The sequence below is a fragment of the Periophthalmus magnuspinnatus genome, chromosome 10 (assembly GCF_009829125.3).
Source record: "Periophthalmus magnuspinnatus isolate fPerMag1 chromosome 10, fPerMag1.2.pri, whole genome shotgun sequence".
In the NCBI taxonomy this organism is placed as follows: domain Eukaryota; kingdom Metazoa; phylum Chordata; class Actinopteri; order Gobiiformes; family Gobiidae; genus Periophthalmus; species Periophthalmus magnuspinnatus.
In genome coordinates, this window is record NC_047135.1 from 20,082,306 (window position 1) to 20,154,394 (window position 72,089).

Below are 72,089 nucleotides of genomic sequence, written 5' to 3' on the forward strand. Positions count from 1 at the left end.
CTTTTATTTCCTCTCGTTTGGACTACTGCAATGCACTTTATGTAGGAATTAACCAAAATGCACTTTATCGCTTGCAGTTGGTCCAAAACGCTGCTGCCCGACTTTTAACAGGAAATAAAAAACATGAACACATGACTCCAATTCTTGCGTTTTTGCACTGACTCCCTGTTCATTTTAGAAATGATTTTAAGATTGTATTGTTTGTTTTTAAAGCTTTGAATGGACTGGCCCCAGATTACATCTCGGACCTCATCCAAATTTATACTCCAGGGCGCAGTGAGGTCCGAGGGCTAGCTCCAGCTCGTAATGCCTAAGACGAGACCTAAAACCAGAGAAGACAGATCCTTTTCTGTGGCTGGTCCAAAGCTCTGGAATGCTCTGCCTCCTCACGTCAAAACGGCTCCCACTGTGGAGTGTTTTAAGTCTCGTCTTAAGAACCACTTTTACTCTCTGGCTTTTAACTCTGCGTGAGTTGTGTGGTCCTCTGTTGTCTTTTATGGATTTGTTCCTTTTGATTTTATTTGCTTGTTTTATTTGATTTTATTGTTTTATTGGTAATTGTTTTATTGCTTTTATATACATATTTATTATTTAAATTTTGCTATTTTATTCTAGTCTAAATGTTGATTTACTTAATTAGTTGTTTTTATTTATATGTGCAGCACTTTGGAAACTGCATTTGTTTGTGAAATGTGCTATATAAATAAAGTGGATTGGATTGGATTGGACATATTGTCTGCATCTAATTATAGAGTGTTTCATTGTCTGGAGGTGCGTGGTTACATGCTAGTTGTTATAAGCTTTACTGTGGCAAAACAATGCTCTGGGCTTTGACAGTTGTGAAAAGCACGTAAATAGTCATTGCGGTGAATAATTAGGGTGCTTGGAATGCATAAGGCAAGTGAGGAATAACTTTGGACCACTCGAAACAGTTTAAAATGAACTAGTTCTGTTTTTTTTTTTTGTTTTTTTAAGTTTTTAAGACAGAAAAAAAACAGGTACAATGCTTTTGAAAAGAAAAATGACACTGGAAATGCAAAACGCCAAAACAAACTAAAAACCTCACACATTGGCAGAAATTGTGTCCTCATCTGGATCCAGGGCAGCAAAATAAAGTGAAGAGCTGACGAAACAAAGAAGAAAAGAAAGGAAAAAAAAAAAGATTTTCTATTTTTTGACAAAGGTGCTATAAAAAAAAGTGTCTTGCATTTTTGAAGAGGATCTGGATGCTGCATCATAAGCAGACCTAATTACTTTGATAACACACTTGTTAAGTATCTCTCGCATTTTAATTGTACCATGAATATGCATAAACTGTATTTTTAACATTTTATGAACCCCGGGAAAACTAGCAAACACTTGGTGGAAGCTAAAAGGGATCCAAATAATAATAATGATCAGTATTGTTAAGCTACTGCCACAGCTGTCCTGGATCTAGATTAGCAAAAGCAAGGCTGCCAATCTGGCCATTACCAATCACTCACACAACACTTTGATACTAGCCAAAGTGGGTGAAGTTTCTTGCTTAAGGACACAACAACAGAACAGAATCTCTCCAGGGCCCTATTGAAACCCTGTTCATGGCTAGTAGTAAGATTATGTCCAATGCTGAACCGACAAGCCTACATCACCCAGTGTGTTGGGATAGCGCTCTGAAAGGGAAGTGACTTAGCATGGAGAGCAAAGGGAGAGGGGCTCAGAGCGTCAAAAACAAAACTAAAACTTAAAAAATAGCATTTTCAAAACAATAAAAGGTAACATGGTGATCTAAATATGTTATGTGTTAGCGGTTAATACCATAGAAGTGCAATACTCACTCTTTAAATAGGTTTCACTGTTCAGGTGCTCTGTCTCTCCTCTTGCATGTTACTAATACTTCTCAGTTTTGTGTTTTCTATTGACAAATGATATTAAACACAGCCCTAGGGAATATTTACTCCTTGTGGATTCTTTCCATAGACTGACACCTCCCCCAGGTCCACAGAGGTCAGAGGTCAGTGTAACAGGGTGCATTGCTTTTAATTACTTTAGATTTCTTGTGGGATCCTTGCCTGAGATCCAGAATTCACAAGGAAAAAAACATATATATATCTCAGGTGGCTGAAAAACTGATATCTGTAGAATCAATGAGCGACACACTAAACTAATCTGAGCTGAGAGACATGTTATTTTATTTGTAAATGATGGTGACCAATGACTCCTTCATTTCAAAAGTGTTACTGAAACAAATTTGATTGCATGATCACTTTTGGCTGGGCTTGAGATGCAAGAGCACAGGGACCAGACTCATATCTCTGTATAAACACAAATACAGAGAGATATCAGTCTGGATTTGCTAGGCAAATGGGATCCACATATGCAATCATCATTTTAGATCAACTATATTGTTTCCAAGTACAGATCAAATTACAAATCACATACGACTCATATCTAATGACAATAGATAACAATACACAATAATGAATGGCAGTTCAGCATGAAAAATTTATGTTTTTAAATGTGTGAACTTTGTTTTCAGCGTTTTCAATTTTCCCATTTTTCTATTTAACATTTAATTGAACAAATTGTGTTGTTTCATGCAGGTCACAGTGTTTGTTTTCACAAAACAGCAGGTATAAAGCAATTTAGCAGAATAGTGAAAGATTAGAGTTATCACACAACAAAAACATTTATTCATTATGAACAGACTGGGCCATGTTTGTATTCTGACTACGGTGGTATGTGTAGGGTTCATCAATGTCAGGTTACCATTTTGGCAAAAAAAGAAAAGGGGGAAAAAAACAAAATAATCTGTTTGCTACTGTGAACTTTATCTATCCAGCCTGTATCTGTTGACAGCACGCCACTTTGATGCTGTTTGCGTTAATGGCATTTGCATTGATGTACTGTGATGAAGCAGACGGAAATCAGCTCCACACTTTTGAACCAGATGATGCTAGAAGTTAGGTTAGATGAAGATTGTCTTTTAAAATGAAAAAAAAAAACAACAAAAAAACTAAATAAAAGTAATGATACTCAGCTGCCACAGATAATTAAAAATATGATATATCTTCTTTAAATAAGGCACCTCTCTTCCCGATCACTGGCTCCATCTCGGGCCACTCTGCTGCTAGATGATTAAAGCAGGAGAGGAGAGAGTGGTGTTAAAACATGTTTAGACACAAAAGTGACGCAAAAACAGGGAGAAGCGGCTGGGGAGAGGGAAGAGTAACAAAAAACAGATAAGAGCATTCAGCTCAGCAAATACAAGTTAAGTGACGGGTGGAGGGTGCGGTTGGGATTGTATGAACATAGGGGGATATGACCGGTGATTAAACTCACATTTTTGTAAAGTATTGGAGAAGTATGTATTCTCGGTCTCAGACAACTGAAGAAGGGGTCAGATGAAATAAGAAAAAAATAGGGGAACAATTTTGAGTCATTCTTCTATGTCCCTATTTGAAATAAAAAATAAAAAATAAAAAAATAAAAAACACTTTATAAACCACATCTCCATTTCCAATGATACATTTAGGCAATGGAACTCACTCTGCTGGCAGCAATGGGAATGGACAATGATAATATAGGCAAATGAGTCCATTAAGGCAACATGAATGCTATGCCAATAGAGCCATGTGTTCACTGAGAAACATGTTATAACATGCTCAAACTCAAAAAAGTCAATTTAGCATAATCGGTATGGTTTCATTAACAACGTTCAACAAACCACGGGTTTAAGTTAACTCAGGGTTAATTTCTCCTGAGACATACAAATCAAAGTTTTCTGTTTAACAAAACAGGTTTGGAGGAGAGTTTAGTAAAGAACACAAGACAATGGATCCAAGAAAAGAGTATTCACCATGGTAACGGTAAACCAAAGAAGGCTTCCTCCTTAGAGGGACATGAAGTCATGTGACTGTGGATAATATAAAAGAAATGTGGAGGAGCACATTGTTTAATCAATGTATACTATTTTACTCTCAAGATACAAAAATGATTACTCAAAAGGCCTACATAATTTTGTTGCAGAGTAATTGCATTTAAAAAAAGACATTTTGAAATTGCATTTTAAAATTACAATTTGATTTCAGATTTTAAATTCAATTTGGTAAACACCTTTTTTTTTACTAATCTGATGATAAGTGCTGTGTAACTCAGTGTACAGATATCTAACTGCATAAAGTATGATCCATTACTCTAATGGTTTTTACTTCCAAAACACTTTCGACAGTCAGCAGGGACTTAAACTGGCCTCTCCACAGACATATCTGCTGCCCTCAGGCCACTCTAAGGTGGAAGTGAGTATCCATCCATCCAAACTTGCTTCTTGACACTGGGCCAATATGTGTCCTTTAATTGAACACCAAATATGTCACTTTTTCTGCATATCCCTTTGTACTGACTGTTTAGCACTCACCTGGCCTTTCCTATGAGCACAAAGCTCCAGTTGTGTTCTGTGATATGTGGTCGGTAAAGGCCGCAGTTATCAGTGAGCAGACTCCTCACCTCAGCCCTGTACACACTGCTATCTGTCTCACCTGACATTTACAGCACCTGCCCTGCACCTGTCCTGCACCTGTCATCACAGCACAGGAATAAGAAGGGACAGTAACAGCTGCACATCTGTACCCATGCTTCTCTGGCTGCACTCTGATAAGTGAAAGAGTGTTGTGCTTCCATGGATCATGTGGTTTATCATACGGTTGTAAGGAGATGGATGGACCTTTTAAGATATTTTTTTTCTTTTTTCTTTTTTTCTCCTGTATTGTTCAGATTGAGGCTTGTGTGAAAATGTCTGCTTTCACCTAACCCCTATCTCCACCCACTGCTTTGTGCTTAACTGCAATTATAAAAATAAATGAATAAATCACACTCTGGGTCATAGGTGTACATATAGTGTAAACACAATTAAGAGTAAAAAAAAGAAAAAAGAAAAAAAGAAAAAAAAATCTGTTGCTTGTTACTGTAAAATGTTAAAATCAAGAGGCTAGGGTTCAGCAGTTCTGAAAAGGAAATCAGTGGTCCTGTTCCTAGTATTAAGTAGTTTTAGGGAAATACGGCTGTTATAATTAACATAATGCAGTAGCTTAAAACATAAAATGTCCTTTTTAAAGGTGCTGTACCTGATTTTTACTTTCTTGATTGTAGTTCATTTTAAACTGTTTTCAGTGGTCTATTTTTCCTCACTTACCTTATGTATTTCAGGCATCCTAATTATTCACAGTAATGAGTTTATACACAATTTTAACTAATCTCAGAGGCCAGAGCTGGCTTTTGCAGTCACAGTAAAGCTAACAACAACTAGTATGCTGACACATATTTCCTGATTATCAGACAATAAAAAGCTTAATAATTGGATGCAGACCTCAAGAGCTGCTTATACAACATACTATACAGAGGCAAATATTTGATCAAATACATGGGAAAAAGACCACTGGCCTTTTTAAACTCCAAAAATGAATGGCATTATTCTAGCGTAAGCAATCTTTTTTTTTTTTTTTTTTTTTTTTTAACGTATGTGCAAGTTTCAATAATTGAAAAGCTTCCCATTCCTGTGCATCTGACATTGTGCTAAATGCTGATGTGGCTATGGCTCTGCTCCTATGTACTGTCTGTGTTCATCTGCGGATAACTCCCAGGATGACCTACAGTAGGCCTCAAACAGCTGTAGAAGCCTCATTACAGAGCAGAGGAGACCTGGCAGGGCTGTCACTCTGTGGTTCGCCACTTCACAAGACTCACTGCTGAGCTACGCAATAACACTGCTGCAATGAGATGGTCTATCACGACTTATGTTTTAAAGTTTATTGTAACTGGCACAATGGTGGTTAAAAGAAAATCAGCATTGGATTCATATGGCGCCTTTAAAGACACCCAAAGTCATTTATTGATATTTTTAGACGAATGGAGCTAGAAATAGGCATAATGCATTAAGTTGCACTGCAAATCTTTACTGGGGTATGCCACCTGCTTGTGTTGCTTTATTGGAATGTCAAATGCTAGTGTTTAGGATTAACCATGTGTTCTTTCTTTTGTTTTGGGTGTTTGTTTGTTTTTTTGTGTTTTTTTTTTTTTACACATGTTTAATATTGCTTAAAAAAATCTTACTACTACTATGAAAAAATACAAAATAAAAAATCTTACTATGAATTGTAACTTGATCTGGGAGCACTGGCACTGGCTTGTATCAATCCACGGCACCATCAACACCTCAAGTGGGAGCCATCCATCAGCTCCCTCATCCAGAAGGCCCAGCAGAGGATGTGGCAGCTGAAGAAAATCAGGTCCATCCACACCTTCTCCAACACAGTGTGGTACACTGGGGACACTGCCACGGGCAGATGCAGACTGCAGCACTTTGTGCTCTCTGCTGATTGGCTGCAGCCTCCCATCTCTCCAAAAACTGTGTTTCTCCAGGACTCTGGTGCGAGCAGGTCATATCACAGCTGACCCTTCTCACTCTGGACACAGACTATTTGAGCCACTTTCCTTGGGCAGGAAGCTACCGTCCATATGGAGCAGAACCTGATAGGTCCCCTGCTCGTGATGAGGTGCCCTAGCAACATTGAAGGATAGGTCAAATGCAGACGACACCTTTACCTATGGGGACAATAAAGTGTACTTTTAACTTTACCATAACCTCTTACAATTAGAACAGTTTTTTCCTCTCTGCTGTTGGACTTAACAACTTACATAACAACTTATTTTAACTGTAATTAGTCTGTAATTAACCTACTTCCACTGATAGTTTTGCACTGTTGTTCTGCCCATTGTGTATTATGTTCAGTCAAAGTCTGTTTTTATTTAACTTATTTTTAGTGCATGCTATTTTTAGTTTATATTTTACTAAAAAAAAAAAAAAAAAAAAAAATTGTAGAACATTCTTGCTAGTGATTACTCTCCAAGGAGACATGCAGGTCTTGGAGTTATGCAGTGCACCTTTAAACTACTTTATCAACATTTTCAACACTAAAGTTTGCATCTCAAAGACATAGTCAGAGTTGGATTCTATTTTACTATTACTCATTGAGGCCCAACACATAACCCGTTCCACCCCATTGTCGCATATACATTTGGCATATTACACAATAGAAACAATTCAAAAGAAATCTATAGCATTGAAAATGTGTTCTTGTTCCGACAATAGGCTCTTCTGTGCTGTGTTTTGTGTTGGCCTGATTGCACAGCGGCTGCAGGTGGCTACCAGACAAAAGACCCACTTCTCCAGTATCTGTCTGTGTCTGAAATAACTGCTCTCGGCACTGCTCGGCATGGCTCACATCTGCTGCAATGTGTCAGACTCAAGGCTCTGTTCCATTGTGCCTTCTGAACCGGAGCGGGCTGATGGCGGCCTGCCCTGTTCACCGGTGGGCCCCTTCACACCTTTTACTCCTCCATTTCTCAGACAGGTTTTTACAGCTTTGGAAAATGTCAGATCACAGTTGGGCAGCCGAACTTTACGTGCTGTTTCTTTTGTTTTTTTATGATCCAAAATGGTCAATAGTTTCTACATATAGACAAGCCAAATTCTGGAAATAACTTTCCCTACCAGTCTTTCAAACCAAACGTCTGTGTTCTATTAGCTGGTATTATTCCATACATACATCCATATTAGTTAGCATTAGCCTCCAAACTTAACAAACTAGGTGACTGGCAACCACTCGACCACACATGAGTAACATGAGTAACACCAGAGCCTCGTGTAGCACTGTTTTGTTGAGATTATTAACGTTAGCAACTCGCGCCAAAATTAGCATACATGCCACTCACGAAAAACACGATGACAACGACGAAAGCCCTCTCTTATTTCAATAGGTTGATGACTTAAATATACATTCACTGAATATGTTCATGTGAGTTTGGGCATTTTGAATCGGCACTGAAGTAGTAAAACACCGGTATTGTGTAGACGCGTTCCACCTGATTTCCTCGTTCACTGTCTCACATATGCTTTCACATGTCATATTGCCAAGCCCATATTGGCCATATTGAAGTTTAGAGGGCCTTTCTTAGTAACTACATATACATTTTTTCCATCCATCCATTTTCTTCCGCTTATCTGGGGCCATTCATGAATGAGGCCAAATATGCCTGATCGGACGAAAATGGGTGAACCTGACAATAGCTTCCGTATAACTTCTTAGCCAAATAAATGCTATGCAATATATATATATATATATATATATATATATATATATATATATATATATATATATATATATATATATATATATATATATATATATATATATATATATATATATATACATACACACACACACACACACACACACACATTTTTTTTCTGATTTAGCAGTTTTTACCATGCATTGCCTGATGGAAGCATTTATTTAGCCTGGACTATTCCACAGTATGACAGAAGCTAGTATTTATTCAATCACAGGTATTTATTCCAAAACCAATCCTCTGAATGCGGTTTCTTACTCTAATATTGAGAATACAGATGAAGATGCAGTGCTTTACTGAGTAGATGAATGGAAAATGGAATAAATAAAAAAATATGCAGATGATACTATGTGGAATAATAAACAGTGATCCGTCATGCCTAAAGATATTCCCATTATTACTGTCAGTGCATCACATGATTTATTTATGAAGGATGTGGGAACAATGATGGCTGAACTGTCACAGCAGTAATTAGATAAACGGGGAAATATGCATGTGGAATATTTGATGAAAACAATTACACAAATACATTGGTTCACAGGAATGGACTTCTTCCTTCATATTCACTGATTGGAATTATTCACAGGAAAGCCCAGGTGTCCAATAGATAGTCGTCAATGCACCAACCTGTCAGGAGCAGTGAGCTACTGGCATACAGCCCTCTGGAACCCATCTCCAAAGCTTGACCTGGTCTTGGTCAAGACTACCTTAGCGGGAGGATTTGATCCTATTGATCCTAGCTTTGTTGTCACCATAGTTGAGGTGACCCTGTACTTGCAATTGCACCTGTCTCCTTGGAGATGTTATTTTCCACAGTATGGTATTAACCTTATCTATCCCTATAGAGACAAGCAGGTGACTCCCCGGAGTCAAGTTGCAGGTCAGATCTGTGGATAGCCCTCTATCAGTAAGAGTGTAAAATTAAGCAGGGTGGACCAATAACAGTCAATTGTCAATTGAGGCTTACAGCCTGTTCTTCTGGGTTTGCAATTAATAAAACACATTCTTATTAGCTACACAGAGCGAGCAGTCCTGTCATTACAATATACTCTATGGGGCAAAACCAAAGTTAGGATAAAGGATAAAATCAGACACCTCAAATTTCCCAAGATAACTGTGTAGGATGTGGGTTAGAAAGACTTCACCCCGTGCATGACAGGGGAAGGAGCAGATAGAGCATGTTAGTATGTTGTTTGGCTTGTCAGATGTTTTGTTTCACTGGCTTGGAGGATATACTTGTTTCTTTACACCTCTCTGCTCCTCTCGACGAGTCTACCTTTTCCATTTTCCAGCTCAGCATCCATAACAAACCCTGTCCAGGCTCCACACTCACACTTTATGCAGAGACAAAAGGATGGACTCCCGCGGGGCACTTCAGCTGACAGGCGCCAGGTCTGCCTCCTCCGCAGCCAGACCCCCTCTCCTCTGAGCTAGGTCTGAACACTGCTGTGAACTTAGCTCTGCAGATCATGCTAGTGAGCATCATATTTTTTACATTTGTACCAAAATGATTACTCGTATATCGATGCTCGTATAACCAAATAAGAAAATAACATTAGTGAATGGTGTAAGTACAGAGCAGTGGGCATATTTTTTATTTTTTTTCTTCTCACTGTCTGAAATGAAATCAGACTAAACCTTTCCTGTTTTAGGTCAATTAGGATTACCAAAATTATATCTATTTGCTAAATGCCAAAATAATGAGAGAAGGATTTTTTTCTAAACGTTTTTTCAATACTTCACAGTTAAAAGTTTACATACACTAAAAATAAACAATAAACAATTTGGGAAAACCCAGATGATGATGTCAGGTCTTTGGAAGGTTTATTGACAAGATACACACATGTGGATGTATTTGACCTGAAACACACTGCTTCTTTTTGTAACGTCATGGGAAAGTTAAAAGACATCAGCCAAGATATCAAGATCAAGGAAGAGAATTATGTCTGGTTCATCCTTGGGTGCAATTTCTAGACACCTGAAGGTGCCATGTTCATCTGTTCAAACAATTATACACAAGTATAAACACCATGGGAATATCTTGCCATCACACCGTTCACGAAGTACAGGAGTTCTGTGCCCCAGGGATGAATGTACTTTGGTCCAAAATGTGCATATAAATTTAAGAACAAAAGCAAAAGACCTTGTGAAGATGCTGGCTGAAGCTTGCAAGCCTGAGAACACCATCCCAACTGTGAAATACAGGGGTGGTAGCATCATCTTGTAGGGTTGTTTTTTTGCAGGAGGGTCTGGTGCACTTCACAAAATAGATCATAAGGAAAGAGCATTATGTGGAAATACTCAAGCAACATACTGCCAAACTGGTTATAAAGTGGCTTAAGGATATCAAAGTCAATATTTTGGAGTGGCCATCACAAAAGCCCTGATCTTAATCCTATTGAAAATGTATTGGCAGACCTGAAAAGGCATGCGTGAGCAAGATGGCTTACAAACTTTGTTCTGTCAGGAGGAATGGTCCAAAATTCCTCTCAACTATTGTAAGAAGCTTGTGAAAGGATATCCAAAATGTTTAAACTAGGTCATTTAAAGGCAATGGTACCAGATACTAATGAAATGTATGTAAACTTTTGATTTTGAAGAAAAGTAATACAAAATAAAAAAATAAAAAAATAAAAATACTCTCATTATTCTGGCATTTAGCAAATAGAAATAATTTTGGTAATCAGACCAACATAATGCATTAATATTTGTATATATTGGACTGTATTTGACTGTACAAACAGGGCTAGTCATTGTGGGTTGTTTATTTCTTCACAGATTAAAAAAAAATTCCTACTCCTACACCTCATTTATGCAGCTGAGCCTTCAGTACTATTGTTATCTATGTAATTATCATTATGCATCTAGAAACGATATGAGAGAAATATGATTCATGACATTCATGAAGAGGTACTAATAATGACAACAATGCACTGGTCAGACAGGTGCAGTTATAAATCATCTTAAACAGAGCCCTGTGTTAGAACAACGCACTCACACTCATCTCTCACTGATGCACATCAAAATCACATCTTTCCTTATATTTCTCTGAAGTGGAATAGGTCCAAAATAACTACATTTTTCTCCCCACATTAATGCCAGTACTATTAACTAAAATCTAATCACTACAAACGTGAAGCTACAAACAATGACTTGACTTGCTACTGTTAGCTACCAACCCTTAGTTCTTCTAACTGAAGAGCTGCATGCACTTTTGTCTGTGAAGACTTGACACACGATGATAGTGGGGATTGATCCAGCAACATTCAGGTCAGTGGGCAGTTTACAGCAACTGGAGTAGTGCTGCACAGAACTTACCTGTCCAGTCAAACCCATACACTTTGACAAAACTTTACAAAGACAAGTGGGTCTGGAACCGTAACCACTCTTTCTGATTTCCAATGTGATTGACAGGTGGATTAACCAGTTTGTCCAAACAAACATGGCGGCTTGAAAAAAGGGATGAGGGAAGGGGCTACACAGAGGACTGAGAAACAGCGTGCATTTCTGCAGAATCAACAATCGAAGCACAAAACTCATATAGTATTTATCTCAGGTAAAAAGTTATATATTTTGTTCTGAATGATTAGTGAATTTTCAGGAGGAAATGTCTTCCACATTTGAGAGGCATATGATACAAATTAGCGACAGTGACAGAACCATCCCAAGTTAAGATAGAGGGTTTTCAAGCTCTATGGTTTGATTCCAAACCTTTGTGGATTCTAACAGAAGGGACTGACTGGCTGGCCAGGCAAATAAGGTTATATATATATATACATATACGGTTAGCTTGTGTCTCTTAGTTCTTCCAACTGAAGTCCTGCATGCACTGTTCTCTTGTGTCTGTGAAAATTTGACTCATGATGACAGTGGAGATTGCCCAATGACCTGAATGTCAGTGGTTCAAACAGCTTCACTATAAAACTTTTGTCCAGTTGACAGAATTGAATTTTTCTTTTGCTATTCATTGTACAAATGTGGCCAACTGAACTAATGGTGTAGTGTACTTACAACATATGTGTTAGAATAAGAATACACAGCATATTTTAAAGCATTATGTAACTAATCAGCCACTTCTGGGAATTTACATGTCACTGTAATTGGTTAAATCCACCAGTCAACTACTTACAGCCAGTGTTGGGCAGTAACCAGTTACAAAGTAAGGAATTACTGTAATCAGATTACCTTTATAGTAACACAGTAATGTAACTAGTTACAATTGGAAATTGAGTAATTCAATTACAGTTACTTGCTCTAGTAACTTTTAGTTACTTGTTTCCTGCCAAAATGTGTATAATCCATAATCTATATCCTAAAACAGTAAAAAAGATAAACAGGCAGCACAGGATGTTGTCTTCTGGTGTCAGATGCAGATCAGCTGTGAATCAAAACAGTACAAATGTTGGTTTAAGGAAGATGCATCTGCCTGAAATCAAGTTCTATAAAGAATTTATGCTTGGTTCCTTTTTTAACTTATAGTGATCAGTAAAATCTTGAAAATAAGCAATCAGAGTAGTAATTAGATTACTTTTAGGAGCAGTCAGTAATCAGATTACTTTTGCAAAGTAATTTGTCCAACACTGCTCACTTACTGTTTGTTCATTCTCTGTGAGGATGGATAACCACAGACAGCATGTTAAGACCTTTACTACATTGTAAATACTTTTGTGTCTTGAAGCTAATGCAAGCTGATATTAAAATTAATTGTTGATGTTAAAATAACAGTACAATCGGCATTATCCTGTGTACCGCCAACTTGTCTTTAAATGTATTTTAGGTGTACGTTTTTTGTGTTATATTTTGAGATTTAGATTGGGTTAGCAGCAGCTTCTAGACACAAATAGCTCCTTTTGAAATATCTACATATAAATGTAGGAAAGATCTTAACATACGGTCTTTGATTAACAACCCTTAACTTGCTGTCTGCTGCCTGATATTTTAATATTTCTTTTAATGAGACTCTGCTAAATCCTCATATAGAATGAATGGATCAATTAAAACGGAACTAGCCAGGCAGCAGCGTGAAAAGGGCCAATAAGAGTGAGAGAAAAAAGTGATGGTCTGTCTGTGTTTGCAGAAACACAATCCCATTTAACAGAAAGGCTTTGAATGGCCATAGTTACGGCCCACCTAGCAGTTGTTTTCATGGAGTTTAAAGCAGTTCTCAAGCTACTATTTCTGTTATATCAGCCTGGGCTCAGATCAGTAAGACCTCAGCACTTTTCTGACGTCTGCTGTTTAGTCTTTGGATCTGTATCGACAAAGCTCTCTGTCTGCCCCACCATTTTGTCTCATACCAAATTACATTGTCTAGACACAAAACGTCTGCGCTAGGCTCATGCTTTTATGTATTAATATATTGTATTTTGGCATAGTACTATCGCGCGTGTAAAAATACAAAAGCTATAAATGAGGATGTGACTTGAGCATAATCTCTCATACTTTAGAAGTTCCAAAAGAGAAATGTCTAACTTGATAAGGAATATAATCTAACAAAAAGGTTTTTGTAGCGATAGAGCTGGCCTTGCCGCAAGACATTCCAGGATCAAAACTTATACAATAGTTATGAGTGGACTAATAAAAATAAATGGCAATAACTTTACTTAGAAATGCTAAAATGGCCAGTTTCTTCCCACATAAATTGTCTCTGCATTGTTGATGGCATAGCTATCAGTTTTATAACACATTACTACTTCCTGTTTTTTACCTTTTGACAGGAGGGACCAAAGAGACAGAACTCGATGAAAAGTTTAACAACTGTTTCTTAACAGTTTTAAATGCGCAAATGAAGATAGATCGATCAGTGAGTTGAGAGCAGGGTGTTTGCCACGATCCAGGGGTAGAGCGTGAGTAGAGGAGTCTGAGACGAGGTGAGCTGGGTCAGAAGAGGTGAGATTTGTACCGGTCATGGAGAGCAGAGTCGGAAACATAGCTGAGCAGGTCTAAGGAGCGAGATCTGACGAGGAGCAAAAACATCCAACTTAGAATGAGTCACAAAGAGCAAAAACATGAAACTGAGCCAAGCAGAGTTGTACCACAATGGATACTCGGACAATCAGGCGCTGAGTGTCATGTCCTGGCTCATTTGTCCTCCCCAGGTACAGCTTGATTGCTGATTAGGTGCAGGTGTGCCCGGGAGGAGACCAGCTCCAGGGTCAGAGACAGAAGGGAGGGGGGAAACAGTGCAGAAAGGCAGGACAGACTGGGATCATGACACCCTTTCCCTTTAAACCTTTTTTTTTTTCCCACAAACCGTCACCCGATGTAAAACTATGTTAAATATTCACAAGGTACTGTCTGAACAAACCAAGCCATAATTGGAAAAGCATGAACAACAGTCATATGCACTTGGAATAAAACACCTATAACTTTAAGAACATAACTGTAGAGCTGAGCATATTGTGTGCAGAGGTTTAGAGGTGTCACTGCGGAAGAAGAATGGACAAAGTCCATTTCATTTAAAACAATGCATTACATCCGACCTTCTTGCCTCGATGAGGAAGTATTTAGCCTAAAAACGTTTCTCAGACATTTGCCAAAGGGACTTGATGCTCGGTGCAGTTGTGTCAGACTTCTTCCAGTTAAACCCAATAACTTTATCCACCAAATTGCTGACGCCCATAGACAATTATGCACTATTATTAATAACAACATTTTCACCACAATAATAGGAATAATAATTCATTGGTGTTATATTATATGTCCTTTAGTTATTTAGTCAATTACTGTCAATGGAGACTTAGTTGACAAAAATATGTATTAGTCGACTAATCATTTTATTTTGTAATTCAAAATGCTTTACAGAGTAAGAAAGACATTAAAATCACAAAAAACATAAATAATCACAAATAATCATCCTAAAATTAACATTAAAACAAAAGAGTGCAGAATAAAAACCTTTCAGTGATATGCACAGCTAAACAGAACTGTTTTGAGCCTGGATTTAAACATTGTCAAAGTAGAGGCCTGTCTCACATCTTCAGGAAGACTGTTCCAGGTTTTAAAGCCATAAAACTGAAACACTGATTCTCCATTTTTAGTCCTGACTCTGGGCACTAGCAGGAGGCCGGTCCTTGAGATCCTCGTAGTCCCAGATAGTTCATATGGCACTAACATGTCAGAGATGTACTGTGGACCTTGGCCATGGAGAGACTTGTACACAAGCAGAGCTGCTTTAAAGTCTATTCTCTGAGCAACAGGCAGTGCAGAGACCTGAGCTTACGACTTATGTGCTCGTACTTCCTGGTTCTAGTCAGGACCTGAGAAGCAGCATTCTGGATGTACTGCAGCTCTCCTAACGCTCATTTGGAGAGGCCAGTGAGCAGGCCTTACATGATTGCCTGCTGGAGACAAATGCATGGATAAGTTTCTCTAAGTCTGGTTTTGACAGTATACCTTGGATTTTTGCAATGTTTTTAGATGGTAAAAAGCTGCAGATGTTATTGATTTAATGTGGCTGTTTAAGTTCAAGTCTGAGTCCATTCTTACCCCTCGATTTTTAGCCTGATTTAAAGGTTTTAGAGAGAGAAACTGGAGGTGACTACTGACACTTTATGTTTCTGTGGGCCAAAGACCATGACTTCAGTCTTGTCTGAGTTTAGCTGGAGAAAGTTGTTTTGCATCCACACACTGATCTGTTGGATGCAGTGGCAGAGTGAATCCACTGGTCCATATTCACCTGCTGCCAGTGAGACATAAATCTGAGTGTTATCTGTATAGTTGTGGTAGGACAGATTATTGCTACGTATTAACTGGCCTAATGGCAGCATGTAGAGATTGAACAACAGGGGTCCTAGGATTGACCCCTGGGGCACCCCACAGGTCAGGGACATTTTATCTGAGACACATTTTCCAATTTCAACAAAGTACCCCCTGTTTTCTAGATTGGACTTGAACCAGTTTAGTGCCGTACCAGAGATACCCACCCTCTCTGTAAGAGGATCCCATGATCGACAGCGTCAAAGCGTCAAAGACAGAACTCAGATGTAACAGGATCAAGACTGAGACTTTGCCTGCATCAGTGTTCAGGCGGATGTCATTTGTCACCTTGATAAGAGCAGTCTCAGTGCTGTGGTGGGGTCAAAACCTGACTGGAAAACATCAAAGAAGTTGTTCATTTGGAGAAAGTTAATAAGCTGATAATCTAAATCTGTTGCTAGCAATTAATACTGCATAGAAATAAAATACCCCATCTTTAATCTGTCGTCATATAAATACATTATTTCCTCTTATGTTTTTTCCTGTACAGGTGCAGTCTTGTGAGTGCAGTTCAGGTTAGATACAGAGAGATATGTAATAATTGTGGGAGCTTTTGTCACACCCCCTTTTAAGTTGACTACAACCCTAGTTTTAAGGATTTCACCAAGGGGACATGCTTACTATCCCACCATCACCTCCCTTCAGGGTGCTCTGTGGACAAACACCGCAAAGATCTTGGAGCAGCTTCAGAAATCAAGTTGAAAAGATAAAAAAAAAAACCCAACAACAACAAACTATTGGAATATACTCACAAGGTTTGGAAGAAACTTTTGGCATTTTGCAACAGAAGACAGGACAGCATGTCTACAACACAAGACATCCAAAGTTTTAGTCTGACTTCTGATGATGGCTTGCAGTTAGTAGCTGAAAAAGTAAGTAATATCTAACAAGGTAATTACATATTCTAACTTTTTGTCTGTAGAAAGAGCCAAACATTTGTGAATGTAAAAATAAGTTAAACTGACAAACATCCAAACATACTTGGATTAACACGAGACACGAATACACTTTCACCTATACCCTGAAGACTGAAAACAAATGTGCAATTCACACAGACTTTTCCGAGAACACTTTACACACTGGGGTTTACGGTTTATATGATGGTGCATCACCTCCTTCTTTATTATGTGATGGTTGAAGGGAACAAATAGCATGATCTTGAGCCGATCTTGGATGAGAAAGGTGAGAGACATCCCACTCTGGCAATCAATGGTTTTTAAGTGATGATCGCTGTGGTAATAATGAAATACACCTTTACACCAACAATGATATGCCAACAAAAACACACAGCATTCAATGATACTATAAATACACCTTTAGGTGTATTTCATAATATAAATATGAAATACACCTTATTCTTATTATTTTTATTATTATTATTATTATTATTATTAGTAGTAGTAGTAGTAGTAGTAGTAGTAGTATTTATTTATTTATATTTATTTTTATTTATTTTTTACAGAGATTTACAAAACAATGCTTCAAAAGGAACTTGAACCTTTTGTGAGACCAATAACGGTAAGGTGCTCCAGATGGTATGGAATGCACAGTGTAAAAGACTGATAAACTTTTCCAAGTGGTTGATCATTTCCTCTTATATCAAGCAGAGAGTAAAGGCAATTGAAAAAACAATAGGTAATTCTTAACAAAAACACACAGTCTGTAGTTAATGATACTTTAAAGCCACAATATGTAACGTTTTAGTCAAAGTTGACACATTTTTTTAATTATTATTATTATTATTTTTTTTATATTGCACTTTCTATTTCCATGGAATTATGCAGGTGATTTTCCACCTCCAGAAAGTTACATACTGAATCTTTAAATAAATCAATTCCAAAAATATATTATTAGAGAAGGAAGAGAGAACTGTGGAATCTGTCTTATTGCTGTGAGGCAGAAGCAATAACAAATATGATGCAGTGCTTCTATTGTCATACTTACCAGATATTGAAATTTCATTTCATTTGAGACAATGCGTTACGTTGGACCTGCTTTGGTCTCTTTGTGCCTTGATGAGAAAGCATTTAGCCTAAAAAGTTCCAGCGTTGGCCAAAAGTAATTAAGGCTCAAAGCAGTCGTGAGATCACTGCTGTTTCTTTTGGCTGCGATTGTGCTCCTCATCTGTCAGCGTGCCCTCCATACCACAGCCAGCTTTGTTCACAATCCATGCTCTATGGGGCCACATAATGCAACGTGCCATCAGCCATTACTGGAAGCACTGGAGCATCCCCAACAATCGGCCTTACAGTAAAGCGTCTGGCAATCAACAGAGATGTATTTCACGAGTGGGAAAACCAACAAAAGGACTTCAGACAGATCATCCCTCTCCACGCAAATGCAATTTTCTGTCTAATTTCTGTGCCACGGAAGGACATTCGGGGGCATCTGGTAACACACTTTGAGACGGGCTTTGGGTTGGCGCCCGGGAACAAAAAACACGGAACACTGAACAAAGAAAGTCGGAATGAACCAGCACGCAGACAGCCGAATCGGGGATGAGTGATCCATGAGGGAAATGTGGCACTGCTGGTAATTTTCAGGCCCACAAGACATAACGAGAGATGAGAGCGGGAGGGAGACCGGAGACAGAGGCGGACAAAGGAAGAGTGATTTGGAATGGGAAAAGAGTACAAAGATAATAATAGGCAGGATGGAAGAGAAAGTTAAATAGAATACGGATTTACCACAAGCTATTTTTTGGTCTGGTGTACATCTAATCTTCTACTTCCCCTAATTGGTCTGGTCCCTGGTGATTTAAAGATGCAGGAACAAAGACCAAACTTCTACTGTGCTATTAAATGGAAAATTAAATGATGAATGAAGGGAAGGTTCAACTTACAAATCTGTCTTGCCCCAGTGCATCAAGGGCCTGACCCCCTGCACCTTTAAAAGCCTGTGGACATCAGTAGCTCGTGCTGGCTCATCCTGGTCCCAGTCAGTCACCTGTGCGTTCCTCACTTCCCTTTGTATTACTTTAATTTGTAACATACAACACTGCACACAAACTTCACAAGTCACACAGTCACACTTACACCCTCGACATTTATAGACATCCACGCCTCATAAAAAAAATGCTTTGAATTTATTAATTTGTTAAATAAACACTTAATTTAATTTAATATGTTGTTTGGCACATCTTCTGTCATGGCTTGGAGCAGAGTAATGTCAAAAAAGGGGGTGTTGTAAAAGACTACACCTGAAGAGGAGTTCATGCAAAAACAACTTTTTATGTAGAAAAGAGTAGAAGCAAACTATGTATTTATATATAAACACAGACTCAACTTGTGAATAATTTAATCTGCCTTGTTACTTATAAATACCAATACCTTTCTACTGCTGTTCCATATAAATCCTTAAAATCTAAGTAAAGTAATAAGTTGACTATTATAAATTCTGATTGACCTAAACTCCATCGATTGATTAATCATTCTGATCTGAGACGCTTTGGGAATTTTATATCTAATGGTCAAACCACTCAATAAAGCATTTGTGTGACTGTATGTGGAGTGAAACAGTGGAATGCTCTGGATTTACAACAAAATCAATGCCAAAATATTCATATGGTTACGTTTTCTACATGAAGTTTCCTGAAAAAACTAAGTATTTAATTTACATTCTAATAGAAGTCTTCTTCACTTCCTCCCACTCATTTTCAAGCTTAAATAAGAAAAATATATGAAATGTGCATAAAGTGTAGTGGATACATGTATACTGACTTTTTGTGTTTATTAATCTGCTTGAAATAAATAAACAAAATTAATGAATTCATCGACTGAATGATTATATATTAAAAATAGTTTTCTTTAATGACATTAAGTAAATCAAAAGTAACATTTTCTTTTTTTTTTAACTTTTCATTACATCTCACTTATTTGTCTATGTTTTTTCCAATCTTCTCTATATAAGACAAAAATATGCAGACAGTTTAAACTGCAGCCTGTATGATATAATAACACACTTGCAGAAAAACAGGATAATTGGGCATATATCGTTGTGTTGTTTATCATTGCAATTCCATTACCCAAATGCTACTGGCAGTTTCATCCCCAAAAGACACGGCAAAGCCACCAAACGCTGACAACGGAAGAGAAATCTGTGCGAGGGTAAAGCACAGGAAGAGGACAATATAGTGCCGCGCGGACTGCAAAGTAAAATACAATACAAAATCTCCCAGAAGCAATTTAAATGTTTATCACTTTAATTAAAATGGTTTTGAATTAATTGAGGGGAGCTTTAGTTTTGGCTTGGGCGGCCATGAATGATTACACTTGATATAATTGCCCACCTCTGGTCCGTGTTCGTCGTAGAATAGTCCATTGCGATGCTAATGAGGAAGCTAGCCATTGATTACCTGCGGCTTGGTATGTCACGCACCCACCGCTTGCCGCATTCAAGGGGGCTAACAAGCTACGTGCCAAAACTCATGCATGGTAAATACTGCATTTACATTCGACACAACGTTTTTTTTTTTTATGTTTTATCGTCTCGGCCAGGTCTCTTATTCACCGCAGTTTTCGTGTTGTCGGCAACCTGAAGGGATTGCATTTAAATTGGATGAATGCGAGTTGTTACCTGCCCAGAGCGAAGGATTTGTCCGAGCCGAATCAATTGAGAAAGTGTTCCAAAATGCCAGGCCTGAAGAGACAGAACATTGGAAAATGGAAGCCCTGCGGACTCGTGAACACGGCTGTGAAATGGAAATAGGTATTTGAAGAGAAACTGAACTCTGTGTACCGTTAAAGAAACATTTGGAAATAGAAGTAGGTACTGGCAACATGTGGAGTGGTCTGTTCTAATTATACTTGCCAGATGTGTTTGAATTGTGCTTATATGTTATTAATTTCTTTCTAAAGGCCTAGTCAGACTTCCATCCCCAGCCACTTCCTCCAGCCATTCAGCCGTTTAGTATTATATGATGAATAGGTGCTGTGCCTGATTGTTACTTTCTTAAAAACATGAAAAAAGGAAGCATCACAGCAGAGCATTCTATTCAATCAGCACAAGTTTATTGTGTAAGCGCTTTTCACAACTGTAAGAGGCCTGAGCGGAGTTTTGCCCTCGCAGTAAAGCTAATAACAATTAGCATGCAACATGCTCTTGCTGGCTCCTATAAGCTCCTATATTAGATTTGTCAGGCTCAAGCTATGGCAGGTAGTATAAAGTTCCTAACTATGTAAAGCACATGTGTCAAAGTCAAGGCCCGTGGGCCAAATGTGGCCCTCGATATAATTTTATGTCGCCCTCGACAGGGTAAATTAAAAGGTATAATGTCTTTAAAATGTCATTTTATCAGGATATGCAGTTACACAGCCATATTTTAACACCTAGGCAAATACATATTTAATATATGTAACTTGAATAAGCAATAAATAAAGAAACAGTTAATTAACAAGTTCAAAAAGTAGTTTATTTATTTTAATTTTTTACATTTATTTTACATCTGACGTTTGCAGCCAGTCATTTTGCTGATGTGGCCCTCGGTGAAAATGTGTTTGACACCCCTGATGTAAAGGATAAAATGGGCTTTAAAAACACAGAGGAGCTTCATGGATTGAACACAATTCCAACATGTTTGGGTGCTCTGTTCCACATTGTGATGTCATGAAGTGGTAGTTTTCAAATTAGTATCTACCTTTTACCTTTTGTTCAGTAGAGATTGGCAATTCTATTGTCCAAATGATTCTAATGAAGGTGTATGGAGTTTAAAAAGAAAGTGGAACACTTACAATGGAACATGACATCACGGGGTGGAAAAGAGTGTTTTCAGTGAGAGAAGAACACAGCCTAAATATGCAGAGTTTGTGCATTGAATATCTGCGAAACGAAACACAACACCAGGTATGTTTTTGATGAGGAATCAACATTGTTATATTAAGTGCATCAAGGTCTTTTTGAATACATACACACAAAAGCGACTACTTTTCAATCTCTTTTAAATAATTATCAGATATTTCGCTGACCTGCGCTTGTCACACTGTAACTTCAAGGCTGTTTGAAATCAAAATACCTATTTCATAAAAAAAAAAAAAAACATTTCATCAAAGTGCTGTGTTCCAATGTCCCTCACTTCCAATTATTTTGCAGGTAATGAATCCAATATAATAGACTTCTGGGACTAGGGAGCTATTTTCTTTACTCCATATGATTACTTGCGCTTTGTAATAAAAATTTTCCGAAGGCGAGCGGTGGAAAAGCAGTTTCAGCTGATCTGACCCACTCCTGAATTAAAGCAAACTTCTGCAAACACTTGATTTTCACAGGGAGAGAACACGGATGTAGCGCTGTGCCCTGGGGTTAGATGCTGCATAATACATTCCATTTATTCCACAAACCCTTTCATTTACATAATGTTGGTAGCTCGCTTCTGGTCCTGTGTATTTATTCTGCAATGTTCTGCTTTCCCGTCTCGAAACTTCATCTCCGACAACATTTTAGCAAAATTTCTAACTGAAAAAAAAAAAAAAAAGTTATTTTTACCTTTGGACCTTTTGACCCACTTTAGAATATCAAAATGTCAACATGTCACAAGCTGTTACACAAACTGTTACTGCCACTGTTGTGTGTCTTCTTAGGTCTTAAAATTATTTACATTTAAACCATTATTGAAGTAATATTACCCAAAGACGTCTTCAAAGTCTTACACTTCTATGAGGTATTAATTGCTAACACATAACATATTTTGATCAACATGTTACCTTTTATCCTTTTGAAAATGCTATATTTTCCGAAAAAACCAACAACATATTAACATGTTTAATAGGTTTCACTTTCGTTTTCGATGCTCTGAGACCACCCTCCCTTTGCTCTCTATGCAAAGTCACTCCCCATTCAGAGCACCATCACAACACAGTCGGCATGCATCCAGCTAATAACAACTACACATTGCACCAGGTTTGTGAATTTGTATTTTGTTTTGTATCCTGCTTAATTTATAGAAAATTGCTGGGCTTGTGGGCTGAGACTTGGACAGGACCGTACTGGTAACTGTATGGAGGGTTTGAAAAGTTCCCATTAGAGATCGCAAGATTACTCAAACATGCATGGATGACATTTAACCCCTTTTCGTGTTTTTGATGAGGAAATGTTAAGACATGGCAGAAAGCTTCAAAAAGTAAATATCGCATAATATCCCCTCTTTAAAACGGAAATGATGCTATGGCTTGTGTAGAGGTATTTTGTTTTGAGCAATCACATGGGACAAGACAAGCTTCTGTAATATATATATATATTTTTTTTTAACATACTATCCCCAGAGCAACACGCATAATGTCATCTAGTAAGAAAACACACTTTGGACTCAGGAGAAAACTTTCAACTTATTGTCAATTTGTATAGATTCCCCACTGTTTTCCTCGTAGCAATCTTCACTGCACTGGAGAGTACAACACACATTGCTCCGTTATATTGGTTTACCCTTTTTATATTCTTCTGCATGTTGTCTTGTTGTTCCCTGTAGGCTTGCTTTTGGATTTCACAGATCCAATGCAAGTAGCCACAATGTATTCTACAGATTTTGTCTGAGAGGCATTCCTGTTTATATAGCCTCACCAACTACAATATGCAAAATTGTCCCATTTGTGCCTGAGCGGATTTTTGCTCTCACAGTGAGGCTAATAACAACTAGCATGCAATTCACTCTTGCTGGTTATTGGACAATACAAAGCCTAGAATGAGATGCAGACAGTACACAACGGACATATTTTGAGCTCAAGAGTTGCTTTTACAGTATATCTGCACTGGGGCAAGACACATTTGGCTGAAATACATGGGGAAAAATGGGTTAGAATACAGGGCCTTTAAGTTTATTAGTTAGTTTCTGCCCTAGATAACAATGATTATGTACTGTATATTTATGGCTAATCTTGGAATGTTAATTTTACATCTCCTATATTAGATTTTTTCAGGGTCAAGCTATAAACAAGGGCACCTAGTGTCAAAGTTGCAAGTTATGTAATGGATGCAATGGGCTTTAAAAACACAGATGAGCTTCATGGATTACTGAATCATGAGTAAATGAGCAAATAGGCACCTGAAAAGTCATACATTTGTGTGACATTTTTGTGCTCATAATGGTGAAATTGTTTAGTAAGAGGGATTCAGGCTTAATAACTATCTCATCATGGGGTTAGGGGGTTTTATGCAAAATCTTTTTGGAGCTCTGGATGTCATACATGCATGTTTGAGTAATCTAGGAATCTGTTCCAGGTCCTACAAGCCATGCTCTCACATGGCCATTTTCCATAAAAATAGAAAATCATAATGCAAAACAATACACTACAACTCCATAAACCTGATGCAATGTGTAATAGTTGCATTAGCAAAATGCAAGCCGATTATAATATGATAGTGCTCTGCCAGTCTAACTATGTGTTACAAAGTAATACCACATGTAATCGCAATACCTCTCTTTAATAAACTTTATTTATTTATTTATTTTTTATCATTATGAATTACAGCTTTCTTCATGATTTATCCAATGTTTGTTGGGTTACAGTAAATTAATGCAGAATATTAGCAGAAGAGGGGTAATGTTTTCTGAAGCATATTAACACACACACACATATATATATATATATATATATATATATATATATATATATATATATATATATATATATATATATATATATATATATATATATATATATATATATATATATATATATATATATATATATATATATATATACACATACACACAACATGCAAATCATAATGAAAGTTGAAGCTCATGGATGTCATCTGGCATTGTTTAATTAAAATATCGTCAATTTTTGGTGGAGTATAAATAAACAAATAGAATATGTAAATTTAGCTACAGTCTGTGTTTAGCTGTTACCGTGCGCAGAATAGATTAAAAGTGCTCCCATTCGTCAGTGTCCCATAGTGGTTATCTGTGAGTGCTGATTCTGCTCGGGGGAGGACTGAGGTGCTCTCAGGGCACCCCACTGTGTCCTGGGATGGCTCCCAGGGCCTCTGTGGTGAAATGTCTCTTTCAAAAGAACTTACTGTGATCTCTTTAAATGACCTTCAAGTAATTTCTATCTGAAGTTTTACAGTTAAAGGTACAGTGTGTAAGCTTTCTGGTGTACACTTGTTTTCACAGATGACATCGAGATTGTCGCTGCACCACGTGAAGGTTAAGCAAGGAGCATGTTATGACTTATCTCCTGGAACAATGCAGGTTAATAAGGTTATTAACAGGTTTTATAAGTTTCGCTTCCGTTTTTGACACTCTTGAGTGTCTCCTCCTTGCTCCCCATGCTAAGTCACTCTCCCTTCAGATTACTATCACAACACAATCACTATGCATCCCGCTAATTAAACTACTGCCCATCACATCAGGTTTGTCAAGTTGCTGTGTACAGTTTTGTATAATGCTGTAGTATGTTTGTGGAGCATTGTTACGTGAGAACATGGATGATGTAGGCTTGAGGGCTGAGCATCGCACAGAATATTATAGATGTACAACTGTAAGAAGAGTATCAAGAGGGATTGCTAAAACACTCAGACATGCATGAATACCATCTAAAACCTCTTCAGGCATATTTTGATAAAGAGAAAAATGTTATAACATGGTAAAAACAAAACAAAACAAAACATAAAAACCCCATAATATCCCCTCTTGAAAGTTAAAGTATCCAAGTGTTTTGTTTTATTTATTTATTTATTTTTTCCAAAAATGATATCAACAACATAAACTAAAACAACTGGAATTTCTTCTTTTTTTTTAAGCCAGCCTTTCACTCCAAACCAGCTAGCTTCATCAGGGCTTATGTTGGTGACTGTGACTCCCACTAGATGTAGCGCTGGGTGGTGACTTTTTAGTGATGTCATCAAAAAATACCCAGGGCACACTGCAGAGTCCAGACCAGTCCTGTTGTACCTGCACATGGAGGAGACGGGCCACGCTTCTAACAGCAGTGACACCTTCATGTTGGTTCAAAAGCTTTGGTGGTTTGAAACAAAGGTGAAGGAGGCCGTGTATGAAAGATATTTGAGACCAGCCCTATCAGCCATGAAGGACTACACTTCCATCTCTCTCACATCTGGGACAGAGCCATGGGAAAGATGCCCTGGATAATTTTTGGTGATGTCACTAAAACGTCACCACCCACCGCTACATCTAGCGGAGGTCATAGACCCAAGCTCTGATCTAATTATAAAACCTATTATTAATTACAATGTTGAGCTAGGAGTCATGTGAGTTGCTATATGACACTTTGGAATGAGAGCTGATTGGCTGTGCAAGGGTGGTTAAGCCTGTTTCACGTTTCTGTCTGAAAAAGCTGTTTTAAAGCTGTGCTAGTGGACAAATTATTCTTGCGTGTGAATACTTGTGATGTGCCAAGAAGTTTGTGAGAGGTAGCGACTGGTTAGACAGATTGAAATGCATTCTTTTTTTTTTTTTCCCCAGATTGAAAATCAGGTACTCCTAGCCAAGTCAATGTAATGGAAGCAGTAAGCCTGGCAGTAGTTAAGTTGAAGCTCCTATCCGCAGGTTGGAGGTTCAAATCCCGCCCGAGACATTAACATCATTGGTAGAGTGGTAAGATCCCATGACCCATAGGTTGTCAGTTTGGTCCCAGCCGCCACAGATGTTTACTGCCGTTGTGTCATTAGGCAAGACACTTAACCTGCCTCACCCCCAGTGTCTGTGTAGACTGGTGTATGGATGTGTGTGTCAGTAGGTTTCTTCATGTAAAGTGCTTTGAGCGCCTTGCAGGTAAAGCACTATTTAATGTCCCATTAAAACAGAAACCCAAAAGTTTTATTTAAGCCCAAGCCCTAACAGGGTGTAGGGCCTGTTGCTTTCACAACAATGAGTGCATGGGTAAAATATTCTAATTTCAAAATTTGCTCCTGTTTACGTCTGATTTGGCTAAAATTAAAATCAGTTGTACAACATTCTTGCCTAAACCTTCTCATTGTGTATAAAACAACATATAGCACCCCTTGCAGAATAACAAATACATTTGCATGGAGGAATGAAAATTTCATGTTCCGAGATATTACAAAATTTCTCACAAAATTCCTTTTTGTCATTCCAACCAAAAAAGTCAATGAAAACCATGTTGTGTTTTTTTATCATGTTGCCATGGAGATGCAAGAAACCACAATGTTATCTTAATGGATCTGATCTCAAAATTTCCCATTCATGAGAAAAAAAAAAAAAAATAGTATCTTGGAGTAATGTGAAATTTGGAACAATGACTCATGTCGTCCCAAAAAGTCAATGGGGCCCATGTTGTATATATGTGTGAAACTGCCTATCCTAATGGGAAAATGTCATAATTTTCCTACAATTTAAAGTAACATAACAACTTATTAGCTCCATTGGAGAATGTCAAATTTGGCACACTGACTCTTCAGTTTGTCCCCATCTAAAAAGTCCAGAGGGCTAAAGTCGTATTTTGCATGGTGTTGCCTGGTGATGCCTGACAAAAACCCTGTTATTCCATGTTAATGCATCAGTGCTTCCAATGTGTGTTGACTTTGTTTAGTGACAACTACAACCCAAAGCTGCAATAAAACAGACACAAGTGGCACATTAGCACCAGCCCTAGGGAGTGCCAGGTTGGCCAAGTGTAAAGTGTGGCCCGTGAGGGCCGTTCAATGCCGCTTGCAGCTTTAATTGTAGTTGAGGCCTAACATGGAAGTAAAAAAATGTTAAATAATAATGGCACACCTAATTAATGGCATATGAAAAAAAGAGTGATAATGAAATGGAATTTTAGTGATGGAATTGTAATGATAATAGTATAATACAAACTGTGACAATAAATGCCACTATAGGTCTTAACCTTGTATTAAGGTATTTTTCTGTTCATTTAATATTATACCAGTTAAATAGTTAGAATGTTTGTATTTGTGCCCTTCAAGGCCCTTTTTGCTAACTTTTCTTTTGGTGTAGTGTACTTTTCCACATGTATTCCTCAAGGTCCTCCTCACTGAATTTTAAATGGGGCTGAGTTTTGGATGAGGCTGTTAAAACTTTTCTCGTGTGAATTTGGTATTTTCCAAATAAGTGTTGTATTGACTCTTCATAGCAAGATGTTTGCCCTTCAGCTAACATAGTTTAAACACTGAAATAACCTCCTGTTCTCTGACTTTTGAAACCTTTTGTTCTTAATCTTATCGTTCAATTACATCTCAACCACATTTAAGCATACAGACAAATGTGCTTAGTCTAGGCAGGTAGAGTCAGCGAAGGGCAGATACTTAAAACCAATAGTGGTTTAAGAACTGCAGGTGTATTGAGTAACTTTTCTGGTCAAGTGTCCACGTCCTGCATGCCTCCAGGCATCGATGGAAATAACTCATTAACTTAATGTGTATTCAATTAAAAGTGAATTGTTAAAAGTATATTGAAAACTGTTCTTACTTCACTATAGCAGTGAATCCTATACACAGATCTAATCTTTGACTTGGTAACAACAACAACAACAATAATAATAACAACAATAATAATAATAATAATGTTTCTCAAAATGCTACTTAATATCCATTTACTTCACAGTCGGTTATGGTATGCTACTTATGTAATCACAACTGCCCAGGTGTAAGCTGATGGAAGGCCTTGCAGTGTCACCTACTTGTCTCCATGGAGATGGATACATAGGCAAGGCAAGTTTATTTACATAGCACAATTCGTCCACAAGGTAAGTCAAAGTGCTTTACAGAATAAGAAAGACATTAAAATCACACAATTCGAAACATAAATAATCACAAATAATCATCATAAAATTACCATTAAAACAGAGGAAACAGAAGAGTGCAGAATAAAAACCTTTCAGTCATATGCACTGCTAAACAGAACTGTTTTGAGCCTAGATTTAAACATTGTCAAAGTAGAGGCCTGTCTCACATCTTCAGGAAGATGGTTTTAGCTGCATACAACTGAAATACTGATTTTCCATGTTTAGTCCTGACTCTGGGCACCAGCAGGAGGTCTGTCCCTGAAGTCCTCAGAGTGTGAGATGGTTCATATAGCACTAACATGTCAGAGATACTTTGGACTTAGGCCATGGAGAGACTTATACACAAGCAGAGCTGCTTTAAAGTCTATTATTTAAGCCACAGGAAGCCAGTGCAGAAACCTGAGCACAGGACTTATGTGCTCGTACTTCCTGGTTCTACTCAGGACCTGAGCAGCAGTGTTCTGGATGTACTGCAGCTGTGTTAACGCTCATTTGGAGAGGCCAGTGAACAGGCCGAGACAAATGCATGGTCTCTCTAAGTCTGGCTTTGACAGTATACCTTTGATTTTTGTAATGTTTTTTAGATGACAAAAAGCTACAGATGTTATTGATTTGATGTGGCTGTTTAAGTTCAAGTCTGAGTCCATTCTTATGGCTTACACTTGTAATGCGCTTTTCAAAGCCTCTCAAAGCACTACACTATAGTCATTATTCATTCTTTTCCACACTTGGTGATGGTAAGCTGCTATTGTAGCCACAGCTGCCCTGGGGCAGACTGATGGAAGCGAGGCAAAGCCATCAGCCCCTCCACCTATCATTCGCGCACCTATCATTTGTGCTGTCACTGTCTTACCCCTCGATTTCTAGTCTGATTTGAAGGTTTTAGAGTGAGAGACTGGAGGTGACTGCTGACCCTTTCTCTGTTTCTGTGGGCAGAAGACTAAGACTTCAGTCTTGTCTGAGTTTAGCTGAAGAAAGTTGTTTTGCATCCACACACTGATCTGCTGGATGCAGTGGCAGAGTGAATCCACTGGTCCATATTCACCTGCTGCCAGTGAGACATAGATCTGAGTGTCATCTGCATAGCTGTGGTAGGACATATTATTGCTGCATATTAACTGGCCTAATAGCAGCATGTAGAGATTGAACACCAGGGGTCCCAGGATTGACCCCTGGGGCACCCCACAGGTCAGGGACATTTTATGTGAGAGGCATTTTCTGATTTCAATAAAGTACTCCCTGTTTTGTAGATAGGACCAGTTTATATACCATACTGTGGAATTCTAGGCAAAACAATTGATTTAATGCATTTCTATTGCGAAGTACAATTTCTTCACTAATGTGAGTTTGAGACGTCAGTAAGTCTGACTGGGAGACTGCAGAAGCTCTACGGGTGCCTGCATTGTCTCCAGTCCTATTCACCCTCTGCAGCTCAGACTCTGGATACCACCGAGCTGTGCCATAGTTTTTGATAACATCGTAATTGTGCTTATACTTCTTTAGGAGGTTATTAAACATGTTCCTTATTGTTGCTGCAGATGTTTAACTACACAATCATGAGTCCTCATGTATGCTATGAAGAAATAATAATAATGACATATTCCGGTTAAATGTTGTATCCATTTTCTATTGTTAAATCCCACATACTGAGACAATTTTACCATTTCACCCACTTAGAATTGTAAGGTCCTATCTGCATTCTAGGACGATCTGATATTGAAGTTTAAAGGTCCTATATCACACAAAATTGATTTTTGTGAGCTTTAAGTCATGTTTGAGTCACACATGTTTGCATAATCCTGCATTATTAGTCTGTTTACATCTCCAAAGCTCAAAATGCTCTGTTCCACCTTCTGATGTTGTGTAGTGGTAGTTTTAAAGTTAACAGCTATGTTACTGTTAGTGCAGTGATTTGCAATTCCAGGGCTGAAATATCCAAATAATTCTAGTGAAGGTGTATGGAGAGAAAACACAGTGGAGCACTTCCTGTATTATCACACGACATAACAAGCAGAGTGTTTTGTGTTTGAGAGAACAACTCGGCCTAAATATAAAGGACTTGTGTATTAAACATGTGTGAAAAACACAACCCCAGGAATGTTTTTAATGAAGAAGCAACATTATAACATACTGTAGATCAGAAAATAGTGTAATATAGGTCTTTTAAAGTTCTGACCACTAATAGAGCACAATGTAATCTGGATTTTTTTTAGTTTTTATTTATTTTTTTTTCTTCACATAAATCTAAAAATGTGCCATAATTTTGATAAAAGTATACAGACAGTATTTAAGAACAAGAATATATGAATAACTCAAACTCAACCTCAGATATAACCTTATAATTCTAATGGGACCATTTGTTCTCTGTGTCTCATATGAGTCAGTCTGGAGTCTCCATACCCTCTGAGTGAACTGGACTCCTCAGCCAGCTGGACACTGGACTGTGACTTGGCTGCAGCTGCCTTCACTCACATTATTAAAGAAAACTTATGGCCAGTGCTTGTCCATCCCGCTCATCGGTGAAAAGGAATTAGCATGATTTAGCCTTCACCTCCTCTGATACTACCACGCACTTTTGACCCCCTGAAGATGTGATTGGAGCCTGGACAAATGGAACTGTATCTTGCACTGCGGAGGCATTAGAATAGAAGTTTATGATTATATGAGGACAGCGGAGTTGATGCAGCATTTGAGGTAAGTACTAGACATAGCCTGATATATGGGTATGATATCTGCACTTTTACCAGTATCACTGGTAAAAGGAACTGGAACTAAACACTAAACACTAAATTATCTTTTTTTTTTTTTTTTTTTTGCTACTAAACTATGTATATGGTGTTATAATAGTAAAATTAGTGTGTTCTGCTATTTGCAGTGGCTTGCAAAATATTCATCCTCCTAGAACCTTATTAAATGTTGTCAAGTCACAACGACAAATTTAAATATGCTTTAATTTGCATTTTATGTGAGTAAGTAACACAAAATTGTACATAAGTGAAGTAGAAAGAAAATGATACATCATTTCTAGGTTAAAAAAACAAAACAAAAAACTGAATAGTGCCAAAGTATTCAGCCCCCCTAAGTCAATACTTTGTTGAACCAGCTTCTGCTGCAATTACAGCTTCAAGTCTTTTTAGGGTATGTCTCCACCAGCTTTGTACACCTACAGACTGAAATTTTTTGCCCATTCTTTCTGGCAAAACAGTTCAAGCTCTGTCATATTTGATGGAGACTATGTGTGAACTGCAGTTTTCAGATCTTGCCACAGATTCTCAATTGGATTTAGGTCCGGACTTTGACTGGGACATTCTAACACATGAATATGTTTTGCTTTAAACCATTCCATGGTCACTTTGGAATTATGTTTAGGATTGCTGTCCTGCTGGAAGGTGAACCTCTGCCCCAGTCTCAAGTCTTTTGCAGATTGCCCTGTATTTAGCTCCATCCATCTTCCCATCAACTCTGACCAGCTTCCCTGTTTCAGCTGAGGAAATCACCGTGTTTGACTGTGGAGATGATGTGTTCAGAGTGATGAGCAGGGTTAGTTTTCCTTCACACATAGCGTTTTGCTTTTAGCCAAAAAAGTTCAATTTTGGTCTCGTCAGAGCAGAGCACCTTTTGCTACATGTTTGCTGTGTCCTCCAAATTACTTCTACCGAACTGTAAACGAGACTTCTTATGAATGGTTTTCAACAATGGCTTTATTTTTGCCACTCTTCCATAAAGACCAGATTTGTGCAGTGCACGATTAATAGTTGAGCTGTGGATCTCTGCAGCTCTTCCAGAGTCACCAAGGGCCTCCTGGCTGCATCTCTGATGAGTGCTCTTCTTGTTCATTCTGTAAGTTTTGGTGGACGGCCATGTCTGTGTAGGTTTGCAGTTGTGCCATACTCTTTCCATTTCTGGATGATGGATTGAACAGTGCTCCTTGAGATGTTCAACACTTGGGAAATCGTTTTAGATCCAAGCCCTGCTTTAAACTCCATCACAACTTTTTCTCTGACCTGTTTGGTGTGCTCCTTTGACTCCATTTTGTGGTTTGCTCCCCAACACTCTCTTAACAAACGTCTGTGGTCTTCACAGCACAGCTGCATTTATACTGAGACTATACTAAGATTACAGGCAGGTGGACTCATTTTAGTCATTAGATCAACATTGTCTTTCCAAAATCACAGGCAACTTCCAAAAGCAATTGGTTGCATGCAAGAAAAAGGAGGCTGAATACTTTTGCATGTTGCCCTTTTAAAAAATAAAAAAAATAAAAAAAATAAAAAAATGGAAATCTTGAAAACATTTCCTTCCACTTCCATTTTATGTTGCACATTCACATAAAATGCTAAGAAAATGTATTTAAATTTGTTGTTGTAGCGTGACAATATGTCAAAAAGTTCCAGGGGGATGAATACTTTTGCAAGCCACTGTAAGTGCTTGGTGACATCACATATGACTGCCCTGATTACAGCCAGGTGTTTGATTATGAATACCTAGCTGCAGGAACAGAGTTTGAAGTGTGGATACCTGTTAAACCAATCACACTTTCCCCCAGGCATTGCCCAGTTTAGCAGCTCTATTTGAAACTTGATTGTCACTGGAGTTTAGGTGTTTAGTAACAATTTAAATCCCCGGCAGAGGCCAATACTTTGCCTGAGCCAACCAGCTGCCTACATGCATAAAGCTATTTGAACACTTCCAAATAGGGTACAGCTAAATTTGACCACACTGCTCACTTATTCAGTTTGTAGAAAATCAAGGTCATGGATGAGTTTGTACTGAATTTAAATGAGTTAATTTGGAGAAAAGTATGAAAAGACTTACACCTCTGCCCAAAAATACCGTCAAAGCTTAACAGCCATCATTTTCTCTAGAATATCGGCATTGGCCATGAAAATCCCACATCTGCTAATCTCTATTTAGTACAATTACATATTACTATACTGCCAGGGTTCATTTGCATATAGCAGGTTTTCATATTTCATATTTTCCAACTACTACTTGATTTGGTGGAATAAATATTTATAATAGTTATAATACAAAATAAAGCTGTTGTCATTGACCTATAAGCAGCTACTTTTTTTCCCCACACTTTGAACACTGTGTCCTATACAACGGTGTGACTAATTTATAGATTTTTATTGGTTGCATGCACTCTCTAGCAGTAAACGCAGAAGTGAGACAGACTTGGGGAAAGATTATGCGCTGAAGAATACACTAGTTTTGACTTTGAAGTCTCATTTTGCGCTTCATGCACACACACACATCATGGAAAACACACAAAGAAATGCACATGATGCAGCTTTTAAGTTAAAGGCAACTGATCTGGCCATCAAAGGAGGAAATAGAGCCACTGCACGTAAGCTTAGCATTAAGGAATCAATGGTGCAACATTGGAGGCTGCAGCAGTAAGAACTTAGTCAAGTAAAAAGACAACAAAAGCACATGGCCCATGTTGATGCATTGCAGGTATATTCATCCCATGTTGATGCTGTACTGCCGATTTTCAGGTACAGTTTGGAGAAAAGCATGTCTTGAATTAAAACCTCTGTGTACCGTCTTTCTCTATAAATATCTCAAGTTACAAGATAAAAATGTGTGACTTATACTCAAGTGCGGCATATATACAAAATTGATTTTCTTTTAAAATGTAGCTTGTGCAGCCTATATTCAGGTGCCCTCAATAGTCTGAAATTTACCGTATTTTTTATTAGTCTATTCATAATTATTCTGTTTATTTTATCTTAATTATTTGTGTAGTGAAATGGCCTCTTAGGTCCTCTTATGTTTGTTGTATACTGTCCATGTCCAACCAGCAAGTAACATTACAAACTTTACCAAAATAAGTCAAATCTTAAATATATTGATGTTAAATATCAATTTGTATAGAAAGATATTAAAGAGGTTGTATTACGCTTCTTCTTTTTTTTTTTTTTTTTTTTTTTTAGCTTGCATGAAGAAGTTTTAGATGCCATCTATGTGTAGTCCTTGAGTATTTTACCAATCTTTCTCAGGTCCTATTCGTACCCTCCTTTTGGTTCTGTCCAACACTCCACCAACGAGGCTACATCACCCATGCTCCCACACAACAATTCTCCAGAAATATACAAACAAAAACAGGATACAAAGCGGTACTCAACAAGTTGACAAACCCAATACGATGTGCATGCTGATTATGTTGCAATACCACTCTGAAGGGGGGGTATCTTAGCACAGACAGCAAAGGAAAAAGGAAGAGGGTACACAGAGTGTCAAGAACAGAAGCGTCAAAAACGTATAAAACATGTTAATACCTTGTTTTTGGTGAATATAGTAATTTATGTGTTCACAGTTAATACCCCATAGAAGTGTAATACCCCATCTTTAAGGTTTCAGGTGAAACTGCTGTGTGATAATATTTGTTAAAATGAATTCTTCTCGAGTTAGAGGTTCTCCTTAGAGAGCCATTCAGGTCATTTCAGCATTCAAATAGCCTTTACTGTAATGCATGCTCATAGCCATTTCGATCCCAGCAGATATTGTTTTAGCCTCATTTACACCACATTTCACACTCCATTCTGCTTCCACAAAATGGGACTTTTCCTTTTTCAGATCTTTTCTATTGCTTTCGTTTTCTTCATCCATATAAATTACTTTCAGTTATTCACTGTGGAATGTGTGAAAACCAAGGGCAAGGACAAGAGCACTATTTAAACTACTCAAGAAAATCATATGAGAGCTTTGACGGTTGTATGTGTTGGCTAATAGCAATACCACGGTCACTATATTTACATGCTGCACGGAGACCTTGAAGTGCTGTAAACAACCAAATTCAAATCAGCTTTGCCCCAAAACCTGTCTGATCACTCTTGTTCCAGTCTACAGCAGGCCGAAGAACTGAATATAGGTGCGAACAAGGGGGTATGAGATGTTCAGGGGCATCTAGTAATTTAACATTAGCACAAAAACTTTGCAACTATAATTAATTCATGAATTAATAATAATAATAAATAGCATACATATAACCACCTTTTGGCAGAAATAGATAAGCAACCTCGTTTACGATGAGCATTTGATTTTCAGACATGAACTGTGTTATTCACAAGTTATTTGCTCTCCACAGCACATTGTCTTCAGGGGTTTGCCATTCTGGATATTTACTGTGTGAAAGAAAACATATCAGAATACAGCCAGTCCAGCTTTCACAGTTCCACACATGTCTGCAGAGAGAATTTGAGAATATGAATTTACAGTCAGATATTTTACACTTAAATCACAAGAGCAAATCTGCTGTTTATCTCCCCTCTGCTTTGCCCATAGCAACTAAGGGGAACCGCATGATTCCACAGGAAGTAATGCCACTGTCAAAATAAAAGCCTCTGGCAAAACAGACAAAACTAAACTCAGGTGCAATGTTATCATCAAATAAAATGGGCTTTTAGTGAAATTGACAAAACAGTCAGAGCACATGTGCTACACCTGCTCTGTGTGGCAGATGCACGCACCTGAAGGCCAGGCAGATCTGTGATTGTCGCTGTATCTGGGTTGGACTGGGAGCTCTCTAATTATCTCTGAGCTGCTGGTGGATTTTACGCTGCTGTACTGATTCTTTTTAACAAATGTTTTCATGTTCTCACTCCGGAGCACAGTCTCTGCAGATCTCTCATTTACATCCAGTTTCATCAAAGATTCCATTACAAATTCCATCTGCTTGGAATGACTTTGCTCAGAGTTTGGAAACGCCTTCTTTTTTTCCCCATGTCTTTTCAGATCAATGTGCAGCTGTTGTGCACATCTGGTAGCATGCACTGGAGCACAAGCTAATCTGCACCTCGCCCCGCATGCTAATGTCACTGCTGGGACATGACATTAAAAAAGCATGACAGATGTACATGTCTATTGTACAAAATAAAAATAAACCAATGTGACCAATAATAATCTGGCAAATTCTTACAATGACGCTGAGGTTTCAATCTTTTTTTTTGCATTATGACATGGATCTTTAACCAAATCTGCCAATCTGTATAATCAGCCCTGCCAACTACAAGTCACTCGCCCACAAACAGTCCACATTTATACAACGCAAAGTGGATGAAGTGTCTTGCTCAAGGATACAAAAACAACATGCACTAGAGCCACTTACAGCTAACAGTTAACAGCTACCTTTTACCATTTGTTCTGTAGAGATGGGCAATTCCAGCTGAAATCATTCAAATCATTCTAGCGAAGGTCTATGGAGTATAAATACACAGTGGAGCCCTTTGTATTACCACATGACATTATAAGTGGAACAAAGTGTTTTCTGTTTGAGAGAAGAACTCAGCCTAAATATGCAGGGTTTGAGTTAAACATGTGTGTGTGAAACAAAACACAACTCCAGGTCTGTTTGTGATGAGGAAACAAGATTATAACATACTGTAGATCAGAAAATACCATAATATGGGACCTTTAACTTATATTTATTGTCCTATTTAGTTAATTGTCTTTTTGGCAAATTATTGTACATAACCCTCCAAAGGCAAATCGAGACCATGGTTATAGCGTTAGCAAGAATCACAAGAAAATGTAACAGAAAGTCTCTAAAAAGGCCTCTGAAAGCAGGGGGTCTGAACAGAATTTTGAACAGAGCTGATATTACTTGCTATCTCCTGGTGTATTTTAGAGGCTGTGAATACAATAGTGCATTATTGTTTCAGCTCTTAATCACATAATGCCCGTAGCTTGTCATAATGGTAATATTAAATAGCTTATAATTTGCAGGCAAAAGATCCAACTGTGCCCGGTGTTTACCCCATGACTCCTCCATCCTTCTTACTCACTGTGGACTCCAGTAAAAGGGAAGGCAAGGCACATTTATTTGTATGGCAAAATGTGTACAAAAAGTCAGTCAAAGTGCTTTAGAGAATTAGAAAGACATTAAAATCACAATATAACAAATCAAAACATAAATCATCATAAAATTAACATTAAAAGAGAAGAGTGCAGAATAAAAACCTTTCAGTCATATGCACAGCTAAACTGAACCATTTTTACCCTGGATTTAAACATTGTCAAAGTAGAGGCCTGTCTCACATCTTCAGGAAGACTGTTCGAGGTTTTAGCTGCAGAAAATGAAAACACTGATTCCTCATGTTTAGTCCTAACTCTGGGTGCAGCAGGATGCCGGTCCCTGAGGTTCCTGTATTACCCCGAGAGTGTGAGATGGTTCATATGGCACTAACAAAAGCCAGACAGAATGCTCCTGTTTGTCCTGCTGCTTTAGCTGATTTACTCTCCTCTCCTCTGAGCTGCTGCCATGCTGCCAACCACAAAATACAGCATTTTTATTCACAATAATTTGCTTTTAATTCATCGTTTGAACGTTTAGATGCTGCTGTTATCATGCTGTCGTCACTTCTACTAGCTATAAACGTAGTCTGTTTTGCAGCACAAGACTCAAATGCCTTTTTATTCCAGATACTTTTCCAGCTGCAACGTATCAGTACATCGAGCATATTAGCTATACCATGGGAACATTACTGCACAGTGTACTACAAAACAACAATCTGCTGCCCCATTCTTTTGACCCCTGCTTCTAAATGCATTTACCTCTGAAATGCCGCCCCATGAATCATCTTATAATACTGTCCTGACAATTCAGAGTTTGAGATGAACAAAGTCAGATAGGAGTGTGGTTCAAATGCAATCAGATCAAATCGGATAAACCCAGAGGAACATAAATGTGTGCTCTAACTAGTTTGTGATCCTATCCAACACAGATAAAACATAGTATCTGTTATCAAATGGACACTAGAATAGCTTTTTATTTAAGGTCCTGTACCAGATGTATTCCATGTATTTGTGGAAAATGTGTCTTGCCCCAGTACAGATAGAATAAATAAGTCTGACTGCTGTCTGCACAAGGGTTGCCAAAAGTATCGAAAATCAGATATGCATCGATATGCACCCATGGACCACCATAGAACCTACTTGGACAAGTGATGGATTACACAGATAAAAGAACGTATTACGATTTGATATTGAAAATCTAATTTTACTGTCTAAATATTTGATTAATTTTATTATCATTGTGGTATCGGAATCGGTATTACGTGTTAAGTCTATTCTTTTGTATAGAAATTGAGTTTGAAATGTTAGTATCGTGACACCACTAGTCTGCAATGATAGGGCTCTTTACTGTCCAATAATCAGGAAGTGCCTGTTGTTATTACCATGAGAGCAAAACTCCGCTCTGGTCTCTGAAAGTTGTGAAAAACATGTATAAACTCAAAAGAAACAAAAGATAACTGAGGAATAACTTTGGGCCACTGCAAACTGTTTAAAATGAACTAGTTCTGTTTTTCACACTTAAAAACAGTCAAATCTGCCCCTGTAAAATGGTGGTGTAGCAAAGATTTGATAAAAAGCCTTTTTCGGTACCTCTTTTATCAATTAGTCCTCTACCGTCAAAGCTAATGATGCCAAATCAGAAACACGTTAATTGCGACATTGCAAAGTTTGCCAAAGTGGAATTGCTGTAGACCTCACTGTTGCACACGCTGCAGCTAATTAGCAGGATAAAAGCTGGAGAGGAGCTAGTAAAGCTGAGTGCAAGAAAATTGGAACATAATAATGGAGATTTCTATTTGCATCCTGTGCAGGAAAACATGTGTAGGAATGGATTGGGAAAAAAGGCAGAGCCGGTGTTAATATTTGCCAACAAAGAAAGTACCACATCCACACTACAGTAGTAGTTTTTTGGATATGGAGGAAATTATGCAAAGGCAAATTAAAAATAGATATTGGAATGAGCCAGAAGAACTGCTGCCTCTGCACACCAAGCTACATGGGGTTTCTAGGATTGTGCATGTGTAGAGAATTCAAAATGGTGGCATGGCTTGTAAGAATACTAAATAGTGGATGTGTTATGACAGACTGCGATTTTCATCTTTGTGCACCAATGCAAAGAGGCAGTGTTCTCTGTGTCTGCTGGTGTGGAAAGTGCACTGCCATACTCACTACTCAAAAAACAATAAATAATTCTGTATGTAAAGATCAGCTCCTGTTTGAAACATGTGAATTACTTTGCAGAACAGTATGAGAAATGGATGACATCAAACACAAACAATACCGTACCCATGATGCATTTTATTTGCCTCCTTAAATGCAATGTAATTCACAGTTTAATAACCTGTTACAAAATGTAATTATATTGCACTTAGATTAGATACATGTCCAGGCCGAGTGTTATCACAGATTGTATTATATAACTCTTCTGGTCCACCAGCTGATGTTGTTAACCTGGCTAACGCTAGAGCGTTGTGCACAGTATCATCTGAGATGACTGGATCGCAGTGATCCGGATGTTCAAACAAATACTCCAAGCCATCAACCAACTCCATGGGTCGGAGCATCGCAACAGCGCTACAAGCCAAGAAATTTAACTTTTGTTCTACACAGTTGAGAGAAAAGCGAAGACATCTTCCCTATCCATAAATGCACAAACTTCTTCCCCTTGCACATTTTTCACAGACAAAATGGTCTGTATGTTTGATCAAATGAGCTGAAGTACATCCTCTGCCGTCACCATGTTTGTTTTGGCTCATTTGGGTACTTCACTTTTATATTTCAGCCAAACCACAATGCTGCACTGTGATTGGTCCACTAACCACTGGTGACCGGGCCCCATCCCAATGAACATCACAATAAATCTTGCTTGGAATGTTCCACAGTATGGCATTGAATTTATCTCAAAGGTTACTTGCACTTAGTCAGTTACAGTGTTTTGGGGTTTTTTTTGCCAAAAAATGTCATGCAACTCATGCATTCTTATAGTGAACTTGATGCATCTGACCTATTCACCTCCATGACAATAGATTAATTTAGTCCAGAAGCGGTTTCTTCACCTCAGACAAACAGCCCTTACGCAGACTACCAGACTCTTTCTAATACTGACCCAGAACATCTGCAAGTAGACTACTCCATGGGCTTAAATTGTATGTATGTATGTATGTATGTATGTATGTATGTATGTATGTATGTATGTATGTATGTATGTATGTATGTATGTATGTATGTATGTATGTATGTATGTATGTATGTATGTATGTATGTATGTATGTATGTATGTATGTATGTATGTATGTATGGCCGCACTGATCAAACAGATGCAAAAAAAGTGATTTATTTGCTCTTTGATTCTCAATTTAAGACCTTTTATTTACTCCACCTCCTAGAAACTCTACTTAATAACATCAAAACCATCTCCACAGAGGTCTGACTTCATCCTGAACAAGATGGATAATTTGGTTGGTTCGTTAGAATTGTAAAAGCACCTCTTTGGCTTAGGGTGAAAATCAGAGCGCTGCGCTGTCTGCATGTAATTATAAAGCATTAGCAGACTCGTAGTTGTTGGCGATGTCACAATGCTTCACTTTGTCCCCAGAAGATGTTAAACGTGCTTAAAAAGTCATTGTGGAGAACAAATCTGTTTTCACTGTACTATAATTAGTTTTAAATTGGTGATATACACAATAGATATGTATGTCACAAAAAATATATTTACTTTGGGTGGTTCTCAATAGCTTTACACTTTTCTGAGTCCAGATGGAGTTTTTTGGCTTCAAACTGATGCTAACAACAACTAGCATGCTAACAATAACTAGCATGCTAACGTCAATATTCCTAATTCCTCTGAGGGTAAAACACTTTATAATGGTCTTACGTATGTCAACCTTAAAGGTCCTGTATCACACAAAATGGATTCTTGTGAGCTTTAAGCCATGTGATAATGTTATTGCCTCATCAAAAACATATCCGGAGTTGTGTTTTGTTTTATGCACACAAGTTTAAGTAACCCTTTATTATTAGTCTGTCTACATCTTCAAAGCTCAAAATGTTCTGTTCCACCTTGTTATTGGCTACATTTTACTTTTAGATCAGCAGGGAAAGGCGATTCCAGAGCTGAAATGATTAGATGGAATTTAAAAATACAATGGAGCACTTCCTGTATTACTAGAACATTACAAGGTGGAACTGGAACAACATATTTTTCTTTGAGAGAAGAACTCAGCCTAAATATGAACTGATCCACTGTAAAAGCCAAAGTTAAATCTGTCAACTGAACAAAAACCTGTCGGAGTGAAGACGTTTCGCTGCTCATCCAAGCCGCTTCTTCAGTTCTGGTCAGGATGCTGGTGGACATTGCCTTATATCTACCTGAAGCAAGGAGCTAACTATACTGAAACTGGAAACAGCTTTTGTTTACCATTTCTGTACGTAAGCTAGGTCTATTGAACTTAAGTGGGCACTGTGCCTGAGACATACTTAACATATTCATACAACTCTTTATGGGTGGCGTCCAGGACAACAGGGAATCTGAACTTAGAAGGATGGGCATAACTAGTCCTTACACAGCAGGTGTATTTGAAAAACAGAGAATTTTCAGTCAATATGAAATTCCATTCTATTTGAAACCTACACTAAGCACTTTAAGATAGAAACTGGTTCACCCAAAGGACAAAACCCCAAGTCATAAACAAAATAATGTTGTCTACTCCGTTCAATGTAGTGAAGAGTGCAGTGAGCGTTACACTAGAGAAACCAAACAGCCACTCCATAAGAGAATGTACCAACAGCAGTGCAATTTTATAAGGAACGACAATCCTTTATTGTACAGGGATGGGGGCCTTAGACATCATCTATCCCCTATCTACAACTTTATCCTCAAACCCAAAGCAAATAAAGGAAACAAAGAGAATAATAGAGCTAGCCAGCATGCCAATAGGCGTGGAAACACCCATTAAGAGTTGTATGAATATGTCTCAGGCGCTATGCACACTTAGTGTAGCTCAATAGACCTAGCCTACATACAGAAACTGTACAACTTTCTGCCCAGTTGACAGATTTATATTTGGCTTTTAAAAATCCAGGTATGTTTATGATGAGGAAACAACATTATAACATTAGAAAATAGCCTAATATAGGCACTTTAAAGATACTATATATTTGTAAAGTTGTAAAATAAATTTTGCCCAATGACACAGAAAAATCTGGCACAGCCACTTCAAATTATCAATACTCCCTGAGAGTACATTCTCTTACCCAATTTCTTTCGTAACTGAAGCAGTGGCAAAGCCTGGATGTCCGAGGCTCCACTCTCACTCAGAAAGACTGGCGCGCCGTTAATCTGCCTCCATTTTTTAATCAGCATTTTTCATTTTTCCTGCTCGCAGCAGACCGTGGGGTGGAAGTGGACGATTGATTCCTCTGTTTTAAACCTCTGTCCTGGATCGATTGGAGGCCGCTACTCTTACCCACCCCCCATCTCCCCCTCTCTCAGCACCAGTCAGCACAAAGCTTCGGGAGAGGCCGCAGTTCGGGAGAGCCAAACCGACGCGGTGGGCTCCTCATTCCTCAGTGAGCTCGATAAAAGTTAAAACCCTATTTGGAGAGTGCTTGTCCTATTGATTATGCATCAGCCCAGAACATCGACTCTGCGGAGGCTCAGAGCTTTGGCCTGGTTGGAAGTGGGAAGAGCAGGAGGAGGTGGCATTGAACACCGAAGGATACGCATACATGGTTAGAGGGGCTGTACCTGTTTTGCTTCATGTAATTTAGTTAGATTTGTTTTGCCCCTGTAGATATATTGTAAAAGAAGCTCTCATGGTAAAAATGAAACCACTGTGTACTGTCTTAATTGAATTATAAAGTGGTTTAATGTACTCGAGAATCAAGAAGTACGCTGTTAGCATGGGAGTTGTTCGCATTACTGTGACAGTAAAACTGACTTATAAAGTACTTACACACATATAAACATATACTCGCTTTGGTGAATAATTAAGATGCTTAGAATGCATAAGGTAAGTGAAAAGTGTTTGGCTTTTGGAATAATTTGTCATATAAAGAAAGGAAGGTTCATTGCAAAATGAACTTTACAGATAGGATAAATATCCTTCAAAGAAAATAGACAGGAATGCCAAGTATTATTTGGTGTACTTAACCTCTTGTCTTCATGGAGATCTTATTGCTTTGCTTGAAATATTCTACACAATGGCATTAAACCTTGTGTTTTTATTGCTCTGAAAAACATGCATTTTGCTGTATGTTTGATTTAAAGTTTAACTGGCATGACCGATCTGTGTCCCCAGATATGAGGTAAACAAATTTGAAACAAATATAGCCTTTACTGAGAACAAATCCAATGTCTTAGTTTCAACAACACAGGACATGATGTCTCATTTATTTATGTTATCATTTAGTGTTTTAGTTCTCAATATGATTATCTAATTAGAAATCAGAGTCTCACATGAGTTTCGCATTTGGGTTGCCAGTTTCAATACTGAAATCCAGTTGGTTTAAGATCTAGTTGGATCTGACTCATCACTACCCAAATCCCAACATTTGCAGCCAATAATCAGTGCTAGTGCAGACTCTACTGCAGTGAGTGAATTCAGGAGATTCAGAGCACATTCTGTAACTTGTTCCCTTTGATGTTGCCTGCTTATCTCCCTGGAGATAGAAATGTTTAATGCCATACTGTGGAACATTTCAAGCCAATCAAAAAAATCTCCATGGAGATAAGTAGGTGGTGTACCCTCACCCAGAAAAAATGTTAAGGGGAGAGACTATTTTGCCTGTAGTCTCTCCCCTTAATCCACTTGCAACCATAGATTTATATGGAACATTGTAATTTCAAAGTTTGTTTTCTCAAAATACATTGTTCTACTATAAGGAAATAAGGATCACTCCTTAAAATGACACCAAATACACCAAAGGTTACAATCTTGTACAAAACAAGATTTGTAATATGTAATTCCAAGACGGATTTGTTAAAGATTTAACTAAAACAGTGAGGCAAAATTTCATTGTTTGTTTTCAGTCAGACCTAGTTTACTCAAAAACCTAAGTAAGATATCCCAAATCCCCACTGTATAGTTTTATAGTTTTTAGTATCTAATATGACAACAAAAAAGAAAAAGAAAAAAAAAAAACATTACAAGATGAAAAAACTTGTAATACATTTTTTCTTACATTTATGTGAGCAAATACAGAAGATGTTTCAAACTGATTTCTCTAAATGTAAGATTTTTTTTCCTACTCTCCTGCAGTGCCTCACCTTAAAAATGTGAAAGTATCAAACAACATAACTTGGTTTACTCCATATCAAACTTGAATACTGTCATTTGATTTGATCCAAATTCATATTTTTTAGAGCATGAGTTTGTCATAAATACAACAAAATTATCTCCAGTTAAAGAAAGAGGGGTAATTTAGAAACTTTTGAAGTTATTTAGCTACTGACATGAAGCACATGATTAGATTGATCAAATCTTGAAAAACTAGCTTGAATTGGAAATGGAGCCTGGCTGAGGATAAAGCAGACGGCTGTTAATGAAGGCTCCATGTAGCCCCCTGGACAGTAATGTTTATCAGATGGAGCGGATTATTACTTTAAAGTCAATATGAAGTGCTCAGTGTCAGTATAACCTAATCTGCTTCTCCTTCTCAATCTGTCTGCCTGCGTTTCAATCACCCCGGCCTCAGTGTGCGTAAGGAAGGCTAGCCCCGTGTGCCGCCCCCGCTAGCTAACGACCCTCTCGCATTTCCTCGCACTTGCGCTCCCATCTGTTTACCTAATTGCCTGTAATTAATTATGTCACAGCAAATTAGCAACCTGGTTAGTCATTCAATAAACGGGGACAATTTAAGGCAGCCTAAAGTATTTATCAACTTCCAGACGCTAATGTGTGCTCGGCGGTGCGTGGGTAGCCTCTCACCTGCGTGTTTTGGCTAGTGGTGCGTCCATCCAAGAGTAAGTTGCTTTGTTTTTGGAGGCAGTTTTAGTTAGTAGAAGTAACTGCAGCCTGTCCTCCCTTCTTACTACGCTCCAGCTGAATTTAATCAGTATTCCAGGCTGTGCGTTAATTACGCCGCTGCAGAGGGGGCCCGGGGATTGTTTCATGAATAAGAGGATGAAGTGAACAGTTAAAACAAGCCAATTTGCCAAACCAACAGGTCAAAGTTATTTCTCTTACGCCTTTGTTCTTTCAGACGATTATCACAGCATACTTAAGCACTATAACAATGGAAAGGACTGCAGTGTCGGAGTGGGGAGTTAACAAAGAAAAGATCCAGCAGTGCTAGGCAGACCTAAAGGATCTAATAATCACTCACAATAAAGGCCCTGTACACATTTTTTTTTTTTCCCCATGTATTTGAACACAATTTTGAGCAGACATGTCTTGCTCCAGTGCAGATATATTGTCTAAATCAAGTAAATCAAAGGTCAAAATATGTCTATCGCGTGCTGTTTGCATATAATTATGAAGCATTTTATTGTCCCGATAATCTGGAAGTTCACTTTAGCATAATTGTTGTCATCTTTACTGTCACAGCAAACTCCACCCTGGTCTCTGAGAGCTATAAAAGCTCATTGTGGTGAATAATTGGAGTGTTCACAATGCATAAGGTAAGTGAGGAACAGTTTTAAATTAACTAGTTCTGTTTAAATAAAGTTATTATTCTATTAAAATATTTTGTTGTGTTGTCATATATCAGTGCTGCCAAAAACTTCTTATATGTCATGATGTACAATTTCTCCTTTACTAGCTAGTTCATTACTCAGAACCATTTAACTCCTCTTTACATTGGAATAGAGGTAGACCTATCCATTACTTAGGGTAATGAAAACTCTTAAGTTATTGGACATTTTAAGTTATTGTAATGTACATTATATAAATCAGGGCAAATCCAGATATAGTGTTGTTTCAAAAAAAGAAGCTGGAATGGTCTAAGTAGCTTGATCAGGGAAAAAGAGGTGGGATTTAATATGTTTATACTTCTTTCCATTTCCTTTTAAAGATAGGTTGTAATGCGATGTAAGCAAAATGTTATTACAGAGATTATGCAGACAACATCACAACATTCCAAATTTTTTGAATGATAATTTGCAGTGACATCACACTGGGGGTGTTCTACATGTATCTTTATGGTGGAATGTTCAGCAGTTACAGTACCACTTTAACACAAAGCACACATTAGCAAACACTGTTAAAAAGTTTTAAGATAGTCTGAAAACTGAAAAATTGATTCCATGGTGCTGTTTAAGTGTTTAATTTTCAACAAAAAAGGTGAGTGTGACTCACTGAAAAACTAATGCTATAATTTTATGTGAGCGAGAGCATAAATTTTATGTGAGAGAGAGCATAAATCATCTCACCTGCTGTAGTTCCAACTAAGTCAGCTCTTTCTGGTTAGATTATGTTAAAATAAAGATCAGATTCATGTCTAATAGAAGTTCTGACAGAGCAAAGCCCACAGTTAGCATCACAGCTTCAGGGAGTGTTGAGGACATCAGCTGCAAAGTATCAATATGAGTGTCAAAGGCAAGTAATGACATTTTCTTCTTCAAATCACATCTAAAATGTGAAAGAGCTGCTACATCTTAATAACAAATATAAAAGTCTACAACTCTGCTAAATGTTTAGTTTGTACCTGGCATCTGACATAAGGAAACAAGTCAAGAGTAGAAACTAGTGAACAGCTAAACAGTAGGGGCACTGCAGACTACATGCATATTCATCACTCATAGATACGGACATTGTGACCAGACACAGTTGAGTTGAACCTTTATTTCTTTAAATAAGATGTCTCTGCGTCCTTGTGTTGAGAAAATCTTTACTCTGTATTCATTCAGTTAGTTGAACTGCCATACTGTCCAGTGGCTTATTACTTGAATACTAGGCTACCTTTTAAAATTTGTATTGGTATTTCATGTGTTACATCAATACGTCAATGCCTACACTATCACCGGGTTCTGGACTACAGCATTTTAGCTTTAAAGTGAAACATACATTATTATGCAAACCAAGTAGAATAGCTCTAGGCCGGTGTGATAAGTAAAAATCATACCAGCTGATTTAAACACAATTTGCATCTACAGTCAACCGTCTTCAGAACCGTGTCCCAGGTGTGAGAAAGGTCACCCCAATTTACAGTCTGGCGAGCACGTTTCCTGATCTCGATGGCCTCCCTGATTCAACGATGCACTTGTTCCTCTCTGTACCTGTGACGTTCCTATTTACCCGAGACAGTCCCAGTTTTGATTTCTGTGTCCCCTGCCCCAGCCGATTTATCCAAAACCATTGATTTGTCCCAGTTTTACACAAGAAATCTCCCAGGTGTTCACATTTTGATCAATTTGATAAAAGCCAACAGCAAAGGAGGGGCAATATATTGTTATTAGTTTAGCAAAAATACAGAAAACCGTGCTTGAAAACATCCATAAGGCATGAATGGACACTGTCACATGGCGTCTTCACAATTCGTATTGTTCCACTTTTGTACCTTAGCATTGTGCCAGTTGATGAGATGGTTTTCCCTTTTGCAGTGGTTTGATATTGTGATCTTAAGCTGTTCTTCATAGGCTTATTGCTTAGTGATAATCTCAGACTGAAACTGTCAATGTATTATTAAAACATAAATTGCAAATCTTATCACAATAACAATGCTTACCCCTTCACTCCTTCTCATAAGGCCTAATGCATCTAATCTGACTAACCTCGCACCAGTAAGGAAGTAATAAGTGAAAATATTACAATGGTATATCCTAATTACAGTTTTAAAATTAAATTGCACCAAATGAGCAAGGACACACATTTCAAGAGTTGCGAAGTGGACAAAAGCTGGTCACCTCCACTTTTAGTCATCCCTCAACTTTATCACTTATAATTAGCATAAAAGTCAAATTAGGTAGCATTTCGAAGTAGGATTGCACATAATTGAGGTAATTACGTTGGTAGAGTCATTTGGATTAGTGGGGCTGATGATGCAGAGGCGGTGACAGTGCTTAAACGAATGGCTCTGCTAAAAAAGTGCTTTCTCACTTGGGAGGTGGGAGTCCCCTCTAAGTTCATTGATTGGGCCACTCTGCCGAAGCTGGACTGGGCTGGAGAAAGTTGTGTGGAGTGACAGGTCAAGACAGGAGGGCCACTGCAGTCCCCGTGGCTAATTAAAGTCTGAATACACTCGGAATGAGAATCAGCTCTAAGTAGTAGTCGAAGAAAGTCGCGCTTAAAGCAGGCCTATTATGCAAAATCGACTTTTCAGAGCTTTTAACCGTGTTATAGTTGTTTCCCTGTCTCGTTGGTCCTGTTGAAGTCATTTTTAGAGTGATTCATGCATGTTTGAGTAGTCTTTGAAAGCACCATATTGCCAATCAACCCAGGTTTTCGCCACCACCAGCACATGCCCACTGCTCAGTACTTACTTCGTTCTCTGATTTCATTTTCTTAATCTGTAATGCAGGTAGTCATTTTGGTCTGCTACTCGCTTGTGTAATATGTAGACATCCATTTGAGGTGCAGATAACTTCATGGTTCTTTACTGACCTTATTCTGCCCCGCCCACTTTTTCCCTAAATGCAACTAAACCACCCTTTCTTTGTGACAATCCTGTTCCTTTCAATGGAGGATTTGGGAAAAGTAAAATATTATATTAAGTAGGTAGGTTTGTGTCAAATGTACAATGTTTATGTGCAACAACAAGTCATTAAAAAGACTCTGTAGTCCATATAGAACTTATTTGCTGCCAAGACCAGCAGCCACATGCAAAATAATACAACCTGAATAGACACGGCCGTGCCTACAGCAACATCCAGAGTAAGGTGCTTTGTGATGGAGTTCACAGTGGTGTCAGCTCCCAGTGGGCCACTTTTTTAACATGGAATTCAGCTGACTTGTTTCTTTTATTAAAATGTTGAATACTGAAAGAGTATTGCAGATTAAAATGTCAAAATTACAACATAATGATCCACAGGTGTCATAGATTATTAACTATATACCAGACAAAAGCGCAATAGGTCTTCTTTAAAGTCCAAAGTCCCCAGAGAGTTAACTCTTCAACTGTTGCAGTGTCCTGAGAGAACACATTTGTGGAAATAGTTTTTAGCTGAGGTGGGTAGAGTAGCCAGAAATTGTACTCAAGTAAAAGCAACATTACTTCAAAGTAATATACACCACTACCAGTCAAATATTTGGACAAACTTTTTTTAATTTGTTTCCACATTATTTCACATATAAAATGTAGCAAACAAAAAAATTAACTAAAAATAACTCCAAACTTGCTTTAGATTTTCAAACATAGATACCATTTGCTGGTTTGTATTCTTGGCATTCCTTGACCCTGACATGGTACACCAGTAAAGTGGAAACCATTTCAGGAGACACAGTGTATATTATATGTCTTCTGTATGTATATAAAATGTTGAAAGTAGTAAACATAAAGCAAAAAAAAAAAAAGAAAAAAGAAAAAAAGAATGACCGAATGAGAGGGTCTCTAACTTGTAGAACTACAAATTAATGGTCCAAGAGAGTAACTACCAGAATGTAATATCTGATCTATAATATAGATCAGGTATAACTAAATATTACTCAAGTAGGAGTAAAAGTATGGTGTCCAGAAACTACTCTGAGAAGTACAATTCCTGAATGAGATGAATAAGAGTGCAATTGTGACAGTACAGAATACATTTTCCTCAAAATAGCAGTGCAAAGTGTCTTGCCCAGGGACACAACAAAGGCAAATGATAATTTATGTCCCTTGAGGCATAGCAAAAATGGTAAAAAAAATAATAATAAAATAAATTGTGACCTCAACACATTTGACCTCCCATTCAAGAAACTGAAGTTACCAACATGTCAAACATAATCCAGTTTATAATCTTTTTTTTTTTTTTTTTTTTTTTTGCAATCTGGATGACTGAAGAATCACGCAGGCATTTGGAATTGTCTCTGAAGAGGAAAATCTGTGTATAGACTCTCCACAATGCAGTCCCAGATACCTACATATGTGTTTGCATCTACAACAGTAAGCACATGTGTGATAGATGGCTTTAGTGACTCAATAGCAATCCAGCCTATAACAATGTGTCACTCTTTCACCTATCACCACTTAACGTGTTTAAAACAAGCTATTATAGGAAGGGTTGGCAGTAAATCATTCTCTTTAAAAGTCACAGAACTATTTTTTAATCATAGGGCTCATGTTTTAACACAGCAGCGAGGTTCGACTCTGCTAAATGAAAAATTGAAAAAGAATCCTGCCAACAACGCTACTCTGTGACATTTCCACTCACTTTATTTTTAATGAGTCTATTCGGAGTGCCGGAGCGGGATTGGAAAATGCCATGTTCGGCACGTACCGCTGCGGGGAAGACTTGTGTGGAGGGCGCCGTGGGGATGGAGCAGTGCATTATGGGGCTTGGAGGAGACGCGCACAGGGCCTGAAGTGGAAAAGCACTCACATGAAGGAGGAGGAAATGTGTCGCGCTCAAAAAGTCCCATGTACTAAGCTGAGGGGCTGTCAACTGTGGAGCACGCTGTGTTTTAGCACCGTGGGTGACAACTAGGGCTGAACAACTTTGGAGTGTTGCAATATGTTTTTAAAATCAAGATTCGGTAACATGTCCGGGAGCAGCTTCTGAAATATGAGCTGTTAGATGAGGTCTGCAGACTAGCCTTAAACTTGCTAGAACTATATAAGAAAAAGGTCTTAGACTTAGAGTATAGCAGAGTTTATAAAAAGGCTGTGACTTTAACTATTAGTCAACTTGTAAAGTAGAACTAAACACTAAACTTTTTCACTTCCACACTGTGTATATGGTGTTTTAGTAGCATTCTCTACTGTTCCTATTCATTTCTTTTTGCCAAATTTAGAACAAACTAGGTACATTTGCAGCTTTCTGGTTCAAAACACCTACATCTAAGTGTGTGTTGCCTTCCTTGGCCTCTGCAATTTCCAGTAGTTGGTGACATCACTAGAGACCCTGATTACAGCCAGGTGTTTCTGAATACAAACACCTGGCTGCTGTTCAACCAATCACTCTGATCCTTATACCCCCAATCCCCGCCCCTCCTCTTCCCTGACTTTTTTCTTTAGTCCTCCAGGTAGTGCCTAGTTTAGCTGCTCTATTTGAAATGTTGTGGGAGGAGTTTAGATCTTTAGTCCCGCTTTAAGATAAAATTTTGACAAGATAAATAATAAAATATGATCAATGAAAGCTTCTTGTTAGGAAATATAGCATGAAGTCTATTGTTGGTGAACATCACAACTTAGTTTATTTTCATTAAATTTTTTTGACACCAAAGGTTAATCCTAAAACTAGAAAGGGTGAAACAGGTGATGCATCAGAACTGGCAAAATGCGCTTGATTTAACTATTTTGAAAATCAGCTTGTCAGTGAAGTCTTTCCAGGTCGTGTTATGTTACATTAAAGGGCCTATATTACACCATTTTCTGACATGTTATAATGTCGCCCTCATCAAAAACATACCTGGAGTTGTGTTCATCCATCCATCCATTTTTTCTTTTTCACTTATCCAGTACATGACATCGCAAGGTGGAACAGAGCATTTTGAGTTTTGGAAATGTAAATAGACTAATAATAAGGGGTTAAACATAGGTGATAGAACCTTTAAGTATAAAAAGTGCCTTGACACTTCATATTACAAGGCGTTAAAATGGCTATTATTGCTAAGTATCATTTCCAGGCCTCTGTAGAATATTGTATTACTGAAATAATACCACATGTAGTCAAGTTTATGCTGTATGAGTCTGAGCATTTAATTGTGAAGTTGTAAATGATTATGAAAGAGTTTAATGTATTATCTACAGTGTGTGTAGTATGCCCTTTGACCCCTCTCACCGATGGAAATAAGCTGTTAAGCTACAGTTTGGTACAAGCATTTCTGTTTTATGCTTAATGTAATTGTCCTAATGAATAAATAAATAAATAAAATATTTACGCTACTAATCAAAAGTTTTGACACACCTTCTGTTTACTGCTTTCTACATTTTAGATACATACGGAAGACTTCAGATATATGAAGCAAGACGTTTTTGTTTTTTTTTATCCTCCAAGTAGCCACCATTGTTTTGTTGACAGAGCTACAAACCTTCTCTCAATGATCTTCATGATGAAGTCTCCTAAAATGGCTTCACTTCACATCTTAGGGTCAAGAAATGCAAAATGTGCAAAGCAATGAACAAAGCCAAGTAGTGCTGCATCCATATGTGTTGATGCCTTCAATGGAAAGCTACAACGGAAACAATCATAGAAATAAAGAAGACCATTAATGGAAAAAATGTGTCCAAATGTTTGACTGGTAGTGTGTATTTATTGTAATACAACTTGTGATATAACCTACATCCCGATAAGACAGGTACACATGGCAAAGGCTCTCACAATATGGATAAGGATCCCCAAGACACAGAATGATGGGCAGAGGAACTGTTTACCTTAAACAACCCGAATTTGCAAAGTGTTCTAATCTGAGTAGCCCCCACCGTTTTCCCCTATTCCACTGTCTAAACAGCGGTGGACTAAGTGTTTGAGTGTTTGAGGGAGATAGCTCTCTTTAGAGATCCAAGGGGAGCTTATCAGAAAAATAAAGATCATCTATCCAGAATAAGAGTTGGAAAGTGTTAGAAACAGCATTTTCAGGTGATAAAGATTAAAGAGGCTCTGAGGTGCAGACAAGTGCAGTGTTCTCCTCCAGTGTGAGGTTCAAAATGTTCTCTAAAGACAGCAGCTTAAAAAGTGCTTACTGTTTTGTTTGTGAGCACTGTGACACAATCAGGTCAAGAGTGATACAAGGGGAGTTAGCTCGGATACATGTTTCATTTGAAGACAGCAACGGGAGTATGTTTGAATGTGAAGATTGAAGAGGTCAAGATGGAGATGAGTTTTGAGGGTGAAAAACTTTTAATTCTCTGAAATGGAAATAAATAAGTACATGGTGGATGGAAGATGAGACAGGTTGTGTTTTTGTAAACTACCTGTTTACTCTGTTCTGTCCTGTTCTTCTTAAATCAGTTTCTTGATGATATGAATCAAGGGAAAGCTGAAAGTGTTACCATGGAGCTCTACTCAGACTATATGATCGTTAGTCTGCAATATTATGTAGTATTCATGGGTTTCAACTTTCCAGCAACCTTTTTGAGGACTTTCTCCCCTTTTAAAAGGTAAAAGTTCTTGTGAATTGTTAATTGCATTCCCATAAATAAAGGGTGCAAGCCTGCATAATGCATACTTATAGCGTTCCATTAGCTGATACCCTTCCATACGTTGGCTCCAATTATTTCTCAATGGAAAAACGTCAGTTTTAACCAAACATCACAAAATATAATGTAACGACTGACAGGGGGACCAAAGATTCAGAACTCTGGTAACAGTTCAACAATGTTTATTTACAGATTGTAATATGCAAATGAAGGTAGATGACAGTTGAGAGCGGGGTTGTTTGCAGTAGTCCTTGAGCGGATTGTGGGCAGCGGGGTCAGAGACAAGGTAATCTGCACCGGTTGAAGTGAACTGTGTTGGAAGGTGTGAGGTTCATACCAGTCGTGGAGAACTGGGTTGGAGGAGCTGAGCGGGTCTAAGGAGCGGGATCTGACAAGGAGGGGAAAAAAACAGCCAACTTAGTGAAAAATAACAAATGCAAAACATGAGACGGAGCCAAGCAGAGCTGTACCACTGTGGATACGTGGACAATCTGGTGCTGAGTGTCAGGTCCTTGGTCCCTTTGTCCTCCCCAGGTGCAGCTTGATTAGAGATTAGTTGCAGGTGTGCATGAGCCCAAATCTCCGCCCAGCTCCAGTCTCTGACACAGAAGGGAGGGGAAAACAGCACAAAACACAAGACTGGGATCTTGACATATATATTAAAAAAAATATGTCTGTTTTGGGTGATTGATAACCACTCGACCTCAGGTGAGTAACACCAGAGCCTTGGCAGAAAAAATAAAATAAAATAAAACAAGTGTAGTGCTGTTTTATGTAGATTTTAAACATTAGCGCTGAAATTGTCATACTTGCTAACAACCATGTAATAAATATTTATTAATTCTAACACTTTCTTGGACAATAATGTGTCAAAAATGTTGCTTTTATTTCATCAAGCACCACAAATTCTGCAAACATTAATGAATTTTAAGTGATATTGGCTAGTATTACTCATTGCAAAATGTAACAAACATATAAACAACAACCATTTGTCTACACTGTCTAGAATCGTCAGAATTTCTGTTTCTATTTTTCTATCCTATTAAAATGAATTGGATAGAACTTTTATATCAGTACTAGGTTGTGTGCGCAACAATTCTAAACATGTCATTTCTGAAAGGGTCTGTTTCTCCGATGTTTGAATGTCTTGGTTGGAATATTCCCTAGTATTCCCACACTTTTAGAATGACATACAGACTATCTTCCCACTTGGCCTACGTACTGTCTCTACCTCAAATGTTATTGAATGCTGAAAATGGCAAGTCATCAAGTTTTCACCTCACATCCCTCCTCTCTCAATTACAACAGGACTTTATATTTTATAGAAAGTCACCTGCGTGCGACCCAGACAGACGGATATTGATATGAGAGCTTCAGAGCCTATAACACCATATCCCCATAGCGATTGTTCAACGAGGCGTACTGCTGCAAAATGCAGTTGGAATCTATGATGACGACTACGGAGAGAGGTAATCATTGCATCAAACAATATCAATAAGCACAAAACAAAATGATAGGCATCCCACAGAGTCACGCAGGTCAATTACAACTTAACTCGACAAAGATGTGGAATCAAAATAAGAATTATATAAACGTTGAAAGTGTCGGGAGTTAAATTGAGCTGGCCTTCTCTTAAAAGGATACTAAATAAGCACAGACACTAGCACACATAGGCAGGCAGACTTAATAGGGCCAAGTCGTCATGGAGACAGAGCCTAAGCTGCTGCTGCTGCTGAAAAAGAACTTTATGAAATATGATTGGGGGGTTTAGATGCACAGAGCTGGTTGATTGATGGATACTGTTTGTTTGTTTTATTTCGATCCCCATTAGCTTCTGAAAACCAGTCGGTATTCTTCCTGGGGTGTACATCTGTACCAGGCTATAAAGGCATGAAACTTTGTTGATATACAGCAAGCAGGCAAGAGGATGTAGATGTACCACATTCATGCTGGCAATACAACTGAAACAGAGCTAAAACAAAAGCTAGACACCACAAAAATAAATAAATTATTAAAATAATAATAATAATAATAATAATAATAATAATAATAATAATAATAATAATAATAATAATAATAATAATAATAATAATAATAATAATAATAATAATAATAATAACTCTACTCTATTAGAGATGACATTAGCCAAAAACTGCAAAATAAAAACAATCCACAAAGTTTACATCACAATTGTTAATATTCTTGAGTGAATATAAAGAGTCTTACCTTCTTATGAAAATTAACTGACCACATCACTGAGATGAGAAACTGTGGGAGTGAGTTCCATGCCACCATTGCTCTATACTGCACTGTGCTTTGGATTATTTTTGTCTATATGATAAGATTTAAGTCATAAAAGATTGAATAAATAACTAAGTGACAATAGCTCAGTTGGTTGGGTGTTTGTCCACTGAAGGTTGGTGGTTCAAATCCAGTGAGATCCACTGACTCACAGGTTAGCAGTGCGATTCCAGCCCTCACAGATGGATGCTGTCATTGTGTCCTTGGGCAAGACACTTAATCCACCTTGCCCCCAGTTTCTGCGTACACTGCTGTGTGAATGGGTGAGTGGTTACTTAATGTAAAGTGCTTTGAGTGCCTTGAAGGTAGTATAAGTGCTGTATAAAATGTGATTGTTTACCATTTTTACCATGACAGATGTAAACTTACAACTGCTGTTTATTTATTACAGTGGAATCAAAACCAGAATTATGTTTTTTATGTTGTTGTTTTTTTTTTTTTTTTTTTTTTGTTTGCTTTTTTAATATTGAAGATTTTGAATAGTTTTTGTGATATCTGCTCTTGGGTTCTTGTGTCAGTGGCATAAATTTGTTTCAGTGTTATTGCTTCAAAATGTGTTATCGTGACAGCCCTAGTTTAAGCAGCTGGCCATTAACAGAGAGCGACTCTCATCTGAGTGTCATGTGGAGTACTGGTACATATCCTGAAAAAGGTCAACCTACTATACACTATTTCTGGTGTTTTTGTGATTGTCAGGTATCTGATGAATTCAAATAAATCATAGTTTACTTGATCCTTCCTCTTACATACAGCCAGGCCAACTGGTTATGCATCTCACTGATACTAGTTCTGAATGGACAGTTTAGGACAAGCTGAGTTGCTTTATTTTATGCTACCTGCAATTGGTTTAAATTTGTCTTTGTTGCATTTGACCAAATGAATTAACATTAGTCTAAATGTGATAAGACTATTAATTCCTTATTTGATTTGGTATGCATTTTCTGCACTGCTTGAACGCAGCCCGGCTCCTGCCCATTTTATTTAACATTTGCTGACTGTTTCAACTGCATGCTGTCCACTGTGACTCCAAGCAGCTTGGTCTCAACTACTTGTTCAAGGGGCCTGCCTTCCACATACAAATTCAGAACAAGAGAGTTAAAAAAAAAAAAAAAGATTATTTGAACCTAATACCATACATTTAGTCTTTTCAGCATTAACCATCAACTTACTTTCATTAATCCAATGCTCAGTTAATTGTAACTCATCATTTAGAACAGCATTCAGATTGACTAGATAAGTGTCAGACATGTACATGATTAAGTCATCCGCATATAATGCAATAGAAGTATGTTCCAAAACAAATATATATATATATATATATATATATATATATATATATATATATATATATATATATATATATATATATATATATATATATATATATATATATATATACACACACATATTGGCAGAATACTTCGTATAGGACTGTCCTTTCCAGAAAAGGGCTCCTTGCTAATTTTTTTTAGAAGAGTCACAATTTTAGCTGTTATACATCTCTCTAAGCTTAGATTAATTATGTAACATAGAGATATAGCAATCTCATCTGACACCAATTTTAACAACTTTACATCAAGTTTATCTGTACCTGGAGGTTTTAATTTCATTAATTTGAACACATAGTTAGTTATATTTAGTCAAATCAAAATTTATGTGATTCATTTAGCATAACGGTGCACTGATGAGGTTGCTTCAGCCTTTAATTCAGAGGTGGGCAAACTTTTTGGCACATAAGCCACAATGCATTTTACAGAGGTGCCAGGCCAGGATATATATATATATATATATATATATATATATATATATATATATATATATATACACTGTATATGTATATATTACATTAGCGATTTGGCCTGTAATATGTAGCAAACCATGAATATGCAAGGCTCATTGTACAAATTGTTTTCCAAATGCATTAATTAAATTAATCATTAATTTATAAAATTTCAACAAGGTTTGTCCTTACCTAATTTAATATAATTTGGTCATGTTTGGCAGCCGGATTAATAAGCCCAAAGGGCCGTGTGTGGCCCCCAGGCCGTAGTTTGCCCATGTATGCTTTAATTCATCTCTTTGCTTCATGTACCTTTTGAGTTCAGGATCTAAGGGGGGAGTATTTCTTAGTGAAAAACTCCAACGTCTATCTGGATTAGTGATGAGACTTCCGGCTTTTATATGGGATCTGAATCTTTTGGATCCGTTCATTTTAAAGATGCATTCAAAAGACTGGCTTTTTTACTGTTTATTTATATGACAGAAGCCAATGTGAGAACTCATTTCATCTACAAAACTTATCACAGAAACACAAACTCAAAATAAAACTACAATAAAAACTACAATAATAATAATTTTAAAACTAACTGTTAATATGATGCCAAATATGTTTTTTGTGCACAAAATTTCACTTGTGTTGCCTACTCTGCTTCTGTGCTGTGCTTCTGTGCTTGTGTTGGTTCAGTGTTAATCAGTATAAAAATGCATACAAATTAGAAAGAAAAAGATTTGATTCTTGTAAAAAATTAGATCCAGATCGAACCGTTCACATTAATGAACTGTTCAAAAGAGCTGACTTGTCCACAAATGTCACATCACTAATCGGGATCATCCTCCAATAATTGACATTTGTGACATCTTCCACATAACTCATTACATCAAATCTTTTTTTTAATATCAGTTTAATAATAATGTCCTGCCCTGAGTTGGGGACTTTGGTCTTTCTGTGACTTGCAATTAAATTGCAATTGCTAAACCCAACACAAACTGAAATCACCTCTGAACATAAATCTGGCAAATTTGTAAACATTAAATCAATGAATGTGACAGTTCTTGTCCCATCTGCTCTACAACATGTGCCAAATTACAAGTGTCTGTACTAGATGCCAACTTATTTTTCAAAGAGCAATTATTTAAACTCCAATCAATATTTAAGTCACCTAAAAATAAACTATGTGACTTAAATAAAGAGATTGATGTAACATCAAGCAAGCTATTGGTGCATTTGGTGGCAATTGCATTTCCAACCATAGAGCTCCAACCAATGCACCTGAGCTCAAGCCTAGTCTTTACTGGTATCTGATCTTGAACATAAAATGCCACTGTACTCCCATTTATATCCCTGGCATGCTTATAAAATTGGAGCTATTTACAGGCAAAAGGGAATTCTCAATACTTGCATCCAAATGTGTTTCAGATACTACCAGAATATGCAAATAATAGCTCTCCAAAAATCGGGTCGGGTGGTCAATAAACTTTATAGTCTCTCCATTGAAAGTCAAAAGCAAAGTGACTGGGTGAATAATGACATGTTTTACCCGTGTAGTTCACAATTTGTACCAAAACTGGCTGGTGTCGACTCTGCCATGAAATCAGGGACATGTAACTGGTTGGGTTCACCTTCTCAGCGTCTGTGGTCTAGCCAAGAATAGGGATATTATATGTCCGACTATTGATTCTCCAAACGTTCGGCTTTGTCCTTCAGATCTTTATTTTCTTTGCAAAGACGTCAATTTCCTGTCTCCAGATCCGAAATACGGCTCTCCATGCGGTTCACTGCCTCCAAAGCACCAACTTTCTTAGTGCATTCAGTCAGTTCCGCTACAGCTGCAGATTATCCATCGCTAAATTAATTTCTTCTCTTATTACGGACTGGATTAATGCAGACAAGTCCATCATGTTGACACCTTCATCTCACATGTCAATCTCAGTCACCTTTTCAGCGAGTGCGAGGTCACATAGCTTTGTTTGTGATTGTGTTTTTTTTAGAGGCATGCAGCTGAAAGGTTTAATGTGTCACTCTTGGTTCACTGTTATTAGTACAACATTTTGGTCCCTCTGACCTTCCTCAGATATACACAGAAACGCGTTCCGAGGCATGCCACAAATCGACACTCAAAACCAGTCCATTTTCATTCTTAGGCTCTCCCAATTTGAATGAATTAATAGCGTGATTTTACCAGTTTTTCACACTTTGTCTGAGATTGGCGTTCACTTGAGCAGCTCAGCCTTGACTCACGCTCATTTTTTTTCCCCAGTCCTGTTATTGAATGCTTTATTGAGTTTGAACAAATAAATAAATAAATAATAAATAATAGTAATAACAAGCTGAAAATCCAAATGTACTCATCTCCCTCTTTCTGGGGTAATTATGTGAATCTCAATGGCTGTCTGTCCGAAAAGAAAAAAGTCATTACCAATATCTGAAGGTCAACGGTTTGAATCCTGCTCCTGGTACATTGCAAAACGTTAAGGCTATTGGTGACTAAAAGAGGGTGTGGCAAAAGCTCTCAAAAGTACTCACAAGACTACACCTGCATGGGCGTTCATGCAAAAGTAACTGTGTATGCTGAAAAAAAGTAACAATGTATTCATATAATGGTAGATTAAACTCGTGAATTGAATTGTTTGTTTTTTTTTAAGTAAAAATACCAAGTCTTCAGCTAACTCACTCAGTCGCTTCTTTCTGCTGTTGTCCCATATAAATCCTTTCAATCTGCATAAAATAATTAGTCGGCTAACACAAGATTTAGCCGACTAAGCTCCACCAACTCCATTAATTGAGTATACAACAAAGGAACTGCAGTCCTACAAAAAGTATTTTTAAGGTAATTTCTAATGACTTCAATTAAAAACATTTGGCTTGATTTGAGTAACACGACAAGTAAAATTATCTTCAATTCAAGCTCTTATTTTAAGTGCAAAGCGTTGTTTTTCTCATCTTAATTGGAAGAAGATGTGTTTTCATTTTTTAAAGCACAAAAAGTAAATTTACTTGTCAATTAAAATTTAAGGACACTATATGAAACATTTTTGCCCAAAATAAACTCAAGTAAAAGCACATATTTTTTCTATTTAGTTTTTCTGCTCTGAAAAACATTTGTCTTTACTGTGAACAGGCTTGCATCTCCACAAACCTGGCTCTTATTGAGCCTAGAGAGGGACTCTTCCTGCTTGTTACCATGAAAATGTTGTTCCTTTGGCTAGAACCTTCCACAGAATGACATAAAAAAGGATCTATCTCTATGAAGAATGTTGGTTTTAACTTCTTGCATGGAATCATGTGGATGACATGCCACCTCCAGAAAATCACATACTGTACATTTAAGTGAAGATAACATTTTCTAATTCAAGTCATTTCAATTTAGCTAGATTTAGCTTTTAGCACGTGGATTGTCGCTAGAGCAGTCAGATCCACTAACCAACAAGTTGGTGGTTTATAAATGCTGTTCTGTCCTTGGGCAAGAAACTTAATCTGCCTGGCACCCAGTGTATGTATAGTGTATGTGTGATTGTGTGAGTGGTTCCTTGATGTTAATATTTTGAGTGCCTTGAAGAAAAGTTCTATATAAATGTGACAATTTACTGTCTACAACATGTCAAGCCTGTCAAAAACTTAATATATCAACTTGTCAATGGATAAACAGTTCAGTAAATGTGTGTAATAAATTGTGGTCCGCCATTTTCAAGCCTGATCTTGTCTGATCTCAGAAGCTAAGCAGAGCAGGGCCCTAGTTAGCACTTGGCTGGAAGACTGCTGGGAATACCAGATGCCACAGTGGAGATCCAGTGGCAAAAGTGTAGTTGAGTCCTTTGGTCAGACATTTCATCCATTGCCTAGTATGGATGTGGTGTGTGTTGGCAAATTGGTGCTCAGAACACAACATTTTAAAGCCTTACTGAGTGTCTGAAAAAGCATTATTATTATTAAATGCAATGGGTATGCCTTTCATTTGCACAAGGGTTACTTTTTTGCAGCCTAGGACATTTACATTTGAGATGTAGGGGGACAGATCATTCACTCATTATGTACTAAATATCCTTATACCTTATGCTTCATGCTTTTTATTTATTGCAGCCATTTTTACAATAAGGTAAACGGTTTACTATCCTGCTTCAGGGTTATTGCATCAGTGCCATAAAGTAGCTTCAACATTATCTTTATATTTTGAAAGTTTCTGTTGCAATATATCTCACTTCAAAATTTCTTTTCATGACAGAAGAGAGGAACTAGAATGTGAATATATCATACTCCTAGATAAGGGGCAAGAGCTAGATTCCCTTGTGGGATAAATGATATAATAAATCATAAGGAATATCTAAATGAAAATTTTGAAATGACTTTGATTAGTGACTAGGCCCTTGAACTCACTCCTTTACAACTAAAGTCTGCACTGCTATCATGTTTTATTTTATTATTGGACTTCATATTATTGGGGTGTCATCTGCAACTCAGTAATCCATTTAAAGTGGGAGTATTACACTTCTACAAGGTATTCACTGCTAACACATACCATTTATACCTTATTATCGTCTATTGATTTGGAAATGCTATAATCACTGAAAACATGTTTAATGAGTTTTACTTTTGTTTTTGACAGTCTCCCTTCCCTTTGTTCTCTGCACTTCTGTCACTCACCCTTTAGAGCGCAATCACAACACAATTAGCATTCCACTAATGAAACTACTACACATTGCATCAGTATATATATATATATATATATATATATATATATATATATATACACACACACTTTTTTTTTTTTTTATTAATGGAATTGCAGTGTGAGAGCATGGGTAACGGCTTGTGGACTGAGCATTGGGCAGAATCAAACCCTAAGGAGGGTTGGATAGGGCCCGGGACATATACAACCATTTCAGGCATATTTTTTTATGAGGGAACAACATTATAAAAAGTCAATTTTGCATAATACCGCCTCATTAAATATTTGTCTTTTTTCCCCTTTTGGAATAAAAAAGCAAGATCTATGATTGGAAAGAAAACTATGAAGAATTAAAATGCACAATTTCTGTCCCAATACTACTTTAAAGTTTAAAGGTATTACATGCAATTGACTTTGATGTTTTCTGCCATGTTATAATGTTGTTCCATACATCTATCCATTTTCATTTGCTTTATTCAGGGCCGAGTGGCAAAGGCAGCAGTCTAAGCAGAGATTCCCAGACTTCCCTTTCCACACAAAATCCTCCAGCTCATCCGGGGTTCCTCAAGGTGTTCCCAAGCCAGCCTAGAGACATAGTCCCTCCAGTGTGTCCTGGGTCTTCCCTGGGGCCTCCTCCCTGTGGGACATGCCTGGAACACCTCCCCAGGAAGGCATCCAGGAGGCATCAGGAACAGATATCCGAGCCAGTGGCTCTACTCTGAGGTCTTTCTGAGTGACTGGGCTTCTCGCCATAAATCAAAGCGAGCACTCTGTGCAGGAAACTCATTTTGACCCCTTGTAACTGTGATCTTGTCTAACATGTCTGAAGTTTTAGATGCCATCCATACATGTTTCAGTAATTTAGCTATCTCTCCCGGCTCTATTCGAACCCTCCTTTTGGTAAGCAGTGCAAGCCTACACTTCTTGCAAAAGACTCAGCCCATAAACCAGAGCATCAAAAATTAAACTGAAACTAATCACACATTTTACTACATTGTTTTCGGCAAATATAGCATTTTCAAAACAATAAAACGTAACATGGTGATCTAAACATGTTATATTTTAGCAGTTAATACCCCCCCCCCCCTTTAATATTTTCTCAAACAAACCACTGATCTATAACCGTGCTATAATCTCTTATATAACACATTTCATGGCATGCCTTTGTTGGGTCAATTTTTTCTGCTCCTGAACTTCATCAGAATGTCTCTGTCCCACTGGAGAAAACGTGACAGCATTTTAAAGTGTGTGTAACAAGACTGAAATATTGAAGAGGAAAACAAATGGTAAAATAGATAAGGGATTTTGAGGATTTGAACACAAGACAATTGAGTGAGTACACCTCCCCAGACACAGGGCTGCTAGCCATGCTCATCCATGCATCCTGATCTGAAACATTTTTATGTTGTCACTGCTAACACAGGCTTCCATTGGAATGAATTGTGTGTAGTTCTGAGTGGTGTTACAAAGTCATTCATGAAATATAGACAAGCAGGTTGCACACAAGTGCATATCATGTAAAAAATATACATCTGGCTAAACAGAATACATTAAAGAAAGCATATCCATTCCTAAGGCATTCATTCTCTTTTATAGAGGGAAATAAATTCAATTCAATTCATTTCTTTTTGTAACGCCCAAAATCACAACAACAGTTGTCTCGAAGGGCGTTCATGTTTTGGTTGATGGGTGAAACCGGAGTACCCGGAGGAAACCCATCCAGACACAGGGAGAAACATGCAAAACTGCTGTGGCTGTGGGTGACCCTGTTCCTGGTGCAGATGGTTCCTCTGGTGGCGCTCTCTCATCTGGTTCATCTTTATCCAGCCTGTTCCACTTAAACATATTTTAAATGAAACTGAGGTATTTTAACATGTGTTGAGGTGGGGGGTGGGAGTGTGTGTTGGGGTGGGGGGTTGTTTGGTTATGATTATTGATGTGTTGGGGTTGGGTTGTTGGGCTGTCGGGTGGGTTTGGTGGGTGGGACTGATTTTAATGCTTTGTAAAGCACTTTGTGTTACTTTTTTTTTGTATGAAATAGTGCTATATAAATAAAGTTTGATTTGATTTGATTTGAAACTCCACACATTATACTTTTATGGAGTATTAACTGTTAACACATAACAAATTTGATCACCTTGTTACTTTTGTTGTTTTGCTAAAAGGTAAATCAATTTGATCACCTTGTTACTTTTGTTGTTTTGCTAAATGGTAAATTTGCCGAAAAAAAAAAAAAATTAACATGTTTTATAAGTTGAATTTTCATTTTTGACAAAAATTACTCCCGCTCCACAGTGCTATCACATTATAATCATGCTAATAAAACTACTGCGCATCTCATCAGATTTGTAAAACTGTAATGTATTGTTTTGTATCATGCTTTTGTATATTTATGATTTAGAATGTTGCACAATACCCTCTCTTTAAACATGCTTTTGTTCACCTTGTAAAACAATGTTTTATTTAATTAGACATTAAATTTAAATAATGTCTGCTCTTGATAAATATACTTTCTTAAACTTCACCTATGTTTCCAACAAGGTATTTAGACAAAATCCTTTTCCATGAATGCTATGCTAATAGAGCTGTGCATTTGTTGCGAGCACAATTTGACCACAGAAAAAAAAGCACAGGAGGAATTCAGATTTTTACCTGTGAGGCAACCAAATGAGCAAAATACAAACAGAGCATTTTTGAGTGCTCAGACAGGATGACACTGGATTAATGGATTGAATGAAGCAAAAATACATATTTGACAAGGGAACAATATAACAGTATACTATGGTTAAAAACACAAAACATTGCCCATAAATATGTTCTATTTAATCGTGTTTGAACACTTTCATTCAGTAATTTGTCTTAGTTCATCGTAATTTCATAATATATCATTTGGGGAAACATGCATTCATCTGGAACTGTTTCCATTTTCCATTATTTTGGATGGATGTACAGTGATAACAGACTGCATGCTTTCCTCAACTTTTCAGACTAAACCTGGAGATGTGTTTGGTCTGAAAAGTTGAGGAAAGAACGCAGTCAAAGATGTACTTTGGTGCTACCATGGAGAGATTTATACACAAGCAGAGCTGCTTTAAAGTCTATTCTTTGAGCTACAGGAAGCCAGTGCAGAGACCTGACCACAGGACTTATGTGGTCATATGTCCTGGTTCTAGTCAGGACCCAAGCAGCAGCGTTCTGAAAGCACTGCAGCTGTCTTAATGCTCGTTTGGAGAGGCCAGTGAGCAGGCCGTAGTCTAACCTACTGGAGACAAATGCATGGATAAGTCTCTCTAAGTCTGGCTTTGACAGTATATCTTTGATTTTTGCAATATTTTTAGATGATAAAAAGCTTTTTTAAGTAATAGGTTTCTTTTGTTTTGTTTTTTTTCCTCATTCATGTACACACAGCACCCCATCTTGACAAAGAAACACAAAATTGTTGAAAGTTTTTGCCGAATTATTAAACAATTTTAAACTAAAATATCACACGGCCATAAGTATTCAGCTATTTTTTGGGAAAGATGCAACAACTTTTTCACACCTGGGTTTGGGGATCCTCTGCCATTCCTCCTTGCAGATCCCCTCCAATTCTGTCAGGTTGGATGGTGAACTTTGGTGGACAGCCATTTACAGGTCTCTCCATAGATGCTCAATTGGGTTTAAGTCAGGGCTCTGGCTGGGCCATTCAAGAACTGTCACAGAGTTGTCCTGAAGGGACTTGTGCTTAAGGTCATTGTCTTGTTGGAAGGTGAACCTTCTGCCCAGTCTGAGGTCCTCATCACTCTGGAGAAGGTTTTTGTCCCTGTACATTAATCTTTCCTTCGACTGCAACCAGTCGTCCTGTCCCTGCAGCTGAAAAACACCCCCACAGCATGATGCTGCCACCACCATGCTTCACTGTTGGGACTGTATTGGACAGGTGATGAGCAGTGCCTGATTTTCTCCACACATACCGCTTAGAATTAAGGCCAAAAGTTCTATCTTGGTCTCATCTTATTGCTCACTATCTTGGAGTCCTTCAGGTGTTTTTTTTTTTTTTTTAGCAGCAAACTTTCTTGTATCTTGCACTGAAGAGAGGCTTCCATTGGGCCACTCTGTCATAAAGCCCCAACTGGTGGAGGGCTCCAGTGATTGTTGACTTTCTAGAACTTTCTCCCATCTCCCAATTGCATCTCTGGAGCTCAGCCACAGTGATCTTTGGGTTCTTCTTTATCCCTCTCACCAAGGCTCTTCTCTCCCGATTGCTCAGTTTAGCCCAACAGCCAGCTCTAGGAAGGATTCTGGTCATCCCAAATGTCTTCCTTTTAAGGATTATGCAGGCCACTGTGCTCTTAGGAACCTTAAGAGCAGCAGAAGTTTTTGTGGCCAGATCTGTGTCTTGCCATAATTCTGTCTCTGAGCTCTTCAGGCTGTTCCTTTGACCTCATGATTCTCATTTGCGCTGACATGTACTGTGAGCTGTAAGGTCTTATATAGACAGTCCAATCAGTATAATCAAACACAACTGCACTCCAATGAAGGTGTACAACCATCTCAAGGATGATGAGGAGAAATGAACAGCACCCAAGTTAAATATATGGGGGCCAGGCAAAGGGTCTGAATACTTATGGTCGTGTGATATTTCAGTTTTTCTTTTTTAATAAATCTGCAACAATTCTAACAATTTAACAAATTTCAACAATTTCATTTCTCTATCAATATGGGGTGTTGTGTGTACATTAATGAGGAAAAAATGAATAATGAACATATATATATATGAACATATTATGTTGCCAGGACAGGCCATGATTCATTGGGCTCAAATTGTGAAAGAGTTGCATACGTTAACAGACGTTAACCTCGTTGAGAATCTTTGAAATGTGCTGGAGAAGGCTTTGCACAGTGGTCAGACTCTTCCATCATTAATGCAAGGTCTTGGTGAACAATTAATGCAACACTAGATAAAAATAAATCTTGTGACATTGCAGAAGCTTATCAAAACAAAGCCACAGCAAATACATGCAGTAATCAAAGCTAAAGGCGTGTGGGTTTTTTTTTTTTTTGGCTAGGCAGTGTGTGTGTGTGTGTGTGTGTATATATATGTATATAGGTACAGTATAACAAACCTAATTAATATAGCTTATCACTTGCCTTTGTAATTAAATTTTTTAATTGTAAATAGACTTTGTGGAGACCCTGTATATTTAGAAGGCAAAATTTGGGAACCATATAGTTTGACAAAACCTAAATCTAAAGACGGAGATGCATCCACAGAGATGCATACATCAAATATAATTACAATTTTCTAAGCATGTAGCAAAACACCATATGGGTGTTAGAAAATTGAATGATGTTCGCAAAATAATTACTTTAAGACATGATTGCAGATGTAGTGAGCAGATAAGTAATGTGTTTTCATGATATGCTATGTGCAATGTCCTCTCATGATGTACACTATTATGTACATGGCAGGACTAATTGATTTAGCCGTGAGCTGCAGATTTCCATATTCTGATGAAGAGGGCACAGTTAACTCATTTACACAGTGGATTGCATTGGTGTACTTGCAGACATAACCGTGTTTACATGATTAGATACACTTGGGTATTTGTATGGGAGGGCTAAGAATCACAAAGATGAACATCATTTTGAGCTAAATTAAGGTATATATCATTGGTCTATGCTGAGCTCTATCCAGTGACAAAATTACATATACAATATCCGCAATAACTGTATAGTCTTCTATTAAAGCCACAATATGTCACTTTTTAGCCATAAAATAGACAAAAAAAAAGTTTTTCTATTTTGGTTGTGTTTATTCCACTGAAAAAACAGAGAAAAACATGAATCCTGTAGCCTTGTCAGCTGTATTGAGTATAAAAAAATTCAGATGGTAATCAATGCTAAAGATGGATACTCATTTGAGCAAGTAGTGATACTAAAAACATTTAGAATAGGGTGAGCAGATTTTCAAAATTAAAAACTGGGACACACCCAGGTTAGGATGGTTGGTATAAATAAAGCTGTGAAAAGAACACTGACCATTCTCGACTCACTTGTGGGTCAGATTATGATCTGTGGGAATTCTGTCAGTGCAGCTGACTGATTTTTTTTTTTTTTTTTTTCCTTAGGGTAATTTTCATGCAGGGTTTTCTGTATTGTAGCAAAACAAACAGCAATACTCTTCAAATTGATAAAAATAGGGACACCTGGGACATTTCTTGTATAAAACAAGGTTTTGGATAAATCTACTGGGACAGAGGACACAGGGTTCAAAACAGGGCCTGTCCTGGGTAAACAGGGAAGTCTGGTGACTCTACTTTAGAATGATCCTTTCTGTGTGGTCTTATACTTTTTCTGTATCAAAACAAGTATAAGACCACATACACATGTATAAGTGCACTATGATTTAAAGCAGTAACATTTTTTTTCCTTATCTATTGCATTTCGCTGTCCCTCTGATGGTTGCATATGTCATTTTGGGGTGTTTAAAGGATCCGCCAGCTCCCCCCAGGTGTCTCTGGGTGGAAAATACAGACATTTAACATGGTTAAATGTCATTCTGACGATAGACAACTGCAGTACATCCAGAATGCTGCTGCTCGGATCCTGACTAGAACCAGGAAGTATGAGCACATCACTCCTGTGCTCAGGTCTCTGCACTGGCTTCCTGTAGCTCAAAGAATAGACTTTAAAGCAGCTCTGCTTGTGTATAAGTCTCTCCATGGCCTAGGTCCAAAGTACATCTCCGACATGTTAGTGCCATATGAACCATCTCGCACACTAAGGACTTCAGGGACCGGCCTCCTGCTGGTGCCCAGAGTCAGGACTAAACATGGGGAATTGGCGTTTCAGTTTCATGCAGCTAAAACCTGGAACAGTCTTCCTGAAGATGTGAGACAGGCCTCTACTTTGACAATGTTTAAATCCAGGCTCAAAACAGTTCTGTTCAGCTGTGCATATGACTGAAAGGGTTTTATTCTGCACTCTTCTGTTTTAATGTTAATTTTATGATGATTATTTGTGTGATTTTAATGTCCTTCTTATTCTGTAAAGCACTTTGAATTACTTTCTGTACGAATTGTGCTATACAAATAAACTTGCCTTGCCTTGCCTTTACAGCACTTCAATATACACGCAGATAATACACCCCTTACCAGTGCTGTCCACAGCTCACTTCGAGAATAAATGTTCAGTGTTCATTAGTGAAGTAACACATTTGTGTTAGATCAACCTGTTTGGGATTTATGGGCAACTTTTGAATGTCATTATTTATTTACGTAGTATTTTACTTTCAACAAGAGCTGTGTTCTGGTTATAGTTACAAATGTTTCCAAACCCAAAGCACACCCATCAAAGGACTTGCCAGACCATCACCATTACCAGTGTCAATCCTCACAGAGGAATCAGTTCACAACAGGTGTGTTTCTCTCATATACATTTGTGAAGTGATATTTTTGTTGGGATACTATTTACCAATCAAGGTCTTGGTGTTCAACCCCTGCCCCAAGAGGGAGCAATAGAGGATTTGGAGTCAAGGTAGGCTTGCATTTATTTGTTTGGTGCATATCTACTAAAATTTATGTTTGTATTTCATTTTATGATCATGCATCTTATGCTTGATGTAGCACTCCATGAGCCTTGAAGAAGAGCACCATCCTGACCTTCCAGTTGAGGGTGAGGCCAGCCTGTTGACAAAAAAACAGTTTAAGTGTTTATTTTACTTCTTTTGCTATAGTTAAAATGGTAGCATTCAGTGAAAATGATTACATATTGTTCTTTTCACAACATTACCATTGATGACTTTTGAGCTGAATCAACTTTGAAGATAGGGACAGCTCTGGTGAGTTTTTTTTTTTTTTTTTTTTTTCTTCATTGCACTTGTGGTAATTATTTCCTTTTTATATTTTCATTTTGACCAAAATCTATGTCATCTTTATACAATCTCTGCATTAGCAATACATTTAGAACAATCGGTTGTATTGCATTTTGCCAGGACTGTTGGTGCCAAAACAGATGACCTTCATGTAAATTGCGATGTCTTTTGAAAGCCCTGATCCAGAGGACCAGATGAAGGAGAAGAACAATTATCTGATGTCCATCGTGTTGAATCTGAGAATGATTTTCTCAGGAAAAAAGCCAACATCAAATATAATGATATCCTCCTTTTCCTTGCCACATTCACTGAGTTTCATGAGCTCACTGAGCTCACCCATAACCATATGTATTTGCTCTGTTGTCTAGGCAATGGCAGTGTCACGGTTCCTGCTCTGCTCTCCCTGTGCCCTCGTCTTCCCCCCTCCCTCACCTGTCTGTCTCCGGAGCTGGGCGGAATCCGGACTCCTCCCACGGCCGGACCTCTGCCGGGGGTTTCTATTTCAATGCCGCTCCATGTTCCAGCAGCGGCCAGCCCGTTTCCCCACCGATGCGTCCAGAACACGCTACGTATGTGGGCTGCTCTGGGGCAGGGCGCTCCAATGGGCGGAGGCTAGGTTCGCTAACTCAGCGTTGGACAGTACGGACTTTGAGACATTTATTAATGAGTTTAAGCTCGTTTTTAATCACCCTCACTATCGTGCGGACGCCGCCTCCCGCCTACTTGCCATCACTCAGGGCTCCAGGGCTGTGGCGGAATTCACCGTGGAATTTTGGACACTCGCCGCGGAGGTGGACTGGTCCGACAGCGCGCTTAAAGCGGTTTTTGCTAAGGGGCTTAACGACACACTTAAAGACGAGTTGGCCTCACTGGACGAGCCCTCGGACCTCAGGGCTTTGGTCACGCTAGCCAACCGCATTGACAACCGTCTGCAGGAGCGTCGGCGGCAGGCTCGACACTCCCCCGTGCGGACCACGGTCCGTTCCCCGTCACCGACTGCGGAGGAGCCCATGCAGATCGGGAGGGCGCGTCTCACGGCTGGGGAGTGCTTCTACTGCGGGCGGAGGGGACACTTCGTCGCCGCCTGTCCAGCCCGGCCAAAAGAGAGGGCCCACCAGTAGCCCTGGGAGTACTGGTGGGTCAGCCGCAGATCCCAGCAAATTGTAACAGACTGCAGCTCCCGGCCACTCTCTGTCTCTGCTCTAGGACTCTGTCTGTCCAGGCATTGGTGGACTCCGGGGCCGAGGAAGATTTTATTGACCGCCACTTGGCGGAGCAGTGGGGCATCAGCCTGGAGCCTCTGAATCACCCCCTCACTGCTCGCGCCCTCAATGGTTTGCTGTTAGCACGAGTAACTCACGTCACTGAACCCGTTACTCTGCTGTTATCCGGGAACCACCACGAGTCCCGCAGATTCTACGTCATCGTCACCCCTTCCTCGCCGGTGGTGCTGCGCTACCCCTGGCTTCGGGCCCACAACCCGGTCATCGACTGGGCCCGGGGCAAGATCGCGGGGTGGAGTTCTGACTGCCATGCTGGGTGTCTGCGGTCCGCCCAGTCTCCTGGGGAGGGGGCCTCCCCGCTGAGCGACCCCGTTCCCAAGGCCCTGGACCTGTCCTTGGTTCCGGAGGAATATCATGACCTGCGGGAGGTCTTCAACAAGGACCGGGCCCTCTCCCTACCTCCGCACCGCCCCTACGATTGCGCCATTGACCTGTTGCCCGGGGCCCCCTTACCTGCTAGCCGCCTCTACAATCTGTCCCAGCCTGAGAGAGAGACGATGGAACGGTATATGCGGGAATCCGTGGCCGCAGGTATTATCCGCCCTTCCTCCTCTCCCGTGGGGGCGGG